This window comes from Ylistrum balloti, unplaced genomic scaffold, assembly GCF_031769215.1.
Source record: "Ylistrum balloti isolate Yb309-2 unplaced genomic scaffold, AGI_CSIRO_Ybal_v1 Utg370362, whole genome shotgun sequence".
Taxonomy (NCBI): domain Eukaryota; kingdom Metazoa; phylum Mollusca; class Bivalvia; order Pectinida; family Pectinidae; genus Ylistrum; species Ylistrum balloti.
The window spans coordinates 739-61,686 of NW_026782256.1; the positions used below are offsets into that span (position 1 = coordinate 739).

A 60,948-nucleotide genomic window follows, 5' to 3' on the forward strand; every position below is an offset into this window, starting at 1 on the left:
CCAACCCCTATGGGTTCCACGAGTGAAGACCCATGGGGTAAAAACCCAAACCCCTGAGGGAATGGGAACGGTCCAGCGGGCCGGGAGTGACCCCAGAACTGGCCAAGATGGCCTGCCTGAGTCTGGGGCTGGACATCCTGTCCAAAGGACCAGGATGAACCGCCACTCCCACCAGGTGGAAACCCAGACATGTACAGGCTAAGCCCGTAACTGCTGAGTAACTGTTGGTACCCAAAACCATCCGCAGGTTGGCCTGGGCGACCCAGGAATAAGTGCCCGCAGGCACCCCTACTCCCTGAGCCCGGGGGAAAGGGAGACCGGAAACCGGACTCCTGGCCTGAAGCCCCAAACCCTTGGAGGAAAACCCCCTGGGAAACCCTGCACTGGGAAATCTGGATTGGGACGGAAGTCCCAGAGCCAGAAGCCTGTGAGGGTGGGAAAACAGACCCCGCGCTCACACCAGGATTAGTGAACTCAAGTGTCACTAATCCCCGTAGCCACAGACAATCCTGACAAAAAGTCTGTGGCCCCTGAACCTATACCCGAAGGCACAGTTCCGGAGTCAAAGCGGCCCCCACCAACGACGCCACCTGGCGTGCCGAGGTCCCTGAAGGAATCAGAGACCTCGACCGGAAGTCCCTTTCCGACGGTAACACCGCCGCCTATCGAGAGCTACCGGCCAATTCGACCCTTGACTGCGCCGAGTCAGGGTCGGGCTGCCCCCCCCCTACTCCAGGACGCACCTGGACAGGGGGAGCCACCCCCTGCTGAAGGGCGGAGCTCGGTGGAACGAGAGCACCCCCAGCAGGAACGCTCTGGTTCAGAACTTCAGGAGGGAGGTCTTAAAAAGCTTACTTCCCTTACCGGAAGAAGAGGACGAATCCCTCTTCCGGCGGAAAGTAAGCTGGAAAGGCATGGGAGCCTAAGCAGCAGACTCCATGTGCAAACAAAGTTCACATAGTGAGGTCTGGCTGTAATGTCGGCAAATGGGACAGGTATCATGGGGTTCCCATTATCTATAGAAATAGGAACATCCATGCGCTGACCCCCGACGTAAACCCGGCACCTTTATCCAGCATCGAAACAATAAAAAATTGTAACAATGAAAACAAGGATAAAAAGTTTTCTAACAATCAAAAAACTACGAACGAGATCATAAAACCTACCGTACGCAGCAAGATTGTACTGCAAAAAAAGAAAACGGTCGTACAAAACGGCCGACAAAGCAGCAAGAAAACAATTTCAACTTCACGAAAATCCGAGTGACGAGACAAGTAGTCACTCACTCGAACACGCGGAGTAAAAACACGGCCGGAAACGAAGTTCTCGAACAATCAAAAAACTACGAACGAGAGCACAAAGCCTACCGTACGCAGCAAGATTGCACTGCATAAATAAAACGGCCGTACAACACGGCCGACAAAGCAGCAAGAAAACAAATTCCAACTTCACGCAAATCCGAGCAACGAGACAAGTAGTCACGCACTCGAATACGTGGAGGAAAAAAACGGCCGGAAATACGGTCAAAATAAACAAATGACAATACTTAATTTCACAATATAAGTTGGGAGATGGGTTTATAGACTACTAATAGAGTAACAATATACTCAAACGACAATGGCAGTACGAAGAGAAGGAGTAAGAAAAGCACTTAGCTCAGACACCTCCGCACTCGTCGGCAGCCATAAAGGTAAGAGGAAGGGAGATCACTCTGCGTTCCTGCCGTGATGGCTCATGGATCGTAGGGAGGGCGGGATTGTTTTTCTTTTGAATCTTTTGTTGTTGGGATACAAAGATGGGTGTAGGTACTGTATTTGCATACTAAAGTTATGGTAATTATTACTGAAATGAAATAAGGAATTAAGGTATTGATGAAATTTCATCTGGACAGCCCATTAAAACTTTGATATCCATGAAGTTTGGTGTGGACAGGTCATTAAATGAAATTAAAAAATTGGTTAAAATTTTATATGGATCAGAATTAAGCAATAAGCATGTAAACACATAAAATTCACGTCGTTGAATTTTTAAATCTTCAGTCATTAAATCTAATTTTTGAAAGATTTCACACCTGTATTGAAAAGATTTCACACCTGTATTGAAAAGATTTCACACCTGTATTGAAATGATCAACTTTTCTGATTTTTGTCAAAATTTTATTTCATAAAAAGACGATTCTCATAGTATTCTTCAAGACATTGTTTTTGCATAATTGAACGCCATTATTTTGAAATAATGTTTTTAGAAACATCACTTGTAGGTTAGAGAGAAAGTAAAACCTTCATCGTGAAAAAATCTACTGTGGTAAATTGTATGCAAGATAATGTCGGTTACAAATTTGTGTGGAGAATATTGAACCAAATTTCTATTTTTTAAAAGTGGAAACTGAATAAGTTTAAAACAAAATCAGTTGATTTTATAATGAAAACTGTTGACTGTATTTAAACTGTATCAGCTGTAAACTCACTGAGTCAACAATGAGTCAACAATGGAAATTAAACCTAAAAAGGTGTCAAAAGACATGTTTTATTTGACACAAAACTAATGAAGCATTTACATTGTCATTTCGGGATTGTAAAGCCATGAAGTCAAACATTTACGTAGGTTTTCAAAGACATTCAGATACGGTCAAGAAAATAGCCCTATCTTATCCATAATAAAAACATGTCCACACGTCAGGGCTGTCAAAGTACTGCTTAATACAGGCTCAATTATCCTCTCTTATATTTTTACAACTTGGATTAAATTTGTGACAATATCCAACAGTTATTTTCTGAGCTGATCATTGTCCATGCTCGGATCTGTTCTGTTGAGGATAAAATGATTTAAAAGCAGACTAAATAGATACAAATGAACTGGTGTCATTGTATAAAGTACATACAGGGTATTTGTCAACGTTTAATTCTGTTCTGTGCCATTGGTCAGTTTAACCATCCAAGAACTGGCCAACAAGTATTGGCACCACTGGTCAGCTGTCCTTAAATACAGTGTAGTTTGGACAATTCATTTGACGAGGTCACAGTGATGATAGTTCAGTCAACCTTGATTGGATATTTAATCACCCTGTGTTTTTGTTTATCCTGATACAATATACATGTAATTGTGGAATCGAAACTTAACTCTACGGACTTCTGGCTTGGGTGTCTAAATTTCCAAGAAATTAACAACATATTATTGTGTGTACCTTAAGTGTGTAATAGTTTGACCTCTGACCTTTTTTTTCCTGGATTTATTGACTTTGAATGATTCCTCAATCAGCTGGACATTGGAATTAGGATATTATGGGTGACTCTATATTACTGTGTAGTCCCGTTATAAAGGTAGGTATGATAATGGAACTTGTTTATGAAGGAAAGGTCCCTTCCTTGTTCAACTCTAGATTCCTCCCAGATATTCTAGACTGTTAATGTTTCCGATAAAAATCACTTTGGTTTTATCTATTAAAGACTTCTCCTATTCAGCATTAACATTTGTGTATGAGAAATAGACATATTTTTTTTTATCTTGTCTATATTACATAGTAAACCATGAGACAAATAGGTTACTGTCTTGTCTATGTTACACACTAAATGGGATGGAATGTGTTGTGCTTATTTTTGTATTTTTGCACTAACGGGGATAACATAACCTCTTGATAAGAAATAGTAAGGGATATTTCCTTAAAGCATAACAAAATATATTGGTATCCAAGTTCATGTAATAGTGCATTTTGGACAAAAATCCCTGTGATTAAAACAGGACTTCATTTGTTAAAGAATCTGTGTTAGTATTGTGTTGCCACATAGCAGTGAATATGGAAGTGACATACAGCTAATATGAATACTGACTCAATGAATATAAAATTGACTCAGCGAATAAAAAAATTGACTCTGCGAATTCAAAAAATGACTCAATGAATATTGACTCCGTAGGTGTGAAAACTGACTTGGTAAATATAGATGTTGGCTCTGTGAATATTGACTTTGACTCAATAGATATAACTGCTGACTTAGTTATATAAATATTGAGTAAATATGAATATTGACTCTTTAGTGAAATTAATTTTGCCTCAGTAAAGTGAATACTAACCATTGATATTGGTGATACATACAACCAACATTTCTGGTAAAAATCAGGCTACCAGCTAGAGTGCAGTAAAACTGTGGTGTGAAGTTTTAGCTTTGAAGATAAGTGTCAGTGGTGATGAATGTCAAACCTGTGCTGGCACATGCATTTTTTTAGGGTTTTAACACCAGAAAACCATTATATAACTTTTAACAAGGAGCTGGTCTTGGACGATAAGGATTATCTCATTGTGAAAGTGTAATGTTTAAAAATATTGCATGTTTAATCATTTGTTGTTGTAATGAGTTGAAAGGAATAATGCAAGTAATTATCACATTCCTGAAGCACCTCAACAATAGATGTTAATTATATGTCCAGCTGGTCATAAATGAAAACTGATAAATTTGATTTGTTTCACCACTGTTATATCAAAGTATGCATTTTATTTGAAAACTAATATTGTGAAGTATACAAAGCAGGTAATACTTAGCCTTGTGTGATATCTAGGTAGGTTTTGATGAATGACCCTCACCTGGATTTTGAAATGTAGTGTGACCCCAACATTTCATTGATCATGGAATCAACATTTACCTGGCCATATCTGAACAGATAGGTGATAATATGGGGTGGGGTGGGGGGTATAAAGGGGACAGGGAGAGAGGGAAAGGGGAATGGGACCAGAGGAATAGAGGGGCTAGGAGGGAGGGTATAAAGGGGACAGGGAGAGAGGGAATGGAGGCCAGAGGAATAGAGGGGATAGGAGGGAGGGTATAAAGGGGACAGGGAGAGAGGGACAGGGAGAGAAGGAAAGGGGAATGGAGGCCAGAGGAATAGAGGGGTTAGGAGGGAGGGTATAAAGGGGACAGGGAGAGAGGGAAAGGGGTTTGGGCCAGAGGAATAGAGGGGTTAGGGGGAGTGTGTAAAAGAGACAGGAAGAGAGGGAAAGGGGGATTGAGGCTAGAGTTGTAGAAGGGGTAGAAAGGAGGATATAAAGGCAGTGGGGAGGGAGAGAAAGATAAATATTTGTGCTAGGGTTAGTTTCTGGGTTTGTGACCAAATTCTTTTTTTTTTTATATTTTTGATTTAAAGGAAAGCTGTAAAATAAATAAATCTGTGTGTTTGTTATTCTGGGTGACACTGATTGAACAGTTTTATTGATTTACGTGAGCTTAAATGAAATACCTACACAACAGCTAACGGTAGGATTCCGACACAGAAGTAACTTATTTACAACTGATTAATGACATACCCAGGTAGTGAGCTCATCGATAAAATCATTTCACCTTGTAATATCATTGATACCTTAGACCCTACATAATCAGTGTTAGGCTGTACAATGTTTTACACTTGTACACACCTGTATTTACACCTGTGTCCAGGTAACACCTTGTCCTGCCATCACCTGGAGGGAGAGAAATAAGTCATATACAATAACAAAAACCGAAATATTCGCCTTCCTTACAATTCAATAAAATCAAACAAGTACACCAATAGAAAATTGGCGCAATTAGCTGGCTTGAATGGGTGTATAGACTAGTGTTTGATTTGGATGTTTTTCCAAGATCACATAATCTTTGTGTGTAATGAAAGGGGTATGACTGTCAGGTTTAAAGTCTTCTGTGGGTTTGTGTACACTCAAGATACCTATACAGATATCCGTACCAATTGGGAGTTACGTCTGGCTGGTCCCACTTGGTGCTGGATTTGTTAGTGTACATTGTGGTAGATTGACCACTGTTGTGATAATTATATGTACAGTTGTTAGAACTACTAAAATATGGTAAACAGAAAGTCAGTAGGGATCAATATATATGTCAAGGGATGTAGATCGTGTGACAACATCATCATGTGTTGGACAAGTAAGGTTCCTGGCAGAGACAGTAGACAGTCCTGAGGATGATAAAATGGTCGGTGTGAAGTTATTTCCAGGGAATTACACTGTCCAGTCTAAGCCTTTAACAACGATGTCCAGGTCATATACAGGGAGGTACAGTGTCCTGTCGAAAGTAAGTTCCTATGATATTCACAATGTCTACAAATGTTCCTGGAACATGCGATGTTCAGTAAAGTTCCTATGACACCAAGTGGCTAGTCTATGTTCAGAAACATTTAGTGACAAACTACCAGTTCTGGTTTCTTGGATAAAGTACCTAATCCTGTTCTAGAGACAGCGTACCATGTCTGGTTTCATGGACATAGTACAATGTCTGGTTCCTGGGACATACTATAGTACCCATCTTATTTCTGGGACATAGTGTCCAGTCTGGTTCTTGGGATAGTGTACCAAGTCTGATTCCTGAGGCATTATAGCCTGTCTGCAGGTTCCTGGAACAGAGTACCATGTCCAAGTTTGGTTCCAGTGAGAAAGCACCAAGACTGGTTCCTGTGAGAAAGCACTAAGTCTGGTTCTTGTGAGAAAGCACCAAGTCTGGTTTCTGTGAGAAAGCAGTAAGTTTGGTTCCTGTGAGAAAGCACAAAGTCTGGATCTTGTGAGAAAGCAGTAAGTTTGGTTCCTGTGAGAAAGCACCCATTCTGGTTCCTGGGACATTCATGTAGCACATTATCTAGTTCCTGGGACATTCATATAGCACATTATCTGGTTCCTGGGTCATTCATGTAGCTTATCATCTGGTCCTGGGACAAAGTACTGAGTCTAGTTTAAGTTCTGGTTAGGAAATTCTGTGTGTGTCCTCTAAAGACCTCCTCAGTGTCACCTGAAATGACAGACTACATCAGTAGGAGATAGACGGCTTATCTGTCCTATCAGATATTGGCTACTTTCATCTTGACAGGAACTTCACCGCTTGTCACTAGTAACAGACAGGTTAATGTTCCTGAACATTGATAGAAAGTAGAACTTATCTGGTCTGAAGTTTTAATCAGATGTGAAATGTCACATCACAGGAGCTACTTCACTTTACAGAGGGCACAATGTCATGATTTAGTCAGATTGATACACTATGATAGAAGTATTAGATCACAAGTCACGTGTGGGAAAGATTTAAATGACTTATAGAATATGATTTAATCTTTTTAGACATACATATTAAGGAAAACTTGAGGTTGGTGTCAACTTGTGAATTGAAATGATTTAGATATGAGCCTGGACAATACCAGCTTATCTGTGTGAGTTTGATCAGAGATGTGATCAGGATGTTCAATTTCTGTCCCGACAAGCTGTCACGTAGTCGCAAGTCAAGGAGAGGCTGGTTATTGACGGAAAAACGCTGTCCCAGCATAGATTTCAAAGCATGCGGACGACAACACAGGACTGATTGACGTGCATCGTGTTGATATTGATTGGACATTGTTTACAAAGTTTGCATCTTGCACAAAGTCTGTTACGATATATTGAGCTGTGCTACATTTAAACAAATTGCTGCATCATAATCGCTTTCACACAAACTCTTGGATTACACTTATCTGTCCAACACAGAGGTGATCTTTACAATGCTCAAACATAAAACTAGCAGGATTTAGTGGGTCTGTGCCGTCCCACAGTGTTTATGTGGTTTACAGCAATATTTCACGTAGAGGAGTGAACACAAACATGTTTGTCCGTTATATGCAGCAACGTTTAAATTTTGGTTCTCCTGATTCGGGAACCAAAACTACGAAAAATAGACCCAATAATAAGGAAGAAAAGGTTTGTAATTATTAGAATGATGAGGTAAAATTGTTGTTTCATGTTGATGTCATCATTTCCTTTCTGTGATTGTAAAAGTTTGTGTTGGTTAAAATTCCTTCTGTGGCTGTTCTTAAATGGATGGCATGTTTGGATATATGGATTCATAAAGTCAGATCACACTGGTCAAGTGAGAGCTGCTGAGATAGACTTGTGTGCTACCTAATCACCCAGCTTACTCAACATATTTTACATCATTAAAAAGAATCTGTCATCCCTTGTTCTTAATTGGTTTTGAGGAGGACTGTATCATGGATGGTTCTAATCACACGTGGCTTTGATCTACACACACTGAAGACAGACTAACACATATAAGGAAAGTCTGCATGTATAAAAATCCTGGAATATCGCAATATTTACAACCATAAGCGTAAACAATTCTTTTATCTTTCAGAAAAAAAATATATATATCAATTTTTTTTACATGTAAATGTAATCTGTTTCTTCCAACAGTTGACAGAGGAAACTGACTATGATGAAAAAAGGAAGATCCGTCTGGCTCTCCGACAACTCCGCCAACGAGAACGTGGTGAGTTACATAATTCATTAAAATATAGTTTTAAACTAGCTGCCTTTATCGTTTACAAATGTCTTAAGGTTATATTTATGTATACGGTAGGTATGGTTGTGATAGAGTGAAGTGATGTTGATTTTAAAAAAGTTTGAGGAACTACACATTGTAAAAGCTGGCACCTTTATAGACATGTTTACCTTAGCAGTTCTATAGCGAAGAGTTTAAATGTTTTACAATCATCAGTGACATAGTTCATAAATGTTGCAATTTCAAATAACTTCCTAAAGCTCAGAAAATATTGATACAAAAATAAAATAAGTTATTATTGCGAAGTTATAAATGATGGCACTTAATCTAAAATTTTCTCAATTATTTTTTTTATTGTCTGTGACATCTATTGATCATCCCGATTTCATGCCCAGCTGTGTGTCAACAACCTATGTGCAAATTAACATGTAAATGACACAATCATCAATCGTTTACGTTACAAATACATTTAGATTGAATTGTATATTGTAGACATCAAAAGTAACTACAGAAATTATATATCCTTTAATATATCAGCACTTCAACTCTTTAATAAAAAATCAACCAATTTTACCCATCAATAACAATATTGTTAATTCTGTCAGATACATGTATAATAACATCTCTTGTGCTACTTAAAAGCTGTACCAGACTGTGTGACAAAGTTTCCCTATCAATTTGTCAGGAAGCTTCATTAGCTCAGCTGATAAGACTAAATTGAAATTCCAGTATTTGACTATTCAACACTTTTAAGTGTATATTTTTTGAAAACCTGTTTTTGTGTTGCTTGATCAGATAACAGGAGGTGTTTTGTTTATTGACATTCTAATAACTACAGAAAACAACTTAAGGTGGTGCTTTTTTTATAAAGCGTATTAATTCCTTTGCTATCAATGTCTTCCTATTTACAGAAAACAGAGTGAGGTGTTATTGACATAAGGTTTTATACACATTACGTAACTGTTTGTGCCAGGTGAAGATTTGATCAAAGAAAGGGGGATAATATGTGTTACATAGAATAAATAACCTAGCTAATAGCCACCCCAGGCACAGCTTACACATCTAGATCAGTACAACAGCAGATTTAGTAAAGCCTACTCTAGTTTATATATATAGTCTGCAATACATTAAAACAGTGTGGAAAAAAACAGGTTATGTATTGATCACTGCTGGTTGATTTGCCTATAAGTTAGTCTTCTTCTGAAACCAAATGATTTCTGACATATTTTTACTGATTAGCAATACCACTTATAGAATATTTATCATGAACTATATCAGATTGACTTCATAAAAAACAGTTCCTTAACTGTTCTCGATGACAAGAGACAGGCCTCCTGTATGTTGTTCAGTGAAGACACCATCAACGTCTACAAGTAGACCAGGCCTCAAAATGCTGTTCATGAAACAATAAACACAACAAAAAAGTTCGAATAAGATGAAATATTTTTGAGTTTCAAATCAGATTCTTTTTTCTGTAAAGTTAACGCAGTCTATAATTCTGGTGAGAAATGAAATATAGAAACCCATGGTGTTGACAGGTCCTTTAAAGAGCACAGGAAATCAATTGGAGTTTAAAGGTAGTAATTATTATAAATGATAGGCACTCGTGATATTGATGTATTAGTTACAGAAAATCAGTGAATTGTGTAATGTTGGTTTGAATACTTCTATAGAATTGAAATCCCAAATCACCTTTATATAGGGGTATACATTGAAGTTGATGATTAACAGAAAGATTTACTTTACAACTTAAGATTGAGTACTCTTCCTCCGTACCGCCTGGAAAAATCTACTCAAATGGAGGGTCAAGGTCATACTAGTAATATAAGATGATTTTCACCTGAGTAACTCTGATTGTGTCAGGTGTGGTCTAAATTCAAATACTGGGACTGTCTGCTACCAACCAACTATAGAACAATCACGTTTCTCTTGTCCCATATGACAATCTTTGATCTACATGGGTAGAGTCAATCTTCTGTCCTTGAGGTAGAGTTTAAGAGGGCATTCCTCTGTCTATTGAGGTAGAATTGGTGAGGACAATCCTCTGTCTATGGCGATAGAATTGGTGAGGACAATCCTCTGTCTATTGAGACAGAATTGGTGAGGACAATCCTCTGTCTATTGAGATAGAATTGGTGAGGACAATCCCCTGTCTATTGAGGTAGAATTGAAGATGGCAATCCTTTGTCAATTGAGATAGAATTGGTGGAAATCCTGTCTGAATTGAGATAAAATTGGTGAGGGCAATAATCTGCCCATTGAGGTAGAATTAGTGATGATAATCTTCAATCCCCAAAGGTAGGATTTGTAATGTTATCTCTCTGTCTTTTGAGGTAAAATTGGTGACAAAGATCCTCTGTCTATTAAGATACAATCACAGACTCCCCACTGTCTAATGACACCCCACTGTCCACTGACTCCGCACTGTCTGTTGACTCCACACTGTCTGTTGACTCCCCTCTGTCTGTTGACTCCCCACTGTCTGTTGACTCCCCTCTGTCTGTTGACTCCCCACTGTCTGTTGACTCCCCACTGTCCACTGACTCCGCACTGTCCGCTGACTCCCCACTGTCCGCTGACTCCCCACTGTCAACTGACTTCCCACTGTCCGCTGACTACCCACTATCCACTGACTCCCCACTGTCCGTTGACTCCCTACTGTCTCCTGACTCCCCACTGTCTCTTGACTCCCCAATGTCTCCTGATTCCTTAATATAGCTGAGCTCCATAACAGATACTTTAACTGCATTTGATACTGAAAGAAGGATTGTATGTATCGGAATGACATATATATGTCTCTATATATGATAAGCTTTACAGAGAAGTAGGTGCTCTTGTGTATATGAAAAGTTTAGTTCCAGTATAAACATATAGAGCATTGAATTAGTTTTTGTATGGGAACATATTGTGTATATCTTTCGGATCAATTTGAAGTAATCACAGTAAATTGTTAAATGACGTCATTCTTCACTGCTGTATTGACACAGAAATCCTTTTTGTGATTAGAAAACATAAATTGACAGATTTAAATCTGACAAGATATCTGTTGACATTAAGACATGAAATTTCATGGTTGTGGGAAACAGAATATCAAAACAGAGACCAACAGGGTCAAATTGGCACAGGTATTCTTACATGGCACCTAAATTCAATAAGATCTGCTTTCAATAAGTTGACCTGATTGTGTCACAAAAAATGGATGGTTGCAACATATCATTACCATTGAATTTAGGCCTCATTTTGAGTGTGAACTCTTCAAGCAAAGGAGGTAATATCATTATGAGGATGTTGAATTACATCCTCTAGTAAAACCAACAGAAAGATAGGGATTGATCAGTTTCCTTTGAAATGTCAGCCACAGATCGTGAAACTCAATATCACAGTACAATTTATCTTCGAGTCACGTCATCAATGGCTTTAAAGAATATTTTCTTCTTGTTACTCCTAAATCTTATAGGTAGTTACAGGTGTGTTTTATACAGATAGTTACAGGTGTGTTTTATACAGGTAGTTACAGGTGTGTTTTATACAGGTAGTTACATGTGTGTTTTATACAGGTAGTTACAGGTGTGTTTTATACAGGTAGTTACAGGTGTGTTTTATACAGGTAGTTACAGGTATGTTTTATACAGGTAGATACAGGTGTGTTTTATACAGATAGATACAGATGTGTTTTATACAGGTATGTATAGAGTATTTTATACAGATAGATACCTATGTGTTTTATGCAGATAGATACAGGTGTTTTTTATACAGGTATGTATAGAGTATTTTATACAGGTAGATACAGGTGTGTTTTATACAGGTAGATACAGGTGTGTTTTATACAGATAGATACAGGTGTTTTTTATACAGGTATGTATAAAGTATTTTATACAGGTAGATACAGGTGTGTTTTATACAGGTAGATACAGGTGTGTTTTATACAGGTAGATACAGGTGTGTTTTATACAGATAGATACAGGTGTTTTTTATACAGGTATGTATAAAGTATTTTATACAGGTAGATACAGGTGTGTTTTATACAGGTAGATACAGGTGTGTTTTATACAGATAGATACAGGTGTTTTTTATACAGGTATGTATAAAGTATTTTATACAGATAGATACAGGTGTGTTTTATACAGGTATGTATAGAGTATTTTATACAGATAGATACAGGTGTTTTTTATACAGGTATGTATAAAGTATTTTATACAGATAGATACAGGTGTTTTTTATACAGGTATGTATAGAGTATTTTATACAGATAGATACCTGTGTGTTTCATACAGGTAGCTACTGTTGTGTTTTATACAGGTATATTGATATTAGTGTATTTTATACAGATAGATGCAGGTGTGTTTTATACAAGTGTTTTATACAGGTGGCTACTGTTGTGTTTTATATAGGTAGATTTTTTTATACTCAGGTTCTCCAGGTATGTTTACAGTACTCCATCAAGAGTATGTAGTGCCACTGTAGGTCTCACTAAGTTTGTTAAACTTACAGCTTATCTTGAGGAGTCTCCAAATACCCTCTACACACAAGTATGTCACATGTTTGTTTATCAGACGTACTTGGCTTTAGCACTGTTAGGTTTGGGGGGTATAAATGTTTTTTCATGCAATGCCTCAGAATCATGATCAACCAGTTATGAAACAATGAATACAGGTAATTTTTGAAATTATTCAAATTGTCCTATCTGAATGATTTAACTTAACAGAAAAATCAGGATTGAAAAGTTTTCTTATGAGCATATATGAATTTTTTAAAAATAAACATGTACTATAATTATGCAGAGTAGTCCATGCATATGAATGTGTCATAAAGAACTGTACACATATATTGTGATACTAGAAGACTAGCATTCTTCTCTAGATCATTCAAGAAATGAAAAAATAACAAGGGTATATGGTGGTAATACAGTGTTTCAGTATTCATTCTTAATCTAGGAACATTTTAACAGCTTTAGAATTGTATTAGAGTAAATTTCAAGTCACAGTTTGTAAGGGGTCACAATGTTGTAGAGACGTCAAGGTTATATGTGGTTGAGCCTACAGGATACCTAAGATAACATTGTCATATATTGTAGCTAACTATGTTGTAAAGACAGTGTCTGGCAACTCTGTGGGAGGGAGGAATGTCCTATGCAGTGGAATTCAGGGTGTGGGTGGAATAGTTGGGATCATGTTTTGAGAGTAAACATTTCCACCACAACATAATTTCAGTCTGCACATCTCCCCATCCCTAACATTTTCTTGGAAAAATCAAAAGTTTATGTGACCGAACAAAGAGAGCTGAATAAATATTTACTAGATTGTGTTATATGTAATTAATGTTTAACAAATAAGAATAAAGTGTGAGATTTAATGCTTTTCAACTCAGAATCATATTTAAGAACACTCAGTACAATCTTCCACAGCTGGCAAAACTTATCAATTTCTATGTAAAAGTAAAGATGACTCAGGTCCTTGATTATAGCTGACAGACTGATCTTCCTCGATAATTATTGATTATTTTCGATAGGTAATCATCTGACTAATTTTATATCAGAAATAAAAACGCTCCGAGCAGATGATTTATAATGTCAGAAGTCTATGTAATTCTTTAGTTATTCAAGTCTTGTATGTTCAGACGGAGCTCTTCACATTTTATTGGCCCTTGAGGACACGCTGTCTATAGACCTGATCTCTTTATTTGGCTTTACATCTCTCTTATATAGATGTGGACAGTCATTTTCTGTTGTTAAAGGTGGAAATTTTATTGGTCTGTAAATTAATTGAGGTTTCAAGGTAAATAAAGAGAGAAGATGTATGGACTCTGATAAGTGTGAACTTCTACTATCTGTTGATATCGCATAAAGTCAGGAACTAAAAGGTATTAAGCCAAGAAGTGTTCATGACTTAACACAAAGGTCTAGCGGTGTAATTCCCTGCAATTAAATTGGGAACAAAATGGAGAAGTGTGCTGTAGGAGGGAATGGTAACACCTTCAGTGTTTGCAGATCGGGTGGTTTGTCAGTACTAGGACAGGAGTAAAATCTGCCGTAAGTAGACATCACACATATCATGTTTTTCTCCATGATAAGTTGTTTGTTTAATAACAGGTATAAAGCTATTTCTGTGTGAAATCGTTGTTAGAGATGACTAAATTGTCATGCCCCCATTACCAACTATATTTACATTGGACATTCCGTCCTGATTTTAAATCTCATTCAATTTCTTTAAAACTCTGTTGATGCAAACATAAAATTTTTCTAAGGAAACTCGAAGAGTAAAGATTCCTGCACATATAATTGAGAATTTCTATACCAATTCTGTTAAAAAAAATTGCGGAATCATATCTCCAACTTCATACATGATAAATTGCTTGGAGTGTATCTTTGTATTAAAGATTGTTATATGGTTTTATCAAGCGTACAAACAATCTTGATATTGATAATAAATACAGGACTTTGATTTCTGATGTTTACCTCTTCTTGACATTAATGAATCAATATAAATTATTCTGTATGTGAAATATACCTGTAGAAAGCTGTACATGTAGAAAGCTGTATCTGTAGAAGGCTGTACCTGTAGAAAGCTGTATATGTAGAAGGCTGTACCTGTAGAAAGTGTACTGTAGAAAGTGTACCTGTAGAAAGCTGTACCTGTAGAAAGCTGTATCTGTAGAAAGCTGTATCTGTAGAAAGTGTACCTGTAGCAAGCTGTACCTGTAGAAAGTGTACCTGTAGAAAGCTGTATCTGTAGAAAGCTGTACCTGTAGAAAGCTGTATCTGTAGAAAGTGTACCTGTAGCAAGCTGTACCTGTAGAAAGCTGTACCTGTAGAAAGCTGTACCTGTAGAAAGCTGTATCTGTAGAAAGTGTACCTGTAGCAAGCTGTATCTGTAGAAAGTGTACCTGTAGCAAGCTGTACCTGTAGAAAGCTGTATCTGTAGAAAGCTGTATCTGTAGAAAGTGTACCTGTAGAAAGCTGTACCTGTAGAAAGTGTACCTGTAGAAAGCTGTACCTGTAGAAAGCTGTACCTGTAGAAAGCTGTACCTGTAGAAAGCTGTACCTGTAGAAAGCTGTACCTGTAGAAAGCTGTATCTGTAGAAAGTGTACCTGTAGAAAGCTGTACCTGTGGAAAGCTGTATCTGTAGAAAGTGTACCTGTAGAAAGCTGTATCTGTAGAAAGTGTACCTGTAGAAAGCTGTACCTGTAGAAAGTGTACCTGTAGAAAGCTGTATCTGTAGAAAGTGTACCTGTAGAAAGCTGTACCTGTAGAAAGCTGTATCTGTAGAAAGCTGTACCTGTGGAAAGCTGTATCTGTAGAAAGTGTACCTGTGGAAAGTGTACCTGTAGAAAGCTGTATCTGTAGAAAGTGTACCTGTAGAAAGCTGTACCTGTAGAAAGTGTACCTGTAGAAAGCTGTACCTGTAGAAAGTTTACCTGTAGAAAGCTGTACCTGTAGAAAGTGTACCTGTAGAAAGTGTACCTGTAGAAAGCTGTACCTGTAGAAAGCTGTACCTGTAGAAAGTTTACCTGTAGAAAGCTGTATCTGTAGAAAGTGTACATGTAGAAAGCTGTACCTGTAGAAAGTTTACCTGTAGAAAGCTGTATCTGTAGAAAGTGTACCTGTAGAAAGCTGTACCTGTAGAAAGCTGTACCTGTAGAAAGCTGTACCTGTAGAAAGTTTACCTGTAGAAAGCTGTATCTGTAGAAAGTGTACCTGTAGAAAGCTGTATCTGTAGAAAGCTGTATCTGTAGAAAGCTGTATCTGTAGAAAGTGTACCTGTAGAAAGCTGTACCTGTGGAAAGTTTACCTGTAGAAAGCTGTACCTGTAGAAAGCTGTACCTGTAGAAAGCTGTATCTGTAGAAGGCTGAAAGCAGTAGGAATAAGGCTGTATAAGTAAGCAGCCGTTGAAAGTGTAAGGAAAAAGTAGCAAAGTTTTATATCATTGTTTTATCTGTTGTGGCATTGAATTATCTGTGTGATGACAGGTAACAGATACTGGGGGTTTAAGGATTCCTGATAATCACCTTCTCACACTGATGATTAGAACCAACACAATATATCATTATTCAACAGATCAGGATTCGTGTCACAGAAAATCTGGGTCTGATTCCATCAGAGGTGTTCAGGGTCAGTTAAAGGTTTTAAACTACACCAGATTTTGAGTATGAATATCACAGGGATTTTGGCAGCACTATTCTACTGAATAGACATTCAAAAGTGAATCAGAGACAACAATTATTATGTAGTGTCTTGTCAGTTAAAGAGTTGTAGTCGGGTCTCACTCTATGTGTTGCTAAATAAGCAAGAGATCTGGGGTCCAATTTACATAGGACAGATTGTTATGTAAAACAAAAATCATAATAAATCAACATTTCTTTTTTTATATTTTGTTTTGTGATTAAATAAATGGCCAAGAAGTTCATAGGTCACTTAAATTCTGAAGGATCGACTTCAGACTGTTCTTCATTGTAAAATTTTGAAAAAAATTGTAAGATTTTAAAACCTCTCCAGAAAAATGTGTCAGAAACTTCAATTTTACGACATATTTGTTTAATTTGCTAACATTGACATAATTCAGATTTTAGCTTGATTATGACCTAGAATTACTAGATAGTTATATACAATATAGATACCATAGCTTAAAAGTGTTCCAGGTTGATTTAATCAGTAAAACACATTCTGAGGGGAAAAAATCACAGAAAGGAAATTCTTTAAAATAATCAGAATAAAGCAATATGGAATATATTGAGTCAGTTGTAATGAGGTGGAAAAGAGTTGAAATGTTTTACAATATGAACAGTTGCAGGTATACAGTGGGTAGGAAATGAGTTAAAATGTTTTACAATCCAAGAAATACATTTATCAATAGCTTTCTGCGTACAGTGGGTGTAAACACCAAGTACCAGGTGCTGTGACCATTAGTAATATTATCATATTGTATGTGACTTCTACTGTTCAGGTTCAGTCAGAATCTCTATTACATGACATATGTGTAAGCTAGACTCTTGAATATTTTATAGAAAAAACCCAAAGGTGATCCTTTATTTATAGATATTGTTTACCATCATGGACAGGTAGAAATCGTTTCACACGCTGGTAATATTTTAACTTGATTTACAGATATGCTGAGTTATTATTACCTTTGTTTACCTATATTTAGACAAGTACTGATTAACCTTGATAGGTTAAGATTGACTTGCAGTAAGTGACATGTACTTTAGGAGGTGATATGCGCTGTAGAGGGTGAATGATTCCAACTGTTGTAGATGTTGTCATATCGTGCACGATTCCAGAGGACAAACACATGAATCATCATTGTCCTAAACATTTGAGTAGATTGAATAGAGATTTTCAGTACAAACACAAACTGAAAAAAAAATCCAGTTTCTTTAAGTTTGACAGTGATGACAATGTGTTGTTGATGAGTACAGACAGATAAGATTCAAATGACTCAAATGTATGTATTTACTTTGCTGATATTTAACAAAAATTTAACTTATCTCACCAAACTTTTTTTCAAATTCCTTTAATTTCAAATATCTAGGTTAATATTAGTTATACCAGGAGTGGTAATTCTCCAACACTGAAAAAAGTCATTCTATAGGTTCAGGATAATTTCATTTGTATGAGGGTGTCCATTCTCTACTTTGTGTAGAATTAGCAGTGTGTTTGGAGAATAGGGATTCCACAGTGTAATTTTTACTACAGCCAGTGTGTGTACAGGACAGCTAGTGGGTGTACAGGACAGCTAGTGGGTGTACTGGACAGCTAGTGGGTGTACAGGACAGCCAGGGGGTGTACAGGACAGCCAGGGGGTGTACAGGACAGCCAGTGGGTGTACAGGACAGCTAGCGATGTGTCCAGTGTATAAGGATTCCACAGTGTAATTTTTACTACAGCTAGTGGGTGTACTGGACAAGTAGTCTAAGTGTTGTAATGAGACATAAGTTAAGGTAACCATTTACGAGTATTTACTTAAGGTCATCGTACTCCTGAACGATGTGAAGAATTACATATCTTATTCCTCGGGGGTAAAGGGTCTGTCTTTACCTTGACTCAGATCTGATAAGTATTACAGGTAACACAGCCTCACAGATTTCACATAGCTATAGATCTTGTTGTTCTTCGTTCTGAAAGAATAACAATTTGATGCTCGAGTTCATACCTGATAAAATTGTCATAATAATTGACAAAGCGGAAAAGGTTGTTATTTAAAGAGAAGTGACACAGAAATGCTACAATGATAGTATACTGGGTCTTCTCCTTACCTGTAGTCGACAGGTAAACTTAAACCTGGAATATCTAATTAGCACCTGCAGATTTAACACTGGCGGTGATTACCTGATTGTTTTACACCTATGTGATATAAAACACACGCTCGGTGTGTTGATATCAGAACAGGAAACACTGGGATAAGTAGAGAGTCTGTGACCGAAAAGTTTTAACTGATAATAACGAAGAAGTTTTGTTTAATAATGACTCAGAAGTTGGGATTTAATTCCGATCTGGATTTGATTTTGGTAAGGACACACATCATACTTATCATCCTATCTCATACATATCAGGTAAATATATCATTTCTATTTACTGCAACTGTGATATCCTCAAAATACTTAATTTATTAAATCATAGAATTTTTAATCAACAGAAATGAAAAATAGTTTTAGTTTAATTTTAGATATGATTTTGAAGAGGAAATGTAAATTAATGATATTTTTAGTGAGGAAAATTCATCACTACAACTATTTATACTGTGACTTTTAATTTAAATGCATTGCAAAAACATAGCATCTTGTAATTAATTAATTTATTCATAGGCCCACTTGTTGTTGTTAACTCTCTTGTGCGATATTTATTCCAGTCTGATACACCTACAGACCCACCAAACATTTCTGGTGTCCAATATACTTCAACTTGCTTTCTCTGTGGTTATGTTCTTTCTGGATTTTCATCACTTTATGTATAAAATATTAATTTCATAGAATTTTACAGAATGATTTATTAAGGATGAAAACAAAATGGTAAATTGATTTTAGGGAATGTAACAGGTGGTTTACTGAGGACATCACAAACTAGCCAATTACTAGAGTTTTGAGGTAGCCCTACGGACATCCAGAATTTTGCATTTTTGCATACAGATGCACTTTTAAGATATAGTTCTGCATAATAAATTCCGTTTACGCATCAACGCTTTTTCTTTTCTGTTGCATCTACTTCATACTGCGATATTTTCTTCTGTAGAAATGTCATTATGGTTTTCTATAAAGTCTACCTCTGTGAAACAGCTGCTCTGCTGATGTTGTGTTTCATTTCATATCAATGTGTATTCAAATGAAAGCTCTGATTTACAGCTTTACTTGACATTTATTGGTTTTTGTGTCCTTTTGAAATGAGAAATATGAGTTTTTGCAGCCTTGAAATACGAAATTAAATCCTGAAATATATGACTTTTGATAATGATAGAATTTCATTTTGAATACTTCTATTGATGTTTGAAAAATTTTGATTGAGTTGCCTTTGTGAAATTTGATAAAGATGTTAATATTTTAACTTGATTTCATTATCATTTAAAGTATTAATGTATGGTAAATATTGGATTTTAATGAGTTTACAGGTAAGAGGGTTTTCTGTGATTTCCATTTAGAAATTATCCTATGATATTGTCAACTTCTTTACATACAGATGTATATGAGTTTTCATTATCCCTGAGAAACTGAGCCTTAACGCATTGATATGTGGTTCCATCAGCAGGAAATAAATCGCTGTTTTACATGAATGTAACATTCTATCAAGATTCTATTTAAACGGAAGAAAATTTGAATAAATGTTGAAGAAATTAAGGTCAAGTGTGGTGTAGGAAAACCAAGAGATTTTCAGAATTAAGAAAAAAAAACCCACAAGTCGGTATTTCTTATCTTAAAGAAGAATAGCCTACACAGGATACATAAGCAATACTACACCTTTTGTAGGTATAAAGTAGATATTAATTGAGAAAACCGATTCATATTATTCCCTTAAACCATCTGAACGGGCTTAGTATACATCTCTTGTTTTCTTCTGATTCTAATCAAAGTTCAAAAGTGCAAACTGTCATGGATTGGGACATCAGATAAACTTTTAATTTAACTCTTCAAATACCTGTGATAGAATAGGACAAAAGATCAACTTTCAGTTCACCTCTTAAAACACCGACAGTCCGGGACAATTTGATGTAGAAACTGTACCAGTCGCGAAGTGTGATAACAGAGAAATGGTAGGTTGTGTGACAGTACTAGGCAACATTTATGTATCTGTTAAAAGATATTGAATTTTAAAGCAGGACTGTTGTACTTTTGTTGTTAAGTACGGGATGCTGGCACATTTCTCAGATTTTGTTATAAGGTATTTAAAGATCCATGTATACAGCAGCATTTTAAATATCAAATATCTCCTCATGTATACCAAGCATTTGACATCGGTGCGGAAGGGCATTGTGAAATTTGACCCACATATTGTGATAGTAGCTGTTTATTGGGCATTAATAATAGTTTTATGACAATACTATCTGTCAGATAGGAGATAGACTTATCTTAGCATAAAACGAAATACTCCAACTTATTGGAAAAGGGATAAATCACTCAAGTTGGTAAATATCAATTTAACTAGGATATGGGGAAGTTGATATGGGTATATTGTTTGTCTGCTTAGATGTGTTAAGATGTTTATAAATGTTTTCCATGCCAATCATTTTCTAGTCATATTTTTGTCTGACATTTCCTCCCTAATCTTCATTGGAAGGGTGTCACTGAACTTCTGAAGGCGAATGGGGCTGTTGGGTAATTTGAATTTAAAATCCTGTGGTTATTGTTTACAATTTTGTCATTCTATCCCTGAAACGCAAGCGATGCAGAAGACCAGGATGCCTACAGTGTAATCGGGTCTGACAATCGTGTAAGATTATAGGGAAATGTAAAAACATGAACAAATCAGCCCACTTTGCCTGCTCAAACATATGCAATTATAAAAAACAGTTCAAAATTTGATACTTGCCCAAGTTTTCATGTTTTATCTCTTCATTGAAAAAGTTTAAAGTCAGAGCTTAGTGTCATGTCTGTTTGGAATTATGTGTGAGCAGACGACATGGTTTCTGTGATGTATCAGTAACTGTTATTTGAGTGTGAACAGGATTTTCAAAGAAAAGTTTTTAACGCGGGGAGATGAACGAACTGATAAATCAGCAACAGAATGTTTTAAATATTGTGGGAACAAACTTGACTTTGTACGGATGAGTGTTGTCAGCAGCTTTATGGTAAGTGGTGAGTTACCTTTTAATTTGACTCTTACTGGTAGCTTTATGGTAATATTAACATTAAGGCAAATTACATTTGTCCACTTCCAAAAGATGGAGAGAATGATGATATTAGTTATACATTCAATGGATACATGAAATGTTTGTCGTAAATTGACAGAGTTTCAGACATTTGGACTTTTTTATGAATAATTTATCAAATAATAGATGCTGAGATAATGGAAAGCACTTGATACCTCCTCTAGCTGTCCAACAGAGTGAGTTCAATGATTTTAAAAATGTGTTGGAAATTTGATGGCAAGAAGTAATGATATACAAGGCTAGGCTACTCATATCTGTCCCATCACCACTGATGTATAACTTAGATATCTTGTATGTATTACTGGTGACACATTCAATAAGCATTGCGATCTGTCTTGTATCAGTGACGCTAGCTGTAGATGTTGATGTCTGTATCAGTGACGCTAGCTGTAGATGTTGATCTGCAGTCTGCATCAGTGACGCTAGCTGTAGATGTTGATCTGCAGTCTGTATCAGTGACGCTAGCTGTAGATGTTGATCTGCAATCTGTATCAGTGACGCTAGCTGTAGATGTTGATCTGCAGTCTGCATCAGTGACGCTAGCTGTAGATGTTGATCTGCAGTCTGTATCAGTGACGCTAGCTGTAGATGTTGATCTGCAATCTGTATCAGTGACGCTAGCTGTAGATGTTGATCTGAAATCTGTATCAGTGACGCTAGCTGTAGATGTTGATCTGCAATCTGTCTTGTATCAGTGACGCTAGCTGTAGATGTTGATCTGCAGTCTGCATCAGTGACGCTAGCTAGTTATGAGTATTAGTAGTAGGCATGATTTGGTCCTAGTTGTCACATTGTGGTCCTCAGTATATGTAGTTGTTAGGATTTGGTCCTAGTTGTCACATTGTGGTCCTCAGTATATGTAGTTGTTAGGATTTGGTCCTAGTTGTCACATTGTGGTCCTCAGTATATGTAGTTGTTAGGATTTGGTCCTAGTTGTCACATTTTGGTCCTCAGTATATGTAGTTGTTAGGATTTGGTCCTAGTTGCCACATTGTGGTCCTCAGTATATGTAGTTGTTAGGATTTGATCCTAGTTGCCACATTGTGGTCCTCAGTATATGTAGTTGTTAGGATTTGATCCTAGTTGCCACATTGTGGTCCTCAGTATATGTAGTTGTTAGGATTTGGTCCTAGTTGACAGGTTTTTGGTAGTTGTAGCTGTTAAGATTTGGTCCTAGTTGTCACATTGTGGTCCTCAGTATATGTAGTTGTTAGGATTTGGTCCTAGTTGTCAGGTTTTTGGTATTTGTAGCTGTTAAGATTTGGTCCTAGTTGTCACATTGTGGTCCTCAGTATATGTAGTTGTTAGGATTTGGTCCTAGTTGTCAGGTTTTTGGTATTTGTAGCTGTTAAGATTTGGTCCTAGTTGTCACATTGTGGTCCTCAGTATATGTAGTTGTTAGGATTTGGTCCTAGTTGTCACATTGTGGTCCTCAGTATATGTAGTTGTTAGGATTTGGTCCTAGTTGTCAGGTTTTTGGTATTTGTAGTTGTTAAGATTTGGTCCTAGTTGTCATGTTGTACTCAGTATTTGTAGATGTCAAGTTTTGGTCCTAGATATTTACAGTTATCAGGTTGGGGTCGTGTAGATATCACCATTGTAGCTATCTACAGCCTTACTTACAATGTTGTATCTGTGACAACTGTTATGGTATAACCTCTCACATCTTTAGTTGTCAGTATGGTAACTTAAGATATGTTTTTAATTGAACTTTCTCAGTTGTGGTTGTGAGTTTATGACTTAATTTCTAGTGTGAGATATTCAGGAGTTAATCAAGATTAGTGTGACAAGTCTCCAATATGTCATTGCTTTGTGTGTATGATGAGGGACGTGGAGTGATCAGATCATAGAGGTTGATGGAAAAACTGAAAACAAGTTGTTTGTAGTGCAAATATTACACTTTTAAAATCACACACTCCTGCTGTAATTTGTTATATACATTCTTAAGAAAACATTAACAACAAAAATAGTTCTACTGTATACAGGAGTCTCCATCTTTCTTTTGTTCGTATTTTGACCTTATTTTATTGTATTTCAGTTTAAGTTAAGAATCGTGCTGGTATTTTCTTTGGTGTTTTTCTGTTCACATATGGGATGTAATAGAACAAAGTCTTCAGTTTGTAATAAAACATTTTATTTGGGGCTATTAACTTAGTTTCCATGGGCTGTTGATCAACATGATAATAAAAATCATGGGCTGTGAATGTTATAGATGTATTAGTCAAATAATCACTCGAAATTTACCTTAACTACAGGAAGCCCTCTTATGTCTGGGTGTAAAATGATATAAAGTGTAAATTTTCTACATATGTATAACCTTTGGTAGTTTTTAATTTAACTGACCTTATCTAGAATACTGAGTAGATATTTAATTTTTAATTTTCCTAAGAATGTTTTCTTTTGCCCTGTTGTTTATTTTGTACAAAGGTTAGCAGAGGTTCGAACTTCAGACAGAAATTCCAGTAAGATAAGTAATGTGTATAGAGATTGTACCAATGAAGAATGTCGTTTCAGTGGATGTGAAGAGGTGGTCGGACTCCCTCATAGATACACTCGTATACAATGCATTTACTGATGTGAGAATGCATAAAATTGATGTAATAGAAGTAATTTGTTTTATAGCCTGATGCACCACTTGACATTTTTACAAAATTGTGCTTAAAGGAATTAATGAACTTGTATTACACACACACAGCCCATTAGCTACAGTAATCTGTGTTGAATGAGGAATTTGATGACAAATCTACATGTTTAACCATTACTTCGTAATTGAAATTACAAGTTGACTGTATGGCCACCAACAGGGCAGTGTCATCCTATAAGTTGATTCTGGTAGGGTGTTGAAGTTACCATCTTAGTTCTGACATTTCGGTGTGATAGCACTGCACGACAAAAAAAATTCTCATGAGTTAGCTTCATCATCCATGGACACCATTTCTATATGAACTAAGTATTATGTGTGCATCAAACCCCAAACAAACCATTAGCTCAACAGGTATGATTTCCTGGTAACTTGTTAATGAGAGAGCCAGGTAAAAATTGACACTTATAACAGTACAGGTAACCTTTTAGGTATAAAGATGACAGAAACACTCACACGATTTCAATATATTTCAATTCAAAAATTGAAAATTTACAAAAAATATGCACCTTATATACTACATAATGACAACATAATGATGATAAAACGTTTCAGTGATCCTGATATCAGATCTTCTCGTGTGTCATCCTAAGAACAAAGCGTTTCAAATTTCATCTGTGTAGAATATATGTACCTACACACAATGGTATGCACTCCCTCAGGTGTCAGTATCACAGAAACCACATGTGACAATGGGCAAGGTAACTCCACCGCGACAAGTGTCGCGCCTGATGTAACTCATTTTTTGATGTAGACCTTATCATAGATATGATATACGTTAGATTCCCCATTCATTGCTACGCTGTCGTAACTGCCTACTCACCAGATCATCATGTCACCGAGTTTGTTGCTTGGATATGAATATAGGGTAGTATTTATTTTAATCTGAAATGTTTAAATATTCTATAAAAATAGGTCAGAAACATTTGTATGTAAATGTTTCCGCTGAGGTGATTGGAGACACTCTGTGTAATAGGAGTGGAGAAAGTGTGTGGGTTTTCATCTTTACAGCAGTTTTTTTTAACATAGGGCTAACAAATATAAGAAAAATTCCAACATAATTCTGACACATATGACATCGGGCATCTGTGAAGTTTATGTAATACAAAGGTATTTAGAAAATGTACTTACACCAACAATAAGAATAGAGGTGCATTTTCATTTTAAATCCTTGAGACACAATTGTCTCTATCAGTAACATAGCCAGGTAGAACCTGGAGGATAATTGTCCTTGTTTAAGTTGGGATTTAACATCAGGAAACAATTAGAAAAACCAATTACTGGACATGGATGATTCTGAGCTCGGTAAGTTCTTGTTATAACAGAAATATAAGGTTTTTTTAATTTATGATTTTCCATTTAAAAGTTGTATATCTAAGGTTGTAGAATTACTTTAGATGTGATAATGATTAACACCTCATGGCTTATACACAGTAACATTGATGTTCAAATTTATTCATTTGTTTAATAATTAGAAAGATGAAACATTAATAGTATCCTGGTTTGAGCTGTAGTGAGTAAGACAGATATAAGAGATGTGGGGGTCAGCCTGCCACTAGTCTATTGACTTAGAGGTTTGAGCTGTAGTGAGTAAGACAAATATAAGAGATATGGGGGTCAGCCTGCCACTAATCTATTGACTTAGAGGTTTGAGCTGTAGTGAGTAAGACAGATATCAGAGATGTGGGGGTCAGCCTGCCACAAATCTATTGACTTAGAGGTTTGAGCTGTAGTGAGTAAGACAGATATGAGAGATGTGGGGGTCAGCCTGCCACTAATCTATTGACTTAGTGGTGGTCTCATTGATCTATCTCTTGGTTATATCTCTGTGTCATGGTGTTTTATCTATATATATAACAGACAGATATTCCACAATGTTGTAACTTGATACCCTTCATACCAATCAAATATGTATATATAGTGTATTTAATGTGTTCATCTCATTCCTACTGTAGTAGATATAATTGGTGTTTTCATTGTTAAGTTTGATATCATCTGTGATCATATGACACTACATTTAGCTGTTTAAGTTCCATTCATTTCAATTCTATATACCATCCCATTGCTTTATTGGAATTTTGTTTGATTTGTAAAGAACACAAAATCTCACACATTCAAATATTTGCTCGATAATTTTCTCCTCAAGCCTCCTCTTCACGTTTACTGATGGCTGTAGAAGATCTGTGCATCACAAAAACATTGGCTATTTTATTATCTAAACACAGGGTTATAACTGGTGTCCTGAATGTCACTGACTTACACATGCTGATATCTGGTATCCCAAATGTTTCTGACTAAAAGATTCTTATGTCTGGTATCCTGAATGTTTCTGACTAAAATATCCTAATATCTAGTGTCCTGAATATAACTGATCCACATTTATGTTAATTAATCTGTCGTCGAGTTAAATGAAGTTTTATACAAAAGTAGGTTTCTTGTATCGTACCATAAATATTGCACTGTATTTCTTGTGTTATCTTCTAGTCTTCAAAATAAGTACTTAATCATCAATATAGGTTTCTCATAATTATTTTTGTTTCTACTGCGGTATTAGGATGATCTAAAGTGAATACCCGTGCGATAATTCTACATGATTGGTTAATGTGTTTATCCTCAATTTAACCAAACCCTTTTATCTTCCTACGAACTTCAGTAGGTAGGAATGGTTCATTAGTAATGTCAAACTATCTACAGTACAGGTTGAAGGCCAGTGTTGAGAATCTAAGTGTAGGTGGGTAATAGGTGTGATTGTTTCACTGTGATTTACTGCTTCAACAAGTGCCTGTTTGACTCCACCATAACACCAACCAGTGTCAGATTTCAGGGTGAAATGATAAGATCATGAACAGCATTTAAAATGATCATTGATGTGTTTGTCAAATCTAGCGATTTTCAATTCAGAAACTTTCTAAGTAATGTGAAGTAAAAACAACGATTAGGACTATTATGTGGAGAGGTGTGGAGACAATGCTTGTTTTCAGATAGATAATGTTTCTACCCTTGGGTGGAATATAGAAATACTGTTGATAAAAGACATATCCATTTAAATCTGTTCTTGATGACCGGGAGCGCAGATTTAAGTACAAGTCGGGCCACTTAGTTCAATGGCCATAGTACTGCAGTACTTCTATTCTCTGTACACAACTTTGATTCCCTAATACATGTATAGCTACCACAGAATTTGGTTCAAATAACATAAGAAAACAAAATAAGAAATCAGAATTACTTAAGTTTGATTTACAACATGTTGAATTTACTTTCTGACATACCAATATAAGCATATTTGACCACCCAATATCATGATTTTGAAACACTGAACACTGAAGTAGAACTAATGATTCTGATGTGTATCATGTTTTTCCTACAATAAGCCTGAGAGCTTGACTTCTTAAAGTCTGAGTGATGGGCTTATTGCAGGACATTGAAACGACATTTGCTGATAATGCTGCCGAACCACAACTTTTAAGAGTGGGCTTATTACCAGACATGGGCTTATTGTCAAACATGGGCTTATTACCAAACATGGGCTTATTTCCAGACATGGTGTTATTGCCAGACATAGACTTATTGTCAAACATGGGCTTATTACCAGACATGGGCTTATTGTCAAACATGGGCTTATTACCAGACATGGGCTTATTGTCAAACATGGGCTTATTACTAGACATGGGCTTATTGCCAGACAGGGACTGATTACCAGACATGGGCTTATTACCAGATGGGGACTGATTACCAGACATGGGCTTATTGTCAAACATGGGCTTATTACCAGACATGGGCTTATTGTCAAACATGGGATTATTACTAGACATGGGGTTATTGCCAAACATAGGCTTATTACTAGACATGGGCTTATTACCAGACAGGGACTGATTACCAGACATGGGCTTATTACCAGATGGGGACTGATTACCAGACATGGGCTTATTGTCAAACATGGGCTTATTACCAGACATGGGCTTATTGTCAAACATGGGCTTATTACTAGACATGGGCTTATTGCCAAACATAGGCTTATTACTAGACATGGGCTTATTACCAGACAGGGACTGATTACCAGACATGGGCTTATTACCAGATGGGGACTGATTACCAGACATGGGCTTATTACCAGATGGGGACTGATTACCAGACATGGGCTTATTACCAGACATGGACTTATTACCAGACATGGGCTTATTACCAGACATGGGCTTATTACCAGACAGGGACTGATTACCAGACATGGGCTTATTACCAGATGGGGACTGATTACCAGACATGGGCTTATTACCAGATGGGGACTGATTACCAGACATGGGCTTATTACCAGATATGGTGTTATTGCTAGATACATTTGGTATACAGATATTTTTGTTTGTTTTACTGAAAGATTCATGAGAACAATCACCTTGGTGAGGAACCGGTCTCTGCTTTGCAGATCCATACATTAGAATATACACAGTGATATTTTGTACTCAAATATTTTAAGTCAGGGACTCAATACATTGCCCATGGGACTTACTCAAATTTTGAGAACCCATTATTTCCCTTTTTTACTAAATATTTCAAAATTTTGAATTGGTGCTGTCAATGTGTCAGAAAAAATCTTGCAAAAATGATTGATACAGTATGTGACCTTTGTATAAAGGTCATCTGCACTTCAGTTCTGTTTCACAATAGTTAATTAACATGTTACTTATGCCTCCATCAGTAAACAAGATGCTATCTTATTTTTAACCATGAAAAAAAGCCAGACATTTGTATCCCTTGGAGAATAGCTGAGACTCGTACAAAGAAAACAGTCAAGATTTGAAAACAGATTTTACACATTATTTATTCAGCAATTTTCCAGGAATATCCACACCTCATCCTGACTCATGAGGTATAGGTGTGTACAGGGTATTTAATCAATTTGTTGTTTATTAAGCACCAACAGATATGTAACAGATATGGGTGGGCTTATTACAGGGAACATGGTTATACTATTGAGGGATTAAGATGGTAAGAAGATTTAATCTAGGTAATAAGAAATTTGTATATGTTTTATATCTACCTACAAGTATTATCACTGGCATCCCCACACAGAAGGGGTGTGTTTTATTAGTTGAGTCCTTATCTTAGGTTCAAACAAAAGATCTGTTATATATTACCAAATAGGACCTCTCAGCAATGTAACTTCTTCCTTAGTGGCGTTGATAAGTCTCTTACAAAAATCTGTAATATTACATAAAATTCTGGACCTCTCAGCATTTTTATTTCGTCCTTAGTGGAGTTGACAGGTCTCTAACAAAAATTTGTGATATCATACCAAATTTAGGACCTCTCAGCATTAATACTTCTTCCTTAGTGGAGTTGACAGGTCTCTAACAAAAATTTGTGATAAACCAAATTTAGAACACTGACTTTATATCTTCTGTTTGGTGTTTCAGATCGAGAGAGTGGAGAGCAGCCAGTTAATGGTAGAAATCTGACCAGTAGCCACAGTTTTGTGGACCAACGACAACGAAACTTTGTGCAGGATTCCATCAACAGTCCATCATCATCAACACAGTCAAAAGAAGGACATACTTCAAACATTTCAGAGAATGGGATCAATGAGCAAAACGGTGAAGTGATCCTGAACGGGTATGGAGACAAGTCACATGATCACATTTCCGTGAAAAACCAGAGGCGGTTTAGTGATTTTAGTGGAACGTCTTATAAAAATAGTTTCAGAAGATCGAGTGATGTCAGTAAAATTGATGAGCATAATTCAGTGTTAAGTAAAGACAAACCGCACTACCTTTCCTCGCCGTCTGTTTGTAGAGACGCCGGATCCCCTGTTCCAAAATCTTCAGAAGTAAAGCCAACATATCATTCTTCATTATCAATTGCACATTTGCGATCAAATAGAACATTTTCTCCTCCGCCAAAGTTGTCACCTCCATCGGACAAATCTACAAAGTCTTCTTCATCACCATCCTCACCCTCTACACCTTTACTTCAGCCATCACCTGCGACACCTGCTCCATTGCAGACGTCACCTATATCATCTCCATCACCAGACTCAGGAAATATCAATGACATATATAGTAATAGAAAAATAGACACGTGCCAAACACCTAGTTCACCTACAGCTGGACAAGCAAGTCCAAAATATCAGCGACGATTCTCTTTGTCTGCCATTACTCCTAAAAAAGATGATGTAAAAGGCAAAGAGGAGATCAAACAGGAAAGTGACTTCGAAGCTTTGGGAAAGTCTTGGATCGAGAAAAAGAAAAGATCGTGTTCACTTCCTGGGAACAGCCCAGCTCTTGACTCTTCACAAATGGAGGCTGCTTTCTCAGAGTTACTCAGCGCTGTTGACCATGAACCAAAAAGCAATGTCAACACTTCCAATGACCTTGACCTTGTGGTGGAAGACATGAAAACGGATATTAATGAAAATGAAACGGTTGAAGATAAGGCAATGAAGGTTTGTGTATATTTTATGTTATCAGGAAAAAAACCTGTAACCCATGTTTAAATGGAAATGTGATCTCAGTAATAGGCATTGTATGATAGTTTGGCTTGTAAAATCATCAGTAAATTTAAACATGAGGTGTTTGTGTTGACATTCAATATTGATGGCAACTGGAAAGATATTTCAGAGACAGCAGGGATGAATTTAAACATTGGTTTGTATACACATTAAATTGTATTTCATTCCAGGGGGTTAAGATATATATTTGTCAAGAATCATTGTAGCAGTTTGGCCTGATTGGAGAAAAACATAGTTTGTAATACTGAATGATTCTTGTTTTTTCGATTGTCAAAAGAGCAGATAATATGAGAGAGGTATAATCCCAGAAAATAGGTCTGACTGTGTTTTCTAGTTTTCTGAGAAATGGATTACAACTGTGCTCTTTATGAGATAGGAATCTGTCATTGCCAGCTGTAATTGTTTATGTGATGTATCATGGTATTAAAACTGACATTTTTATGTCTCACTAATTAACTATAATGACAACAAGGTGCTGACACGGAGAGACAGAGGGAAGTATGGTTGTCGTGTGGCACACAAACTTTTGTAAATATCTCTAACCTGTTTCCTAAGTTTTGTAAAACAGAGGTTAAGCTGAGGGTTTTTTTTTTTGTCAGGTAAATTTAATTTGTTACTAAACAGGAAAATGAATAAGAAAATGACAACACTGGGAAACTAATTAAGACAGGAAATTCTTGCATAACATGATAATAAGAAGATCTTATTTATGGACATGTAAATTTTGTTTAGGGTAAGTACACACTGTAGTACAGTAAAGCCACATAATGTCTGAAACATCTTAACCTGCATCAGTATTCGTCACTGATGATAATGACCTAATTAATGAAACCTATGAAGATTTGACAGAGGAGAATCAAAATTGATGGAATGGAATATCTAAAAAGAATAAAGATGGAAGTAGGGGTGGGGGTAGAGGCGGGGGGGGGGGGGGGTTAAACCTCAAAATCTGTTAGATTTCATTATTTTTAATATTATGTAATTTTAAAAGAATGTCAAGAACTGGTGTATATTGAACAGGCCACTATTTCAAATAGATAACAGTACCTATACTAATGTATTTTACAACAATCATTAATGAAGTATTTAGCTTTAATTGATGTTCTGTCTTTGTTTTAGAAGACTGTTACAGACAATATGGCTTCTGTCCCTTCTGACAAAGGTAAGTACCATATTTTGGGTCAAGGTCAGAAACGAAGTAATATCAAAGTTAGAATGAAGGTCAGAAGTTTACAGACAAATCATGTTAATTTGTGTAAATCTTCATTGGGGAATTTCGGAGCCTGAAGTACTGATAAATACTCTTTTAGTCGATAGTATTGACATCACACTCATTGTTACAATAATCACCTTGTCTATATGTATAAGCATCCAAGGTTTCATGTGTTGCTGTTATACTTTAATACTTAAGATTACAGTTTGACATTAAGTTTTGTTAAGAATATACAAGACACAGACAGAAAGATTGAGTTTAGATTTGAATGAAATTTTTGCAGTAGGTACTAATTAGCATATTTCCAAGAGGTTCAATAAAGTTAATCAACAAATTAAATCAGACTAGAAAATTTCTTGTTTTTAACGAAGTTGTAAATGAAGTTTAAGCTCCTCTGTATGTCAATTTCATTTTAGTCAAAACTCCTTATAATGACTCATTATATTTTTACACTCTAGTTTTAATCATTTACTTTCATTTTCAGAAAACAACACTAGAACGCTGGTTTCTGCGCCACAGAGGTCTCACCTCCTCCTGGACATGAATACTACGCCTGAAAAAAATAGTGCAATATCAGTGATAGAAGATGATGACGGTGCTGTATCTGTGTCAAGTACATCACAGAAACATGTCGGTGATACCACAGTCACGCAAAAGATGAAACTTCGTAGATCGGAAAGCAATACAGAGGAAGAGGAACGAGACACAATCATTGAAACAAAGCTTACATCTCCCGGTGGAACTTATCACTATGAAAAAGATGTGACCAAGTCCAAACGCAAAATCACACAGCGAGGGTCGGATTACTTTTCTCGGAGTAAATATGTAGTGAGAAAGAAAAGAGACGATTCTGGAGAGGAAATTGAAGAACATGATATTTTACTGGAGTCAGATAACTTTTCTGTTACAAAGGGGGAAGCATGGGGGGATAAGGCTGAGGCTAAAGTGGAAATGTCCAAGCCAATGGACACACTACTCCCTCCAAAACAAACATCAAAGGATGTTGGGGGAGATAAGGCAGGTGGGCGAATGAATGTGTCCAAGACAAGTAGTGGTTACGGCAGTGTTTCTGGGTCAGACGAGGAGGAAAAAGAAGAGACCATAATTATCTATGGAAACCAGGGCAGACCATCAGGTGAGTATCCGTTAAACTAGAACCTTACATACCCAGTATGAGAGAAACAGACAATGACACAAACAAACAATGATGGTAGTAGAGGTGTAGTACTAAGGGGGTGAAGCAAATGTTTACAAGTAAAAAAAGATCAGAAATGCTCTCCTGTTGACTGTTTAAGGTGACCTTGTCAGAAATTAGATCCTTATTGTCTGGACAACCAGGATCTATTAAACTTAAAAATGAAAATTTTAAAGTATCAAATCTCTGGTTAATTCTTATAAAGAGTGTATCATTATCTATGAAGTGTTATCAATATTGATCGGCTTGTTAGTGGTATCTTTACTATGTAGATAATTAACTGTATATAAAGTTTACCCTGTATCTCCCCCCTCCCTACCCCCTCCCAATTTCTCAGATCATTATAGCATTATAGTCAGTAAATAAAACATACTCTCTACACTTTAACAGCCATAAAAATAACATCAAAATATCACCACGACGTTAGAAAGTCTCATTCCATAAATTCCTATGTAGGAACGATTAAGTCTGTGAATATGTCAACGATTTTAAAAGTGTTTTTCTAAATGTCAAATTTATATCCTCAAGGTTGGCAGGGAAAATTTGTGTACAATGATTGAGGTTACAAAGTAAGTGTTTGTGAAGTGTCAGCAGAAAGTCTGTTTAACATGTATGTTTTGTTAGTGTGTGTTAGTGTCTGAGAGCGTATATTGATATTACAGATCAAATTAGAAGTACACTTCACTTTTCGCCACCTCCTGTTTTCTGGTTACCTGCGTTCATTTATCATATATCGCAGGCATTTCCTACTTTATAACAGCTTTACTCAATGCTGCATTGTGTGGATGTTTATCTGTTTCTATGTAATTTTTACCAACACACAGATTACCGACGCTGTTCCAGTACCAACATATTCAGTAACCTGGCTCCCAACAATCAGGACTGCTTTGAAAATCTCCCTTGCTTATCCTCATGTCACATGTTTGAATGTCCTGTAGCTGATTGGAGGATTAGTATGTCATTGTGTCTGATTGGTCCCCATCACCATTGATGCATCCTAACTCCTCATTAGTCTAGTCATACTAACACCTTTTGTGTCCTATTGTTTGATTGGTTGTGGTCCCTTTACATGTTTGTGATTCCTTTGTGTAACCCTTTACCTGATTGACTATTGTCCTCCATGCAATTCCTTATTATATTTGTCTTCACTTCTGATTGGTCAGGGATTTCCTTCTGTTTATAATTTCTCATGTGACAGATTAGTTCATTGGACAATCTTTTCTTTTATATCACCCTGACTTTGTCATATTGAATTAAGGAACAGAAACGTTAAGGAGATTTTGAGATGCTTTCTTAGTCTTACTGATGGGATGACAGACATTTGGGATTGTGTGGTTTATTTACTATAGTACACTGACCAATCAACATTCTGGTAATTCTCCATATTTCAGTTGACCTTTAGAACATGATGACCTCAGCCATACTAGTTGATGGTAAAATCAAGTTGACCAAACCTCATATAGCTTTAATCTTAAGTGTTCTTATACAAATAACACTAAGTTGTACAGTAGTAAGCCCCATGATCTTTATAAAAATGGAATTTTACTCAAATTTTTTCAATGCATTTTAAATTCAATTCAATATTTCTTGTCCAGTTTTCATGTTAAGCTTTCAGTAGTCAGAATCATTGTCTACTCGGCACTCCATTTGGAGGATGAAGTGGTGAGCTCGGCAGTAGTCATTTACCTCTAATGAAGATTGATGGAGAAGAAATTGAAATAAAGAGGCCTGATTAACGACTGCTAGTCTATACTTTACTGAATGTGATTGGCTGTCAGCACAGTGACACATGTATCTAAATTCTCAAGAATATTTGTTTGAACTACTGTTCCTTGAAAAGTCTACAAATAGCTTGTGGAGTTTGGTGTGTGTCTGCATTTGTTTGTGTCTAGGGCGCCAGGAATAGCAGCACCATTTAAACCATTTTCTTCTGAACTCTGATGCTCTCTCAAGCTTTGTTGATGGAATGCTAACTAACTTTGAAGCAAATATGCACAGAAATACTGGCTGATTCTCAAATAAACTACGTTGTTTTGTGTTGATTTTGATCTCTGAATCGCCATTTAAGTTTGTTCCAGTTGTACATTCTGTATATTAATTCTATAATCAGATATTTGATCTATAATGGTAAAGTCGATGAACTTACCTTCCAGTACTTAACATCATAACCTACATATTACAGAGTCATGGCCCTTTACTCATTTTCATACTAATATTTTCCTGCAGCATAACTTCGTAGATTTATCACCTACATTCAATAAACATTGTTGTACATTTATGTCTAATGTATTAAAAGAATGGAGTGTCACTGAAACAATATCTTGTTCATCTCACTACACAGAGTTATGGACCCTTATCAATATCAGAATCACATTTATATTAGGGTTATGAATTTTCTCTGTCAGGGTTTTGCTCTCTAAGTGAGATATCATCCTTAAGGGTGGTGTCCATTGACTGAGACAAACCAAAGTCTACAAAAGCAAGTTCTGTACTGATAATCTTCATTTGACTTTCGGCTTTGAATTTATTGTTGTAGTAAGTTTATTTTGGGAATAATTTCATTGGTCAGAGTATTATTCAACATCTGGGTTACAACATTTCAGTATGATAGTACTATAAAAAAGCCCAACATTCATCCCTTTAATTGGTTAACTATATGATGTTGTCTGACCCACACTGTAAAGAAGATGTCAAACATGAAACAAGCAATAATTGATATTTCAAGAGAAATGATGTGATATTTTTTCTTCCTAATGTATCAAATACCTACTGGACATCGGTGCTTGACCATGATTGTTCATTAAGGAACTTCTTTGTCTAAGATTCTTTTTGTAAGAAAGCATCAGCTTAAAATTGTAAAAAAAATTCTTCAACTTTTATGAAGTTTGAAAAAATAATTGCTATAATTTTTTTATGAAAGCTAAAATAAAACAATGCTTGTAAAACACAGGGATATGTAAACTAATTCTCCAAACTCATTTATTTATATATATATCAGTAATTACCAGGAAAGACCATAAACAACATTCTTCTCCATAAAAATTTAAGTGATGTATGAGATGGTTGGTCAGGGAAGGGTTATAGAGTTCAGTGGGACTAGCTGGTCAGAGAAGTGCATTTGTTAGTAGGGGTTGAATTTCTGTATAGATATAATGCTGAACGCTTTCACTGCTCTGCAGATCTATAATTCAAATCATCTCTGTAGGTCCTGTTTAAAGCACAATACATGTAGATTGTGAGGAGAGAACAAATTTGAGGGTAGATATGAGACGTATTCAGTCTGATGGAGTGCTGTGTGAAGGATTAGCGGCCTACCTCTGTGTTATTAGCTTGATTATAAGTCAGATCTTATCAGTGTATCAGACCTCTGATAAATAGCCCACTTGCACACACCATGTGTAAGTGTCCTAGAGTTATCTCCCTTATTCCATAATATTGTAAATTCCAACTTTTACCCGAATTGGCTGAGGTCCAAATTGAACAGCTTATCTCCTCGGCCCTGTCTAACAGAAAGACAGAAAATTCCACACATTATTTCTGCAAAGTCTATTACTTCTCAGTTTGCCAAATCTAATAGAGAAACCTCAGCGAAAAAAAATGATTCTATAATAAATAATTTAGATGTACATTAGAAGAGAAGCAAGTTTTCATAGTAACTGCTTTATTTGAAGGTGCAGGTGTTTCTTATATGCAATTATTTCCTGTTTCTTCTGCCAGCAGTAATTTTCTATGTCTACAAAATTGGTTTATATCTTTGGTACCAATATAACTATTTCTTGTTTGCATAATTAGAAAAGTTGTTATTTTTGGAAGTAGCGTGCTCTGTATTGTATCATCATCAGGCCATTGTTTAACAGAAGGAGCCCATCTCTGGTCTCCAAGCTGCAGTACAATAGTTGATCAAAGTTGATATAGGTACAAGCTTATCTTATTATAAACTTTAGGGTTGAAGTATTTCAGTAACGTCAGATGGTAACATAGGAGGTGCGACTCTCCATACAACAGTTCATTGATGTTTAACATTTTCTTCCCGCGCTTGGGTTTGCCAAATCTCCTCTATGCCTGGAATTCACTAGTTCTCAGTGAAGAAATCAATTTAGGGTATTTCAACGCTAAACAGAGCACGCGTAAACATAGAGTGGGCTTCTCTCACCTGGCTGCAGTAGCTATCGTCATGGGGACCTCATGGTAAACACCACATTCTCCTCTACTTCTCCATATAGGAATAATTGGAACCATGTTCCAGGACACAGGTAACTTTTCTCACTTATAGATTGTGATTTGTGAGATTTGTGTTTATGAATGATAGCTTACTCGTTATAGGCTCATTTCCTGGTATAAAAGAATTTATCATTATCATTTTTTTTTTTAATTTTTTCTAAGATCATCATCATCATTGTGAACTGACATCATCTTCCTCGTCATGATCTTTCACCATCAATAAGGATTTATTGATACTGTAACCTTTGTACTTATGTGTATTTCGGAATGTTATACATTTGTTAATAATTCCATTTGTTTTGATTTGTACAATTGTTTTCGTTGTGAATGTTTCTGATATATATCAGTGCAATATATTTCATGAAATCTTTTTATCTGACTTCACGAGTGAAAAGTTAATATTTGTCATTTTTTTCTTCCTTCAATATTAAGAAACTTTAAAAAAAATGATAGTTATAAAGTTCTATTAAACTTACCTTCATCATTTTTCGTATATCTAACAACGTGATTATTGACAGAAAATATTTCAAACTATTTCAAGAAATACGGTTTGATTTTGATTTCTGGTAGAATGATATACAGTAATGTGCTGACCACTTTATTATTTTATATACTATAATGCTCGTGTTAGAGAGGTGTTAATATACTGAATAGATTGGTGCTTATAGAGAGGTGTCATAATACACAATGGATTGGTCCTTATAGAGAGGTGTCAGTATACTCAATAGATTGGTCACAGAGAGGTGTTAATATACTCAATAGATTGGTCCTTATAGAGAGGTGTCAGTATACTCAATAGATTGGTCACAGAGAGGTGTTAATATACTCAATAGATTGGTCCTTATAGAGAGGTGTCATAATACACAATGGATTGGTCACAGAGAGGTGTTAATATATTCAATAGATTGGTCACAGAGAGGTGTCAGTATACTCAATAGATTGGTCACAGAGAGGTGTTAATATACTCAATAGATTGGTGCTTATAGAGAGGTGTCATAATACACAATGGATTGGTCCTTATAGAGAGGTGTCAGTATACTCAATAGATTGGTGCTTATAGAGAGGTGTCATAATACACAATGGATTGGTCCTTATAGAGAGGTGTTGATATACTCAATAGATTGGTGCTATAGAGAGGTGTCATAATACACAATGGATTGGTCACAGAGAGGTGTCAATATAGACAATGGATTGGTCATCATAAAGATTTTTCAGTAAACCCAAAGGTTTGGGTGTCACTATAGAGAGGTATTGGTATACACAATGGATTGGTCACTATAGAGAGTTATTGGTATACACAATAGATAGGTCACTATATAGAGGTGCCATTATGGACAGGTATCTGTATACACAGAACTAGTTAGCTGTAGTGCCCTCAATATCCCTAGAGTCTTTTTCCGGTTTCAGATGTATAAAGTAGAATGCAGTAACAGTGCTGAGCCTGTCAGAAAATGCATGGATGTACTTATATTATGGACACATAAATGTACCTACATATACCTGTATTTTAAGAGGAAAATATATACACACAAAGTATTGTTAGCTTTACAAAACAACAAATCAGCTTTTATATCTGGAGAAAATATAACTAATTGCTTGTAATACCATAGTAGAGATTTTCTCATGGTGACTAATCCAATTATTGGTAAACTTGTTCATTTTCTTTAAAGAAAGAGGAGTTTTGAACATTTCATCTTAAAACTGTTAAGCTGACCATACTCCTTTTTGTCCATGTTTTTTTTTCTCCAGCCTCCACAGCAGGAACTGGTGTAAAAGAATGATTGTGTCTGGCCAGAGTAGACATGAACTGCCACATTTCCATATCCTCATACCATTCCCTACCTTCCCTACTCTCTTCTCCTCATCTTCCTATACTTGTAACATCTCACCCATATTGTGACTGTGTGTGAATTCATTGACAACTTAACATTGTTCATTATATTTTGTGTATCAATTGTGTGACTTTAGTGCACAGCGTTTTTTTTACTGTTTTATGGTACGTTATGTCATTCAACAAGTTGTCATGTTTGACCTTCAGTTAGTGATCATTTACTAGCGTATCGTCATTACTTTGCCTGCACTAAGACTGTCACGTTTATTATGGACATATGGCTGCTTAATTGCTTCCTTTTTTTTTACGGCTACACATTATCGGAATTGTAACGGTAAAGCCAGCGAAGACATCATGTGCTTTTAATGTTTCGCTTTTCGTCTCTGATTAAAGGAAGTTGCTTTGGCAGGGGACAAACTTTGTAATGGTGACAAACGTTAATTTCTGCCCAAGTCTCACGGTTTTACAAACATGTTTACTTCAGGTTGTCCAGAGATTCGGACCACGTTGAAGGAGGTTCTGACACTAGAGGGCAGTTCAGCTATCCTGGAGTGTGCTGTAACCTGTTCCCCTATCCCCACAGTGTCCTGGAGTAAAGACAATAAGGCCCTCGGCTCCTCTGTACGCTATGAAACAAAGTTTGATAGCTCATCAGGGAAAGCCACTCTCACCATCAAAAGTGCTGGGATGAATGACATGGGCGAATACAAGTGTAACTTTCGTAATCCTCTTGGAGAGGCTGAAACAACATCAAAACTCATCGTAAAAAGTAAGTCTGTGATAGGAAATTGGATGAATGTTATATAATGGTGTTGTAACCATCACATAAGACATATAATTCAGTTCTGTAATATTGGTTTTCTCAGAATTTCCAGGTGTACCAAAAGCTTGATGCAAAGGGATAGAAATTTTTGTGGTGATCATGACACATAGTTTTGTTTTCTCTATTAATCTTATTTTCAAGGTTTCTTTTTTTGTGTTGTCATTTTCTATCTTCTAAAATAGTGAAAATAATAACTCTCTCTCTCCAAAAAAGAGAAATTTTCAATATCTGTTTACCTGTATATACATGTAAGTATATAGACAATATCTACAAATCCTTTATGAGGATTGACAGTATCTTTTCACCTGTATATAAGTGTATAGACGTATATACATTCCTTTGTAAGGATTTTGTGTACTTTCAGTAATATATACAACTTCCATCTTATTTATAAAGTATTATAGTACACAAGGGTAAGAGGTGAGATGAAATGTTACAGTACATACGTACAATCTCAATCACATCATACATTTAGTTAAATTCACTATAGATATTTACCATACTGTCAAATCTATTATTTTGGTGGGGGTCAAATTTTGCTGATTCTGTGGGTACTATAAACAGTCAAAATTGACATGAATATTCATGAATTTAAGAAACAGAGAAGAAGCATTTAAAAACACACACAAATATACATGATATAGTGAAATATTGTGTTGTATGACCATGTACACGTATGTGAATTCATACAACAGTGTGCCCACACATCTCCATGTCTGTGGTACAGTAAGATCAGACAAGGGAACCTCACCTTTATGACATCACAATCAGATAAGATGATACCACTGTGGTGTCACAGCTCTACATTGTTCGAATTTACATTCAGGGATATCTTGTTATCAGCAACTGACAGACGATATTCATATACACACTTTTTTAAAAATTCCATGTTCAGTGTTGCATTTGAAATGTCAATCAGTTTTTTTAATCCTTTTTGAAATTATTTAGAAGTTATTTGAACCTTTATCATATCAACAAGATCTGACAGATTGTGCTAGTCTACACAGTTACACGAAAGTGTACATCCCTTAAGGTTTCTATTTAAACCAGGTGTACAATTCTGACTGTGATAAACATGAGAATCAGTTTATTTGCTCAAGCTCACTTGTGTAAAATATTTGGAAGATGTGTGGATGTGATTTTTGATAAACATACAGACGCCACATGTTGCTGTATTTACATATGTTTCTCGATATCAACGGTCAACACTTTCCGTATGGTGTTAGCTCAGTTTCACAGAAACATGCTTTTCTGTAGTATAGACACTCATGATATTTACCAAGATACAGAAGAATAAATCTAGGTCAAGTGAATCCATCTGTCATAGCAGTCTTATTGTCTACATATTGTTCGAAGAGTAATACTTGATTTCCTACTCTTTGACAACACATCAGAAAACTGCATCGTGAAATTTGGCATTTAAAGCAGAAAAAAAAAAGACAACTTATGGCTTTATTCACTTTGACACAACTTTTTATTTTTTTTTATATCAATCTTCAGTTTGATAATCTTGCATAATTTTACTTTGATACAGAGAAAGCCACAAGAAAGCCAGAGTTCAAAAAGAGGCTGAAAGAACAGTCGGTGACGGAAGGTCAAGCCGTTGAACTAGAATGTGTGATAAAAGAGGCTTCCACTGTGTCATGGTACAAGGATGGGATTATTCAGCGCAACTCGGCTGACTTTAAACAGACCTTTGATGGTGTCACTGCTAAACTGGAAATCTCAGAAATATTTCTCGATGACAAGGGCGAATATGCATGTGTGGCCAAAAATGATCTGGGCGAGACTAAGACAGTGTGTAAAATTAATGTGAAAGGTAATTTGAACAGCTTGTATATCTGACTTTTTTTCTGTCACTGTGGTGCTTGTACTACACCTCTCTTCTACTGTGTCTTCAATGTCTGTGATATAACAGAGGATGTCATTGGTCACTGGGTGACCTAATGACCTCTCATTGTCCTTGTGCTTCATTGGATGTTTATGATTGATGTTTTCATTTCAAATTTATATGTTAATTTATTAAAAAGATGTTCATTATTAGTATATTTTGAAAGTCATTAATCAAATTTGAACAAGAAATAATACATTTTTTGTTTTGAAGATTTATTTGACAATCACTAAATCACAAACATTTTATTTAACAATTCTAATGCTTTATTTAATCACACTGTATAATTCATATATTATTTTTCACATGTTTCCTCCCCTACATTCAAAAATAGACTCTCTCATTATCAGAACCAGACCATTCTATTGTGAAATGTAGGGGTGGAAACATTGATGGAGTTGGTGTAAATTAAAGCTGTTTTCCTCCCCTTTCCTCATCCTTCTGCTCTTGTTGCTGCTATTTTGCTTTTACCCTGAAGTATTATACAAACTCTGAGCTTTATCTAACTTTGGGTTTTCAGCAGTGAATTACCAATATTAGTCGTTCTATCTTATGCTTTATCTGTATTATAGAGAATACAAAATATATCTATGCAAACAAATTCAAAAATTTGTTTTGCTAGATTAACCAAACTTTTTAATTAGGATTTAAAACCAAAACGAAGATTAGATATCAAACTTCTGTTTTTCGTATATGAAGGGGAAAAAGTCTTATCTATTAATAGAATTTTTGTTTTCATCTCCCTGTGACTTATATGAATTTGTTCTTTGGTCTCTAATATTTTCAAAACAATTAATTTTGATATCCTTACAAGTTAGTTATTTAGATTTTCCAATTAAATACTGTTGTGTGTGTTCTAGGATTTTCTTCCCTGATATTACCCTTACCCAGCATAGATTGATATTTAAGAAATTGTTAACTGCACAAATTGAATATAATTTCCACATATCAGGGCACAGTTTGTATCAGACATGATACACCGGTGAATAGAACATATTGACCTTCATCTTAAAAGACTTCCAAATGATACTAAGAAAGGGAGGTAATTTTATGTGTCATAGTAAATTTTTGTTTTGACACACTTTGATGTACAAATAATAAAGTATAACGTATTAAAGTTGAAAACTTTGCTCACTGTTTGCTTGTGTTTCTGAAGCATGCAAGGAATTCGGTTAGCTCAGCATACACATTGATGAGCTGTTATTATCAGGAGTGGCCGAGGTGTGGAGCACTTACGTCTCATATACTTATACAGGAGATTAGGAGAGACTGATCTCAGTGATTATAATCATATCGTCTTTTCTTCTGGCACTTTTGTTTGATTAATACACCAAAGATGATCGTTCTTACTGCACACTCGAGAGATAAGATTAACCAATCAGCACTTAGATTAGTTCTTTGTTACTTAATTACACAGTCAGGAAATGAATTGTTCTAATGGAAGATTAATTACTGAGTAGTTTCCAAGTGTCCTCACCTGTCATTGGCCACGTTTTAGAGAAGGATACCACTAAGGTTATGAGAAATAAATTTCACCCTTTGACCCCCATTTTGTTACAAGGAATATCTTAGATGAAAGTGATGGTTCAGTCCATTTAGAATTAAAGTTATGAAATCAGAAAGAGGAGGGAAACTACCACGATATTTTCTATATCAAGGTATTATGGAAAAGATGGATGAGATTTAAGAGCAGATGTGTTGAGTTAGAGATATCAAGTGTTAGGGTCCATGGCTATCAACTGGTGCATCAGGTCCCCTGGATAGTGAACCATTCCTTGGTAGGAATCAGTGTGGACATTCTGTATAGGATGGCATTAGCCTGGATTTCTACCTTAAAGCAAGGGAGGGGGTCTCACTTCAGGGGATACACACACAGTAATGTCTAGTTAGTGGAGTCCATCATCCATCAAGTGTCTCACCTCAGGGGATACACACACAGTAATGTCTAGTTAGTGGAGTGCATTATTCATCAACTGTCTCACCTCAGGGGACACACACAGTAATGTCTAGTTAGTGGAGTCCATCATTCATCAAGTGTCTCACTTCAGGGGATACACACACAGTAATATCTAGTTAGTCCATCATCCATCAAGTGTCTCACTTCAGGGGATACACACACAGTAATGTCTAGTTAGTGGAGTGCATCATTCATCAAGTGTCTCACTTCAGGGGATACACACACAGTAATGTCTAGTTAGTGGAGTGCATCATTCATCAAGTGTCTCACTTCAGGGGATACACACACAGTAATGTCTAGTTAGTGGAGTCCATCATTCATCAAGTGTCTCACTTCAGGGGATACACACACAGTAATATCTAGTTAGTCCATCATCCATCAAGTGTCTCACTTCAGGGGATACACACACAGTAATGTCTAGTTAGTGGAGTGCATCATTCATCAAGTTTCTCACTTCAGGGGACACACACACAGTAATGTCTAGTTAGTGGAGTCCATCATTCATCAAGTGTCTCACCTCAGGGGATACACACACAGTAATGTCTAGTCAGTGGAGTGCATCATTCATCAAGTGTCTCACCTCAGGGGATACACACACAGTAATGTCTAGTTAGTGGAGTGCATCATTCATCAAGTGTCTCACTTCAGGGGATACACACACAGTAATGTCTAGTTAGTGGAGTCCATCATTCATCAAGTGTCTCACCTCAGGGGATACACACAGTAATGTCTAGTTAGTGGAGTGCATCATTCATCAAGTGTCTCACTTCAGGGGATACACACACAGTAATGTCAAGTTAGTGGAGTGCATTATTCATCAACTGTCTCACCTCAGGGGATACACACAGTAATGTCTAGTTAGTGGAGTGCATCATTCATCAAGTGTCTCACCTCAGGGGATACACACACAGTAATGTCAAGTTAGTGGAGTGCATTATTCATCAACTGTCTCACCTCAGGGGATACACACAGTAATGTCTAGTTAGTGGAGTCCATCATTCATCAAGTTTCTCACCTCAGGGGATACACACACAGTAATGTCTAGTTAGTGGAGTCCATCATTCATCAAGTGTCTCACCTCAGGGGATACACACACAGTAATATCTAGTTAGTGGAGTCCATCATTCATCAAGTGTCTCACCTCAGGGGATACACACACAGTAATGTCTAGTTAGTGGAGTGCATCATTCATCAAGTGTCTCACCTCAGGGGATACACACACAGTAATGTCTAGTTAGTGGAGTGCATCATTCATCAAGTGTCTCACCTCAGGGGATACACACACAGTAATGTCTAGTTAGTGCATCATTCATCAAGTGTCTCACTTCAGGGGATACACACACAGTAATGTCTAGTCAGTCGAGTGCATCATTCATCAAGTGTCTCACCTCAGGGGATACACACACAGTAATGTCTAGTTAGTGGAGTCCATCATTCATCAAGTGTCTCACCTCAGGGGATACACACACAGTAATGTCTAGTCAGTGGAGTGCATCATTCATCAAGTGTCTCACCTCAGGGGATACACACACAGTAATGTCTAGTTAGTGGAGTGCATCATTCATCAAGTGTCTCACCTCAGGGGATACACACACAGTAATGTCTAGTTAGTGGAGTCCATCATTCATCAATTGTCTTACTTCAGGGGATACACACACAGTAATGTCTAGTTAGTGGAGTCTATCACTCCTTTTAACACCTAATTTGTGACATAACATATATACTTCACACTGAAAACTGAACTGTAATAAAGAGAGTTGGAATAATACCAGACTGATTGATTGAGAATTCCTCACAGTCACAACTGTGGATTTACACTCACAAACACAAGGATAAGTAATAAATCATCTGCTGGCAAGGACACTATACTGTTGATGTAGAGGACACTGTATTGTAGCAGTAGAGAACACTGTACTGTAATGGTAGAGGACACTGTACTGTAATGGTAGAGGACGCTGTACTGTGATGGTAGAGGACACTGTACTGTAATGGTAGAGGACACTGTACTGTGATGGTAGAGGACACTGTACTGTAATGGTAGAGGACACTGTACTGTGATGGTAGAGAACACTGTACTGTGATGGTAGAGGACACTGTACTGTAATGGTAGAGGACACTGTACTGTGATGGTAGAGAACACTGTATTGTAGCAGTAGAGAACACTGTACTGTAATGGTAGAGGACACTGTACTGTAATGGTAGAGGACGCTGTACTGTGATGGTAGAGGACACTGTACTGTAATGGTAGAGGACACTGTACTGTGATGGTAGAGGACACTGTACTGTGATGGTAGAGAACACTGTACTGTAATGGTAGAGGACACTGTACTGTGATGGTAGAGGACACTGTACTGTAATGGTAGAGGACACTGTACTGTGATGGTAGAGAACACTGTATTGTAGTAGTAGAGAACACTGTACTGTAATGGTAGAGGACACTGCACTGTGATGGTAGAGGACACTGTACTGTAATGGTAGAGGACACTGTACTGTAATGGTAGAGGACACTGTACTGTGATGGTAGAGGACACTGTACTGTAATGGTAGAGGACACTGTACTGTGATGGTAGAGAACACTGTACTGTAATGGTAGAGGACACTGTACTGTGATGGTAGAGGACACTGTACTGTGATGGTAGAGGACACTGTCCTGTGATGGTAGAGAACACTGTACTGTAATGGCAGAGGACACTGTACTGTGATGGTAGAGGACACTGTACTGTAATGGTAGAGGACACTGTACTGTAGCAGTAGAGAACACTGTACTGTAATGGTAGAAGACACTGTACTGTAATGGTAGAGGACACTGTATTGTAGCCGTAGAGAACTTTGTACTGTAATGGTAGAAGACACTGTACCATAATGGTAGAGGACACTGTACCGTAATGGTAGAGAACACTGTACTGTAATGGTAGAGGACACTGTACTGTGATGGTAGAGGACACTATACTGTAATGGTAGAGGACACTGTACTGTGATGGTAGAGGACACTGTACCGTGATGGTAGAGAACACTGTACTGTAATGGTAGAGGACACTGTACTGTGATGGTAGAGGTCACTGTACTGTAATGGTAGAGGACACTGTACTGTGATGGTAGAGAACACTGTACTGTTATGGTAGAGGACGCTGTACTGTGATGGTAGAGGACACTGCACTGTGATGGTAGAGGACACTGTACTGTAATGGTAGAGGACACTTTACTGTAATGGTAGAGGACACTGTACTGTGATGGTAGAGGACACTGTACTGTAATGGTAGAGGACACTGTACTGTGATGGTAGAGGACGCTGTACTGTGATGGTAGAGGACACTGTACTGTAATGGTAGAGGACACTGTACTGTGATGGTAGAGGACACTGTACTGTAATGGTAGAGGACACTGTACTGTGATGGTAGAGAACACTGTAATGTAATGGTAGAGGACACTGTACTGTGATGGTAGAGGACACTGTACTGTGATGGTAGAGAACACTGTACTGTAATGGTAGAGGACACTGTACTGTAATGGTAGAGGACACTGTATTGTAGCCGTAGAGGACACTGTACTGTAATGGTAGAGGACACTGTACTGTGATGGTAGAGGACACTGTACTGTGATGGTAGAGGACACTGTACTGTAGTGGTGGAGAGCACTGTACTATAATGGTAGAGAACGCTGTACTGTAATGGTAGAGGTCACTGTACTGTAGCAGTAGAGAACACTGTACTGTAATGGTAGAGGACACTGTACTGTGATGGTAGAGGACACTGTACTGTGATGGTAGAGGACACTGTACTGTAGTGGTGGAGAGCACTGTACTATAATGGTAGAGAACGCTGTACTGTAATGGTAGAGGTCACTGTACTGTAGCAGTAGAGAACACTGTACTGTAATGGTAGAGGACACTGCACTGTAATGGTAGAGGACACTGCACTGTAGCAGTAGAGAACACTGTACTGTGATGGTAGAGGACACTGTACTGTAGTGGTGGAGAGCACTGTACTATAATGGTAGAGAACACTGTACTGTAATGGTAGAGGTCACTGTACTGTAGCAGTAGAGAACACTGTACTGTGATGGTAGAGGACACTGTACTGTAGTGGTGGAGAGCACTGTACTATAATGGTAGAGAACACTGTACTGTAATGGTAGAGGTCACTGTACTGTAGCAGTAGAGAACACTGTACTGTGATGGTAGAGGTCACTGTACTGTAATGGTAGAGGACACTGCACTGTAGCAGTAGAGAACACTGCACTGTAGCAGTAGAGGACACTGTACTGTAATGGTAGAGAACACTGTACTGTAATGGTAGAGGACACTGCACTGTAGCAGTAGAGAACACTGTACTGTAATGGTAGAGAACACTGTACTGTAATGGTAGAGGACACTGTACTGTAATGGTAGAGAACACTGTACTGTAATGGTAGAAAACATAGCACTGTATTAGAGGCCTCTCTTTAACATACAGAAACAGTCAATCACCTCTCAAATTAACAGAAAATTGACTTTCTTCTTCACAATTCATGATAATGTAAACAGCACCAAGCATATTTGTAGGGTCACAGCATAAACTTATCAGTAACTTCATTTTAGCCATGTGGGCAGCCCTATTGAGTGATCATCTGGTTATTACTTTCATTCTAGAGATAAAAATTGTCTTATCATGAATTAGGACGATACCAGATCCATGCATAGAGAAAATAACCAATTTTCTGCCATCAGTAAGCATGGGATTGGGGTACATAAGCCTTCCTAAATAAACAGCAATCTTTGCCAGGCAAGGTTGTAATGCCCAGATCAAACGAAGGATAAAACTAGTGACAAAATACATGTAGAAAAAAACATTTATATCAAAATTACCTTCTGTGATCGGGAACATGTTTTGCAACAGCTGTTTAAATGTAGTGGATTTTTAAACACAGACAGACAAATTTGACCGTTAAAATTGGAATAGAAAAAAAAATTAGTAAAGAAATAGAAATATAAAGATCTACAGCTTTTTACATGACTTTCAACTTATTTAAACACTTTAGATAAAATTAGGTTTAATAGGGTAGGAAAGCTAGCTAAATTTTACATTTTTATAGTATCATATCCCAGGTTGTGATTATTAGTGAATATTAGCTGTTGTATCAGATTTTAGTCAGTGATTAAGTATACCCAGTATGGGGTCCCCACCTGTGACATAGGAGGTACACTATGAAGTTCTAAATCAGCTGGACGCTGAGCACTATTCAGGTGAGACAAGTGGTCCTAATGTAGACTCCATAATCTGATTTAGATTCGTAAATCTAACTTTTACAATTTTCAGTGTGCTCATTTCTCTGGCTGGTTACATTACAGGAGGTGCTGAAGTATACTGATACAGCTAGTGTATAACTGGCTCGTCTGGGAGCTTGGGGAATGAAGATTTAGTTATGTATGGAGAAAATTACGTATCAGGCAATATCTTAATATCATGCTCTGGTAGAATCATTTGAGTTGGAAATCTATATGGCTAATTTCTGTTGTGATGATGTTCAGGATTCTCTATCAAGGGTAGTACATGTTGTTGATTTACAAACCATCACAGCATCATTCATAACCCAACATTTGTCGTCTTCATGTAGATTTGGATTTGTTGATGGTCAAAACATACTCATACCCATCTGAAATTACTCAAATGCCACCAAAGTAGGAGACAGCATTATAGTTATCAAAGCTCTGGTCAAGGTCATAAAACTGAGGAAAATAATTGTGATGCCACGGAAATGTTACTGTCAAGATCACAAAAATGTTTGTTATTATTTTCATCAGTAGATATATAAATATTTGAGTCTCTTCCATTAGACTTTGGAAACAAGAAAAAGTAAACATAGAAAACAAAACAAATTGCCTTAGCCAGGCTTTTACCGTCAACATCATCCAAAATTTTGAAAGGAATCTGGTTCCATGTTTTCATCAGTGAAGCGATAAGGCTCCTATAGGCCTGACACAGTTTTCCTACACTACTACTAATAGTTCAAAGGTTCAGGGAATCACAGCTGGTCGTAAGATGTTCAACATCTATACAGTATCAAACAAGATTTCAAAGTTTACGTTTAATGTTGGAAAACAAGCAACATTTTGGTTGATAAAGCATCTACAGCAGACAATAGCCTTGGTTAAATTACAAATACTGCAATTTCTTTATTATAAGCCACACAGACAATATACAACTGTTATGCAGCACATATAATATACAACTATTATATATTACATGCAACATACCGCTGTGTGCAGCACATACAACATGTAATTGTTATACAAAACAATACAGCCTATGACTGTTATACAAACAATAATTTGTTATGCACCAAACATGGTATACAGCTGTTGTACAAATACAACGTACAGCTGTTGTTCAACACTATTTAGAACTGTCATACTACATACAGCTGTTGTACAATACTACATAGTACTGTCATGCAAGATACAGCTGTTTTACAACACTATAGAACTATCATACAACATACAGCTGTTGTACAACACTACATAGAACTGTCATACAACATACAGCTGTTGTACAACACTACATAGAACTGTTACAAAACACATATAGTATACAATCACTTTTGTATATCACATCTGATGGTTCCGTATAACTATAGTGTATTTACGGTATAATTAAAGAGTTTCCTGGCCATTAGATGGTAAGACCAGAATGTTTTTGAGTGGAACTCTCTGAAGTTTTCCAGACAAAAACATTAAATAACTTTATATACATTGACTATCTAAAGGTTTTTTTGTCGTTCATCTTATCGGAGAAATAAGATCGTGTTTTCTCAGCATAAAGGAAGCTGGATCTCCACTATCTATTTATATACATTCCAATCCATACAATAGTGACACTTAAATTTACTCAATTTTCAGCACTGACAGTTATATTTCTTAACATTAAATAAAACTGGCAGATTTGATTTTTAGTGTAGTTACTATCTAAAAGTGCTTTAAAATTTCAATCTTCCAAAACTTTTAACTGAGCAGGTTTTTAAATTTCACATTTCTTTTGGATTTTCACAACCTGACATGGCATTGAATAATGAAGTTTTCTTGCAAGCTGTTTCTCAGTTATCTGATATAAATGGAAACCATCTTAAGCTTTTAAGTGTTGACAAAAGAAAAATAATTATTTTCTTATCAAAGAAAGATTCATTTCTTTTCAAATTTAACGTTTATTTCTCATTTTTGTTTTTTGTTGGTTTGTTTTTGGGGAGGGGGGTTTTCTTTAATTGATTGAAATAACATTGAATAAAGAAGAGAGGTAAAGGTATCAGATGATTTAATTTATGACTTGTTCCTAATCATAGTATTGGAGTATATTTGCTTCTATCATATATTTTTCATTACATGAGGCTTTACAAGAATTTAGAAGAAGAAGAAACATTAATTGGAAGATGCTTTGTTAGAATCTAAATAACAATCAAATACAAGAAAAATTAGTGTAATGGCTCAGCAGAAAAATTTCTATGGTACACGAGACGGATAAGTGTTTGGCAGTAGTTATATCTGGGTGACTGATCTCCTGAACATTTCCAGAGCTTGTTAACGAGATGTATTGATTGACATGTATATTTTGTACACGGAGTTACTTATAATACAAAGAATAATTACAAATTTCTGAATTTTACAGCTAATCATCAGCTGATTGATAAAAAAAACTACTGTCACACAAACTCTGTTTACCACCATTCAAACTCCTACAAATGTACCTTCACACAAACACTATTATTATTATTATCAGACCTTACTATTGTTCTAAAAAAAATGAAAAACTTAAATACTTTATTTTTAAATAATTAATTTTCTTTCATTCATAGAAACTGCAAGTGATGCAAATGTTGCCCCTATATTCCTGACAAAGCCAAGCAGTAAAATTCTGAATGGTGGAGACACACTTTTGCTGGACTGTGATGTCATTGGCACGCCGAAACCAAAAATCTGCTGGACAAGGGATGGCAACGAATTAACTAGTAACCATGGCTGCAAAGAGACCTATGATGGGCGTGTGGCAACACTCAGGATTTCAGATGCCAGTAAGGATGACAGTGGCAAATATGAATGTACCGCCGAGAATAATGAAGGCAAAGTCACAGTGGACGCACTCATTGTAGTCAAAGGTAGATATATACTGTAAACTTCAAAACAACATTAGATGGGAGATTATTGTTAAGGTGTATCACTTCAGATGGGGGAGTATTGTTAGGATGTATCATTGTTAGGGTGTATCACTTCAGATGGGAGAGTATTGCTAGGGTGTATCACTTCAGATGGGAGAGTATTGTTAGGGTGTATCACTTCAGATGGGGGAGTATTGTTAGGGTGTATCACTTCAGATGGGGGAGTATTGTTAGGGTGTATCACTTCAGATGGGAGAGTATAGGTAGTCTGTAAAACATAAGAAGGGAGAGAAATGTTAGGGTGTATCACTTCAGATGGGGGAGTATTGTTAGGGTGTATCATTGTTAGGGTGTATCACTTCAGATGGGGGAGGTATGGGAGAGTGTATCACTTCAGATGGGGATTGATATTGTTAGGGTGTATCACTTCAGATGGGGAGAGTATTGTTAGGGTGTATTCAGATGGGAGAGTATTGTTAGGGTGTATCACAGATGGGAGAGTATTGTTAGGGTGTATCACTTCAGATTAGATCAGGGGAGAGTATTGTTAGGGTGAGATGGGGGAGTATTGTTAGGGTGTATCACTTCAGATGGGGGAGTATTGTTAGGGTGGTATTGTTAGGGTGTATCACTTCAGATGGGAGAGTATTGTTAGGGTGTATCACTTCAGATGGGGGAGTATTGTTAGGGTGTATCACTTCAGATGGGAGAGTATTGTTAGGGTGTATCACTTCAGATGGGAGAGTATTGTTAGGGTGTATCACTTCAGATGGGGGAGTATTGTTAGGGTGTATCACTTCAGATGGGAGAGTATTGTTAGGGTGTATCACTTCAGATGGGAGAGTATTGTTAGGGTGTATCACTTCAGATGGGGGAGTATTGTTAGGGTGTATCACTTCAGATGGGAGAGTATTGTTAGGGTGTATCACTTCAGATGGGGGAGTATTGTTATTGTTAGGGTGTATCACTTCAGATGGGAGAGTATTGTTAGGGTGTATCACTTCAGATGGGGGAGTATTGTTAGGGTGTATCACTTCAGATGGGTGAGTATTGTTAGGGTGTATCACTTCAGATGGGAGAGTATTGTTAGGGTGTATCACTTCAGATGGGGGAGTATTGTTAGGGTGTATCACTTCAGATGGGGGAGTATTGTTAGGGTGTATCACTTCAGATGGGGGAGTATTGTTAGGGTGTATCACTTCAGATGGGAGAGTATTGTTAGGGTGTATCACTTCAGATGGGAGAGTATTGTTAGGGTGTATCACTTCAGATGGGGGAGTATTGTTAGGGTGTATCACTTCAGATGGGAGAGTATTGTTAGGGTGTATCACTTCAGATGGGTGAGTATTGTTAGGGTGTATCAGTTCAGATGGGGGAGTATTGTTAGGGTGTATCACTTCAGATGGGAGAGTATTGTTAGGGTGTATCACTTCAGATGTTGGAGTATTGTTAGGGTGTATCACTTCAGATGGGGGAGTATTGTTAGGGTGTATCACTTCAGATGGGGGAGTATTGTTATTGTTAGGGTGTATCTCTTCAGATGGGGGAGTATTGTTAGGGTGTATCACTTCAGATGGGGGAGTATTGTTAGGGTGTATCACTTCAGATGGGGAGTATTGTTAGGGTGTATCACTTCAGATGGGGGAGTATTGTTAGGGTGTATCACTTCAGATGGGGGAGTATTGTTAGGGTGTATCACTTCAGATGGGAGAGTATTGTTAGGGTGTATCACTTCAGATGGGGGAGTATTGTTAGGGTGTATCACTTCAGATGGGAGAGTATTGTTAGGGTGTATCACTTCAGATGGGGGAGTATTGTTAGGGTGTATCACTTCAGATGGGGGAGTATTGTTAGGGTGTATCACTTCAGATGGGGGAGTATTGTTAGGGTGTATCACTTCAGATGGGGGAGTATTGTTAGGGTGTATCACTTCAGATGGGGTGTATCACTTCAGATGGGAGAGTATTGTTAGGGTGTATCACTTCAGATGGGTGAGTATTGTTAGGGTGTATCACTTCAGATGGGAGAGTATTGTTAGGGTGTATCACTTCAGATGGGGGTGTATCACTTCAGATGGGGGAGTATTGTTAGGGTGTATCACTTCAGATGGGGGAGTATTGTTAGGGTGTATCACTTCAGATGGGGGAGTATTGTTAGGGTGTATCGCAGTTTTCTTCACCATGATTTCCAGTTGAATATGAAAAGGGATAAAGTAATCTACCAGATCACTCTGGTATTGTGTATCCTGGCCCTCAGGACTGCTGTTGATAAACCTAGTTGGTACAGTTTTTTATATCGATAATCTATTATGTACTACCCGTATTTGGCAGTGACCTGTTTTAGAAGTATTGGTGCTATAAATATATTGTTCCTACTTATGGCTCTATATCACACAATGGGTAATTAAACACCTCAGAGTGCTTTCAGTTTGTTTAATAACTATAATGTTAAATGGTTTATACTCCCTAAGGAACAAATACTGTATATATGGTAAGCCTGGTCATCATAACATGACTTGAGATATTCTACTGTAATACTATTTACAGGCTTTGATCCTGTGTATTTAGACAACCATTTATGATAGGTTTTTTTTTACTTATCATACTACCACACCTGTGAATTTTACTTATATTTTGAGTGTAAATTTTATATACTGTCACAGGTGTGAATCTTACTTACCATTAGAGGTATAAATTTTGATTACCACCATACGTATAAATATTTACTTACTGTCATAAATGTAAATTTTACTTACCTTCACAGGTGTAAATTTGAATTACAGTCAAAATTGTAAATTTTACAAACTGCCACAGGTGTAAATTTTACTAACTGCCACAGGTGTGAATTTTACTTAATGCCACAGGTGTAAATTTTACTTACTGACACAGGTGTAAATTTTACTTACTGACACAGGTGTAAATTTTACTTAATGCCATAGGTGTAAATTTTACTTACAGTCAAAATTGGAAATTTTACTTAATGCCACATTTGTAAATTTTACTTAATGCCACAGGTGTAAATTTTACTTACTGACACAGGTGTAAATTTTACTTAATGCCACAGGTGTAAATTTTACTTACTGACACAGGTGTAAATTTTACTCACTGTCACAGGTGTAAATTTTACTTACTGCCACAGGTGTAAATTTTACTCACTGCCACAGGTACGAATCTTTATTCTGTTTTGTGATTAAGTTGATCAGACTTGGTAAGTATGTGCCAGTTAACATACTTGGCTAATCTGAGTAATATGTGTATTGACAAATGAACGATTCCATTGATAAATTTTAATGAGATAAAATGTTCCACAGAGTGTGTGATGACATCGCACTATTTAACTGTTATAAAAATAGTTAAATTTCTGATTGTGTCAACGCTAATATTGAAATTCTGCAAATGAAAGTAAGAAAATTTCCATTAAAAGCATTTGGTTTTACAAAATTACATCCATCTGGTATTAAAATTCTAAATCACAATATGAAAGTTGATGAAACACTTCACCATCAGGACAATTAGCTAATTTATTTCTGTGTCAACTCTGACATGCAAAATGTCAACTTGTGACAAATTTCTTGAGAACTGAATAAATTTTGATAAACTTTATTCGCCTAATAAGATTAATATATCTCGTATCACCAAAGAGCTCCTGTTCAGGTTGACTTTACCATAATGACTGATAATAGTGGGAACTGTGGGTCGGACTTAGTCACCTTATCACAAACTACCTTGTACCTACCATTCAGTGTGTATTGGCTGTACAGATATCAAACTTGAATAATGTACACCCTCAAAATCCAGATTCAATTAGCCCTGATCAATGACAGAACAGTCTATCTCTGAAATCTGGGGGTGATAGCTTACTGGTGCATGAGTAATATCAGGTATTAAAGTAGTATACAAATGTTACATGTTAACGGTCAAGTATTGTCAGAAAAACATTGGGATTAAAACATTTAAAAACCTACCAGAATTGTCATCAAATTGATATACAAGATTTGTTAAATGTGAGCTCGATGACATGTGAGAGCATAATTGGAACAGAAATATCTCTACAATGATGACGTATTGAAGGGGGGTCGGGCTGCGGCAGGGACTCCAACATGATGGCAATTTGAAGGCTCAGTGTTTACGACGAAAATAATTCTCCGGAATGGAAATGTCACCAGACTGTGTAATTACCTGTATACTCTGTAATTACCTGTATATTACTGTAGATCATGGCCAATAACTTAACACAGTTCACAAAATTCTGACAATTTTGTGCAATTAATACCGTATGACATATACTACAAGTGTGTGTGATCAGAATTCCAGGTCTATTTCTGTCATAACTGACCAAGTGAACATTGATTGGATCCAACCAGTATGTTACCATGTTCTGTCGGAGTATCAGTTTTCCCTATTTTATCATATATAAAATAGATTTGGGCAGAACGTTGTAGAACCATGTTTGTATCGGACTGGATTTATATCTGTTGATTTGGTAAAGTTGACAAGGCAGAGTGATGGTTTCCTTACCTTAGTAATATCACAGGAAGCAGAATGCTTTGACTGTAACTATGAACAAATTAAGACAATTACGTCTCACATTTTTCACAGCAAAACAAGGTCCTCCAGTCATCCTACATCAGCTGAGTGATGTCAGTGTGGTCCCTGGGAAGTCCGTCACTCTCCAGTGTGACGTCAGAGGAACTCCGGTTCCGATGATCATGTGGAGAAAAGACGGTCAAGTCATTGGAAACATGCCTGACTTCCATCAGACTTACGACAGTAACGTGGCTCGACTCACTATCAAGGAAATATTCGAACAAGATGATGGATGTTACGACTGTGTAGCTAGGAATAATTTCGGATCTGTGACATCAACATGCAAGTTAAAAGTGAAAGGTAAGGAAAAGAAGACGATCTCATCATTCAAATTTATCAAAATTTGTGAAATCAAAGTCAACAGATAATATCAATACCGATTATTTTATTTGTATCAGCTGATTTAAAAATTATTGTCCATTACACCAAGGTCAAGGTCAGTCACTTATTTCACATATTTCATAAGTCCAAGATATTATTATTCTTATCATTACAAATCCATTTTTGCAGATGAAAATAGTGCCAAAAACAAAATGTCCCCAAAATTGGGAGTGCGCAATAAAACTCAACAGAAGACAGACTGGATTGTGGGTAGGGACAAAGGTCAAACAACAACACCTACGCCGACCCTGCCAAAAGACACCGGGGTCAAGAGAAGTGAGAGTATGCGAGTCACATCCGACTATGGAGTTCGTGATCGTTTAATGAAAAAAATAGAGGACAAAAGTGCAAAATCTACCTCCGAGAAAGAAGATTTTAACAAAGTCTTAAATGGTTTAGGGAAAGGTTCCAAGGCAATGGAGGATTCTAACGACAATCCTTTTAAATCGCTCAAAGATGACGAGAAAAAGCGTGCGTCAACATTTAGAGATTTAGACAAAGGTAAAGACAAAGTTAAGGTGGATAATGACCCGCCTTGGAAAAATGTTTCATTACGGCGAACAGAAAGTGCACGTGTTCCAACAAAACCAGTTTGGTCACGTGACAAAATAGAAGAGAAACAAGTAGAACAATCAGATAAATCGACACCAGAAAAACCCAAAACTTCCTCCACAGGTGCTTCAACCGACTCAAAACCTTCCATTAGAACATCATTAAATCTAGAGAAATCAGACTCTGTTACGAAAGTTCCACCTCAAACAGATATGCCTCCACGGCCTACTATAACGCTTCGTAGGTCAGAAAGTGCACGTGTTGGTCAGTCTCTATTCCAAAAGAAAGATTTTCTGGCTCGTGCGATTGATTTAGCAATGGAAAAATCGAAACAGCAGGAAATTAACAATAATCGATACCAGGTAATAGAGGAATCACCGCCATCGTCGTCGTCATCACTACCCATCACAGAGAAAGAACAGACGAAGAAGTCAGAGAACACCGACTTGTCCACAAATGGTGCTACAGAGGAAAAATCAGGTTCAACAAAACTGGGAAGGACACAAAGTGCAAGACTTCTGTTCGAGAATAAATGTAATTCCCCGGATATCAAACCAGAGACGCCATTGGCAAGTTTTCTGGCTCGTAAAGAAAATGGATTAAGACGAACCTCAAGTCTGAAGGTCACCCCTGCTGAAAAGGAGGCAGGATGGTTCAGAAACAAATCCCAGCAGAATGGCCTCAATTCCTCTCCGTTGACTAAGGTATGTCAAGATTTTATCAGGTGTCTACTTTTTATGACCTTTCTAGTTTATTAGAAGATATATACTCTTACCCATGTCTGCCACATTGTGTCCCTTTATTATTTACCCCATAGTCACATTTCATCCTGTCACAATCCTGTCACATTGTGTCCCTTTACTATTTACCCCATAGTCACATTTCATCCTGTCACAATCCTGTCACATTGTGTCCTTTACTATTAACCCCATAGTCACATTTCATCCTATCATATTGTGTCCCTTCACTATTTACCCCATAGTCACATTTCATCCTGTCACAATCCTGTCACATTGTGTCCCTTTACTATTTACCCCATAGTCACATTTCATCCTGTCACAATCCTGTCACAATCCTGTCACATTGTGTCCTTTACTATTAACCCCATAGTCACATTTCATCCTGTCACATTGTGTCCCTTCACTATTTACCCCATAGTCACATTTCATCCTGTCACAATCCTGTCACATTTTGTCCCTTCACTGTTTACCCCATAGTCACATTTCATCCTGTCACAATCCTGTCACATTGTGTCCCTTTACTGTTCACCCCATAGTCACATTTCATCCTGTCACAATCCTGTCACATTGTGTCCCTTCACTATTTACCCCATAGTAAGATTACATCAAGTTCTATACCTGATCTGATTCTGGTTTGCATTCATGTCTTGTGACAGGTCTTCAATGAAATAGTGCAGTCTGTACCAATAGGTGTTAACTTGTAGCTTAAAACTGATGTGTTGACATTGTGCATTCTCTTTAATGTCGTAATTCAAATAAAATCATTTCATTCTCAAAAAAATTCTAGATCTTATTGACATAAATATGGTAATTCGTCTGAAAACCGAAAATACACCATTCCAAAAAACTTTCTTTTAGAATTATTTGCACTTGTTTTGCCAAGTGCCTGTTCCTTGCTGAAACACATTACAGTTTATATGGACAGGAAGCATTTCACTGCCACTTCATGTGCAGCCTGTAAACATACGTCAAGTGAATACCTTTCTTCAATAATTTGGCTGTGTAGCTGTTAAACTTCACAAATGGTAGAGGTTTTTAGGTCTGCAGATTCCCTGTAGCGATATCTAAACTGCTTTTGAATGTTGCAGCAATTTAGATTCAGATTAAGATTTCAAAGTTGTATTGTAGATTAAAGGCAGTCATGTTTGGTTTCCCTAAGGTAAATGTTTACCCCCCAATTTGTTTGGGGACGGGAAGTTATAGTAATCATTCAATTTGTGGAGAAGGAGTTATAGTAATTATCAGTTTGAGGAGGGAAAAATAATAGTAATGGTTCAGTTAGTGTAGAGGGTGAGTTAAAATAATCATTGAGTTTGTGGAGGGAAAGTTTTAGGAATGGTTAAGTGTGGAACGGGAGTTATGATAATGGTTTAGTGTGGGGAGGGGGAGTTATGATAATGGTTTAGCGTGGGGAGGGGGAGTTATGATAATGGTTTAGTATGGGGAGGGGGAGTTATGATAATGGCTTAGCGTGGGGAGGGGGAGTTATGATAATGGTTTAGCGTGGGGAGGGGGAGTTATGATAATGGTTTAGTATGGGGAGGGGGAGTTCTGATAATGGTTTAGCATGGGGAGGGGGAGTTATGATAATGGCTTAGGGTGGGGAGGGGGGAGTTATGATAATGGCTTAGGGTGGGGAGGGGGAGTTATGATAATGGTTTAGCGTGGGGAGGGGGAGTTATGATAATGGCTTAGCGTGGGGAGGGGGAGTTATGATAATGGCTTAGCGTGGGGAGGGGGAGTTATGATAATGGTTTAGCGTGGGGAGGGGGAGTTATGATAATGGTTTAGCGTGGGGAGGGGGAGTTATGATAATGGTTTAGCGTGGGGAGGGGGAGTTATGATAATGGTTTAGCGTGGGGAGGGGGAGTTATGATAATGGTTTAGCGTGGGGAGGGGGAGTTATGATAATGGTTTAGCGTGGGGAAGGGGAGTTATGATAATGGTTTAGTATGGGGAGGGGGATTTATGATAATGGTTTAGCGTGGGGAGGGGGAGTTATGATAATGGCTTAGCGTGGGGAGGGGGAGTTATGATAATGGTTTAGCGTGGGGAGGGGGAGTTATGATAATGGTTTAGCGTGGGGAGGGGGAGTTATGATAATGGTTTAGCGTGGGGAGGGGGAGTTATGATAATGGTTTAGCGTGGGGAGGGGGAGTTATGATAATGGTTTAGCGTGGGGAGGGGGAGTTATGATAATGGTTTAGCGTGGGGAGGGGGAGTTATGATAATGGTTTAGCGTGGGGAGGGGGAGTTATGATAATGGTTTAGCGTGGGGAGGGGGAGTTATGATAATGGTTTAGCGTGGGGAGGGGGAGTTATGATAATGGTTTAGCGTGGGGAAGGGGAGTTATGATAATGGTTTAGCGTGGGGAGGGGGAGTTATGATAATGGTTTAGCGTGGGGAGGGGGAGTTATGATAATGGCTTAGCGTGGGGAGGGGGAGTTATGATAATGGTTTAGCGTGGGGAGGGGGAGTTATGATAATGGTTTAGCGTGGGGAGGGGGAGTTATGATAATGGTTTAGGGTGGGGAGGGGGAGTTATGATAATGGCTTAGCGTGGGGAGGGGGAGTTATGATAATGGTTTAGCGTGGGGAGGGGGGGATGGCTTAGCGTGGGGAGGGGGAGTTATGATAATGGTTTAGCGTGGGGAAGGGGAGTTATGATAATG

The 60,948-nt window shown here is 37.1% G+C and overlaps 1 protein-coding gene across 1 annotated transcript; it reads left to right on the plus strand.

The window, feature by feature from the left end:
• The first annotated feature begins 32,979 nt into the window (after positions 1-32,979).
• Positions 32,980-58,979, plus strand: LOC132553870 (myosin light chain kinase, smooth muscle-like). Its single transcript, XM_060218149.1, has 7 exons — positions 32,980-33,112; positions 39,709-39,993; positions 41,582-41,866; positions 51,717-52,016; positions 56,615-56,902; positions 57,113-58,239; positions 58,932-58,979. The coding sequence occupies exons 1-7, from the start codon at positions 33,007-33,009 to the stop codon at positions 58,977-58,979; spliced, it is 2,439 nt and encodes an 812-aa protein (XP_060074132.1). The 5' UTR covers positions 32,980-33,006.
• Positions 58,980-60,948: the final 1,969 nt, after the last annotated feature.

What these genes read in the sequence shown, in the direction of transcription:
- LOC132553870 (XM_060218149.1), top strand. Translation starts at nt 33,007, where the DNA reads ATGAATGTGTCCAAGACAAGTAGTGGTTACGGCAGTGTTTCTGGGTCA. An exon ending in ATCAAAACTCATCGTAAAAA is followed by an intron (nt 39,994 to 41,581) that starts GTAAGTCTGTGA and finishes ACTTTGATACAG; the next exon opens with AGAAAGCCACAAGAAAGCCA. An exon ending in CGCACTCATTGTAGTCAAAG is followed by an intron (nt 52,017 to 56,614) that starts GTAGATATATAC and finishes CATTTTTCACAG; the next exon opens with CAAAACAAGGTCCTCCAGTC.